The sequence below is a fragment of the Leptonychotes weddellii genome, chromosome 13, assembly GCF_054177405.1.
Source record: "Leptonychotes weddellii isolate Sample4059 chromosome 13, ASM5417740v2, whole genome shotgun sequence".
Lineage (NCBI taxonomy): Eukaryota > Metazoa > Chordata > Mammalia > Carnivora > Phocidae > Leptonychotes > Leptonychotes weddellii.
The window spans coordinates 6,942,804-7,000,975 of NC_138381.1; the positions used below are offsets into that span (position 1 = coordinate 6,942,804).

General features: G+C 40.6%; 1 protein-coding gene across 1 annotated transcript; it reads right to left on the reverse strand.

Annotated features, from left to right (window-relative positions):
* Window positions 1–15,052: 15,052 nt before the first annotated feature.
* Window positions 15,053–52,408, reverse strand: SOCS6 (suppressor of cytokine signaling 6). Its single transcript, XM_081801039.1, has 3 exons — window positions 52,258–52,408; window positions 46,310–46,488; window positions 15,053–20,667 (listed from the first exon to the last, which is right to left on the reverse strand). The coding sequence occupies exon 3, from the start codon at window positions 20,540–20,542 to the stop codon at window positions 18,935–18,937; it is 1,608 nt and encodes a 535-aa protein (XP_081657165.1). The 5' UTR covers window positions 20,543–20,667; window positions 46,310–46,488; window positions 52,258–52,408; the 3' UTR covers window positions 15,053–18,934.
* Window positions 52,409–58,172: the final 5,764 nt, after the last annotated feature.

Here is a 58,172-nt window from a genome sequence, read left to right on the forward strand (position 1 = left end):
CAGGGAGCCCGATGCGGGACTCGATCCCGGGACTCCAGGATCATGACCTGAGCCGAAGGCAGTCGCTTAACCAACTGAGCCACCCAGGCGCCCTGGGATTCTTTTTCTAGGGATGTAATACATACGTGCAAATAATATGCCTCAATGGAAAAAAAAAAAAAAAGAATGGAGGACAAAAGCAGGTATAAAAAAGGGATAACAAATAGAAAACAATAATATGGTAGATATTAATCCAACTATATCAAAAATCACTTTGAATGTCAATGGTCTAAATACACCAATTAAAAAACAGATTGTTGGGGTGCCTGGGTGGCTCAGATGGTTAAGCGTCTGCCTTCAGTTCAGGTCATGATCCCAGGGTCCTGGGATTGAGCCCCACATCGGGCTCCCTGCTCAGCGGGAAGCCTGCTTCTCCCTCTCCCACTCCCCCTGCTTGTGTTCTCTCTCTCACTGTTTCTCTCTCTCTCTGTCAAATAAATAAATAAATATTAAAAAAATAAAAATAAATAAAAAACGTTGTCAGAGTAGATCAAAAACAAAACCTAACTATATGTTGTCTACAAGAAACCCACTTTAAATATAAAGATACATACAGATTAAAAGTAAATGGATGGGGGCGCCTGGGTGGCTCAGTTGATTGGGCGACTGCCTTCGGCTCAGGTCATGATCCTGGAGTCCCGGGATCGAGACCCGCATCGGGCTCCCTGCTCGGCGGGGAGTCTGCTTCTCCCTCTGACCCTCCCCCCTCTCATGTGCTCTCTCTCATTCTCTCTCTCACAAATAAATAAAATCTTTAAAAAAAAAAAAAAGTAAATGGATGGGGGCGCCTGGGTGGCTCAGTTGGTTAAGTGTCTGCCTTTGGCTTGGGTCATAGTCCCAGAGTACTGGGATCAAGCCCCACATAGGGTTCCCTGCTCTGCAGGGAGCCTGCTTCTCCCTCTCCCTCTGCCTGCAGCTCCCCCTTCTTGCTCTCTCTCTCTCTGTCAAGTAAATGAATAAAAACCTTTAAAAAAAAAAGTAAATGGATGAAGAGTTAATTTATCTGAAGTTTCTAGGGCAATGCCTCACCCTGAGGAAGAATTCAATAATATAATTAACATATTTTAAAAAATATATTCAATATATATTTATTTAATGTAAACATTTGGAAGAGTTAAAGAATTGATCATATCTTAAGACATTAAGAACATCTCAATAGATTCTAAAAATTACACAATGTAAAACATTCTCTGGCTACAGTGCAATAAGTAACCAATAACTTTTTTTTTAATTGGTAAAATTTAAACATCCTCTCCCCACCACCTAACCCTAATTCTAACCCTAGACATCTTATTTTATGAAGGTGGAGAGCTGGTTGATTATTGGTGATGGTGTTTCTCTTGCCATGGAAACATGAGAAATTTCCCGTTTCTTTTTTAAGCAAGATAGTTGGTCTTAAAGTCCTTGAGTTCTGGGTTTCCCTGACTAGAAATAAGGCTAACTGTGTTCTGTGAGATGCATTCAGGGAAATGAGTTTTGCTTGGAGAGTAATAGAAGAAGGTGACCCTTCTTGGAAAGACTATTTGATTCCATAAATTAAGGCTTGGGGGCTTCTATAGGACTTGGTTGTGGGCAGGGTCCTTGGCCCTCAGTTAGGAACCAAGCGCCATGGGTTTTGGAGTTTCAACCAGGATCTGCAAGACCAAATATAATGTTGAGGGTGTGGAAGCTACCATTAGAAGTTGCCTTCTAATAAAATATTTTACAGTCATCTATTATTACATAATAAACTATCCCCAAACTTTAAATTGTTGTTGACTTAAGACAAAAATCATTTTACTATATTGCACGCTTCTGTGGGTCTGGAATGTGAGTAGGGATCAGCTAGGTGATTCTTCTGTTCCATGTGGGTTTGACAAAAATGACTCTGGTATTCAGTTGGCAGATGGGCTGGCCTGGAGGGTCCCAGGATGGCTTCATGTGCATGAAGATTCATGCACACATGCCTGGACAAGGATGGCTGAAGAACAAGTATAGCTAGGTGTATTAAGTACAGCACCAAGCGTGACCTCCCAGCATGTGATGTCAGTGTAACCAGACATTGTACCTGATGGTTCAGGACTCCAGGAGTGAATAAGGCAAAAGCAGCATGGTCTTTTATAATCTAAGCCCACACGTCACCTCATGTCACTTCTACTATTGACTGGTAAAAACCATCACAAGCCAGCCCAGATAAAAGCAAAGGGCACATACCCCCAGCTCTGACTAGTGCCAACAACTTAACAGCCACTATTTTGAAACCACCACAACTACATAGACATGGGCTTAGACCACTGGGAACATCCAAAATGGACTGAAAATCAGGGGCCCTTCTCCAATTTCAGGAACTGCATAAGCCACCAGAATTCATATATAACATGCCTAATGGAAACAGAGCCAGAAGGAGGCTGACTGTGGCTTAGTTATATGTTTTTAATTACATTAAGAAAATATCAACTCTTATTTTACTAAAGCTTTAAAAATGTTACATATTTAAAACAGATTTATTCACTTAAAAAGTAAAATGTTCTACAAAGCTGAAAAAAAAATCTCTTGCTCACTGTATTAGTTTTCTATTGGCTTCTATAACACATACCACAAATTCAGTGGCTTCAAACAACAGATATTTATTATATTACAGTTCTGTAGGTCAGAGTCTGGCACAGGCCTTGCTATGCTATCATCTTAATGTCCACAGGGCACTTCCTTTCTGGAGGCTCTAGGGGAGAATCTGTTTCCTTTTTTTTCAGGTAGTTGGCAACATTTAGTCCTTCAGTTTGTAGAACTGAGGTCCCTGTTTCTTTGATGAGGGTTGTTCCTGACTCTTAGAGGCCACCCATGTTCCTAGGGTCATGACCACTCCTGTGGTCACATCTCTCTCTCTCTCCTCTCTGACCTCAAACGTTCATGTGATTGGATTCACTTAAATAATCCAGGATAATCTCCCAATCTCAAAATACTTAATTAAATCACATCTGCAAAGTCCCTTTTGCCATGCTACTTAACATAGTCATGTTTTCTGGGGATAAGGACAGGAGCATCTTTGGGAGGTTCTGCCTACCACAATCACTACTCTCCATCCAATTTCAAAGTCTTTTTTTGTTATATTACCAGTGTATAGCACAATTTCTGGATTTTCTTTTTTAATTTAAGCCTTAACATTAAGATAATGATTTAACTCTTTTATGTGCCCACACATTCACACACACATACATATTCCTCCTTCCCTCATCCTCCCCCTCAAAAAAAGTTTTACCACAATTTTTGGTTAAATCATTATCCCCCTGTTTACATTATTATAAGCAAGTAAAATTTTTTTAAGATTTTATTTATTTATTTGAGAGAGAGAGAACACAAGCCTGGGGAGATTCAGAGGGAGGGCAGACTCCCTGCTAAGCAGGGAGCCCAACGTGGGGCTCGATCCCAGGACGCCAAGATCATGACCTAAGCCGAAGGCAGACACTTAACCAACTGAGCCACCCAGGTGTCCCTAAGCAAAGTAAATATTTTTATAACTAAAAATATGTTATGCTATGATTATTTATTTCCTGCATAATTGCAATGACTATTTGTCACCTTTCTTTCAGTCACTTAATTTTCTATGTATTGATCATCTTGGAAGTTTTCATCAGAATTGGAAATCAGGGACGCCTGGGTGGCTTAGTCGGTTAAGCGTCTGCCTTCAGCTCAGGTCATGATCCCAGGGTCCTGGGATCGAGTCCCGCATCGGGCTCCCTGCTCCGCGGGGAGCCTGCTTCTCCCTCTGCCTCTCTCTCTCTCTATCTCTCATGAATAAATAAATAAAATCTTTAAAAAAAAAAAGAATTGGAAATCATTTCTCAATACATTTGAACACAGCAAGAAATCTATCAATTGTTCTCCTTGCTTGAAAACATTCCTCCCTGGCCTTATTCCCTTTCACTGGAAATTGGATTGATTGCTGTCCAATCTATTATAGCTATTGAACTGGAAATATTTTTTTAGTATCACTTCCAGGATTGCCTTTTCATTTCTCCTATGTTGAGAATCACCTGTCTCTTGGTCTACTCCCTCTTTTTGCTGGAGCACATGCTCCAGTAACTCTCTGAGAAAAGGTGCATGAATTTTTTTTTTTTTTTTTTTAGTTTGCATGTCAAAAATCTTTTTTTATTCAACCCTCACATTTGCTTAATGTTCAGGCTTTTTATAGTATGCTGGGTTGGAAATCTTCCTCCCCCAACTCTAAATGATGTCAAGATTTGAGTGAGGATGGTGTGGGGAGTGGCCTGTATGGTATCTTATAGCAATGGAATAACAGAGAAGGTCAATTGTGAAGGGGGAGTTAACCAGAATGACAGCTCCACCACAAGTATGTTCTCAGGCACATCATTTTTAGAAAAGAGCAGATGATATTTGAGGATCTAAGAAATGGTTCCTTTAATCTACCTATGCTTGCATATTTTAGAATAGTTTTCATGTACTTAACCTCTAGCCTTTCATATACTTAACCAATTTGAACATTTCATATACTTAACCAATTTGAACACTGCTGTTCTAAAGCATTAACTCTTACTGGAAGAGGGGTACTTAAGGGGTAGAGAGACAAAAAACACTGGTTGTCTCACTCTCTCCTTCTTTTTCACTTACCATCCCTCAAGACCAGAAACAAAAAGCTTTAGAAAAGTTATTTCTTTCTACTTTATCACATCCTCCTTCCACCCTATAAAAGTGGTTCAATGGGCTCTTTGTGATTCTGTTGCTCAATAACCTAAATTTCTCTAGAGTCAAGAATACTCAAATAAAATCACCAATAATGACAATTTTCATTTATTTTTCCTTTTAAAATTTATATCAGAAATTTATATGGTCCCCTTTCCAAGATATGAAGAATTTAAGAAATATATAAATTATAAATGTTTTTAAAAGACTCATGAGTTTTAAAGATTCAAGACAAGAGAAAAAAGAAAGACTTCAATGATTTTCTAATCACATTTATCATGAACAATTTTGGCCTATGTTTCTACTAATGAAAATTATTATTAATTTTAGTCAAGTTTTAAAGAAAGTAATCAAGTCCCAGACACTGGATATTATGGCAATGTTATAATCTTATTTTCCAGGCTTGTGGAAACCAGAGAGTTTTACAGTGAACAGTTAAGCAGTCTATGATTAATTGCTAAAATGAGAGCTATAAGCATATATCAGTATCATGAAAGACCTAGGCTATTAGCAAATGTGCTCCAGAACTTTATCCTGTAATCTACTTAAATAAAAAATAAAAGTTACTAAGCTGTAAGTTGGTGAGAAATGCAATTGAAAAATTCAGAGTAAAACTCAAACAGATTATCTTAATATATATTCAACCTCAGGGTCCAAGCATATTCATTTCTACCACAAGTTCTGAATAGAAACAAACATTATGATATTAAAATTGAATTTTTACCCTAAAACTAACATGGAAATGAAAATTGAAAAAAATAAGTACATTTATTTCTTTTACCCAGAGTTTTACTAAGAGTTTTAAGTTATTTGTACATTTAGACCTCTTGCATTTTAACTTCCTCTGAGAACAATAGAAATATATTCCCACCCTGTTACAGCCTTATCACCCAGTTCTATTGAGAAATCCTTTCAACTAAAACAGTTAACAAGGTTAAAATCCAGATTCTATCAATTAATGATGAAGGTTAGCAATTTAGTAGTTGGTCAATGTTACATGTTTAATGAACTTAGATGAACACTTTCATGCCTCTGAACAACAACTCATATTAATTAGTTAAATGCAGAATTCACATTGGATCTCCCTATCACATAGCAAATGTAGACAGTTTGAAAAGCCATACTAGAAACAATGTAAATGTGCAGGAATTTCAGTATAGAAAGCAGAAAGGAAAAAAAAAATCAAGATCTGGTCCAACTTGTTCTAAAAACTAAAGTTCAGATTTCCCTTTCTATTTGGCATTTGCTGAATTTCTGGATTCCACCAATTGTCTTTAAATTCTAAACAGTGAAAAACTGCTTCCTCAGAAGTAGAAAAAAAAAAAAAGAAAAGAAAAGAAAAAAAGGAAACTAAATCGCTTTTTAAAGCATTCAAAACCAACCATCAAACATCATTGCTGGGGAAATAAGCAGCCAGTATTTGAGTGAGACCTCAAAGTATAAATATCAACTTCTGTAGTCCATGCCTTGGCTCTACTTCCCAGCTGAAGACTCCTAAAATTACATGGTTTCTAGTAAGTGAATTACGTTTATATTTGTCCCATAATCAAAGGATGCAGATCAAAGTTTGATTTCACAATCTTGTTGCTTCCTGAAGAGGTGTTCTCTCATGAAAATGAGGCCATTGCCTGGGTAAATTGAGAGACCAGCTCAGAAAATGATCAAAGCAATGAAAAAACTCATTTTGTAAATTATTTAAGGATGTGCAAGCACATTTTATCGACAGCCCCAAGGTCACAGCAAAGTACTGATGTATATTTTTGCCTCATGCTTTGCCATATTTTTTTTTCATTACAATGGTTTCATTTGGAGATCCATAAGGAAGAGCAGTGCTGTACCAAAGGAAGGAAAAAGGGGTTGTGCGTTTTAACCTTTAATGGAATAATTTCAGCAACTTAAATTTCCTTTTAGCTTTAATCTATTCATATGCTAAGACTGGAGGACATATTTTGGGATTGAATCTCTACCCCCAAAAAATCAATTCTTGTTTTTGAAAAGGGACTTTTGTTAGATACTGGAAGATCATGTACAAGTGCAAACAGAATTAGTAAAAATGCTATCTCTGGAATAAAAACAAAGGCTGGGTTGGGGTTGAAAGACTTCTGGGAGGGAGGCCACCAGAGCACAGTAAAAGCAAATTAACTACAGGATGTTTTCCATCCAGAGTGGATTCATCTGCTGACAATGAAAGGGGAAAAAGTTCTCTTGGTTATGGATTGGGTTTGTCTATAATTTTTAAGCAACCAAAGTACATTGTAGGGTCATATGCCCGTGAGAAATATCATTACAACTAAACATTTAACTAAAGGAGAAAAAAATTGAAGTTCTGACCATTAGGCAATACTAAGTTCTTAAAATTCTTATTATAAAAGTTGCTCGTTTAAATAATCCAGTAAGACAAATACTTTTCTTTATTTCCATGAATGGGTCAAAAGGTACAAGCAATACCTGATACTGTTCTATAGAGTTAATTCTGGGCACAGCAGAATCTTTATACCACTGCAGACATTTTTTTTAGGAAGACAATGAAAATGGGCAATGCAGATACTATAGGAAATTTTATGCCTAGGGAATCTTGTATCTATTCTGCAATTCATATATCTGAAAATTGCTAGCTATTTAAAGATTGTTAATCAGAGTTGTTCTTAATTAAAATACTTTTGAATTTTTATTTTTTTATTTTTATTTTTATTTTTAAAGATTTTATTTATTTATTTGACAGAGAGAGACACAGCAAGAGAGGGAACACAAGCAGGGGAAGTGGGAGAGGGAGAAGCAGGCCTCCCGCTGAGCGGGGAGCCTGATGCAGGGCTTGATCCCAGGATCCTGGGATCATGACCTGAGCCGAAGGCAGACGCTTAACGACTGAACCACCCAGGCACCCCAAAATACTTTTGAATTTTTAAATGTTTTAATTTAGACAATATTTATTAAAATTTTAATGTAAAAACAGTAACAAAGTTAAGATAATCTCCCCTCTGTCTGTTCCTCATCTTTCTGCTCCTTAAAAATCATTGAATTTTTAAATTAAGAATTCCCAATAAGTGTGTTCCCTTTTCTTCTCACTCCCTTGGCCCAAACAATTAGAAAAGACTTTATTTTGATATAATTTTTACATTTTTTTATCTCTATCAAACTCATGTGCACTGAGTAATATAATCAACAGATTTACAAAGTTAATAAATGGTAGTTGGAGTTCTGACTGGAGGTGAGCTCTCTCAGAATGAGCACAGAAAGGAAACTTCAAATCAGTACATTTTTCAGCCATTAATGAATCAATAGAGTTTTTTTTTTTAAATCACATGACAAAAGATTTCAAATGTTTTCACATAATTTTCCAAGAAATAGTCAACACTGGTATATTGTTTCACATCTCTACATTCCAGGTACTTTATTCCTTGACAAGCCAGAGAATTTCACTATTCTACAAAAAAAAAACAAAAAACAAACAAAAAAAACTAATTATGCCTGTAAGTAGGTATCCTTACTCTATTACCTCAGAAAAAAGAATGTGAAACATACCACAATATTTAAATATGTCTCATATAAAGTGGTCATATTTAATATGAAACCATTAGGGGTAAAGTACCTACATTTTTATACATATTTAAATGTTTTTATTTTATTAGATTTTCTTTATTCATGAACATATCTACCTAGACTGAAACGTTCAGATACCACCTTCCCCACTCTGAGTAAGGAGGGAGCAATTCTCGGAACAGACTCTTGTTTCCTGACCACAGGAGTAACCGTATGACCCATCATTCTGGCCACAGTGAAGGATGAACATGTGATCCAGTTTAAGCAATTTGGAGTCTTGGCTAGGATCTCTCTGCTGGACCTTAGTGGAAAGAAATTCCAGTTCTCTGCTGATGACACAACTCTAACAATGTGACCCCAGGGCTGCCAGCCACTAGGTTCCCCACCTCATGGAAAAGCTTGAGAGAATAAAGTTGATGCCCAGGACACCACAAACTTCCATGTTAGAGTTCCTGAGACCCATCCACCAAGCCACAAAATTAGAATCTATAGTTTGGGAAAGTAAGGGCATTCCTTCTTTAAAGATGGAGTAAATGACATTCTCCTTCCTGATAACCACTGCCCCCAACAAAATCAAGTTAGGTCTTGCCAAACCCTATCTTTCCTTGACACTCATCTCCCTTACCATTATTTTTACAGTCCTGGCACATAATAGGAGCTCGATAAATACTCTGAGTGAATGAATGAATGAATGAATCAATGAATTCATTAACACTGAACTGTACCATACAGTTAGTGAAGGTGAATTAGTAAACACAGGAACACAGTAATTTAGAGCTCACATTGAGAGGTGTCTTTAAATGGCTCTATAAGCATATAGTCTTTTCTGGATACTATATTCAGCTTAAGCACACAACACCCAAAGAAAGTGAGGGTCCCATGGAGAGAGGAGTCCGGGGCTTCATAAATGGGGCAAGAGACTTTGAGTTAAAAAGCTGGAGAAATGGGTCTCCCAGCTACCAAAGGGGATCTGAGCCACCCCAACTCTTATGGACTGAATGTCTGTGTCCCCCTAAAACTCATATGTTGAAACCCTAACCTTACCCAATGTGATAGTATTTGGGGAGGTAAATAGATTTAGATGAGGTCATGAGGGTGGGGCTCCCATGATGGGATTAGTGTCCTTAAAAGACCCCAAATAACTTGCTTCCTCTCTACCTGCACATATGGAAGAAAGGCCATGTGAGGACATAGCAAGAAGGTGCTGTGAGCAACCCAACAAGAGAGGCCTTACCAGACATGGATCCTGCTGGCACCATGATTTTGAACTGTTAGTCTCCAGAACTGTGAGAAATAAATGCCTGTTGTTTAAGCCACCCAGTCTATGGTATTTGGTTATAGCAGCCCAAGCTAAGACAGATTTTCTTATCAGGATCAGGCCCTGTGTCTCAGAGTCAGCCTCATTACGGAATGTAATGGCTAGTTTCAGCTCCCCCCAGAAGACTTAACTTTATTTGAGGCAAGTTTTACTGTGTTTATTGAGGCTATAGAAAGCATAATAAAATTTACATTTTAGGGGCGCCTGGGTGGCTCAGTCGGCTAAGCATCTGCTGTCGGCTTAGGTCATGACCCCAGAGGCCTGGGATTGAGCCCCACATTGGGCTCCCTGCTCAGTGGAGAGCCTGCTTCTCCCTCTCCCTCTGCTGCTCCCCCTGCTTGTGATCTCTCTCTCTGTGTCAAATAAATAAGTAAAACCTTTTTAAAAAATTTACATTTTATAAAGTGACTACCATTTGTTCACTCTGAATTTTATTTGGCTGCTATTTCTCTGTTAGGTCGAGTTCCATGATTGTTGAATACAGTAAATATTTATTATGTAACTTTTACATATTGGATTCATTCTGGATCAGGGGATATTGGACAAAATGCCTGTCCTCATAGAGTTTATATTCTAGTAGGAGGGATGGGGTGGGGGGAAACAGAATAGACATACAATAAACATGTAAACAAATAAACATGTACTATGTCAGAGAGTGACCTCCAGTTCTGGCCATGACAAACCATTTCATATCTGATTAACTATCTCATCAAAAACAACTACAGGAAAACATGAAGAAGGCACTGGAGAACAACCAAGTTTGACAGATTACAATGCTCAAAGCAGGAGAACACAGGAGGTCCACATTTACCCTGTCACTTTCCCTAAGCACATTTTCCAAAAGGCAGCACATAGGAAAAGTGTCCAAGCTGAATGGCAGTCTTAACCAGGTAAAGAGGCAACAGTCAGTATTTGGAGCTGTCAAAGCATTTTGGACTTGAGGGACAAAACCAAAGAAAGAAGAGAATCACAAAGAAAAAGCCTAAAGATCTTCATACAAATTCCCCCCAAGTCATAGTTTTCACGGACAGTGTAAGAGAAGAAGAAGAAGAAAGAAGAAAGAAGGAAGAAGGAAGAAGAAGAAGAGGAAGAAAGAAAGAGAAAGAAAGAAGAGGAAAGAAGAAGAAAGAAGAAAAAGAAGAAAGGAAAGAAGAAAAAGAAGAAGAAAGAGGAAGAAGAAGGAAGAAGAAAGAAGAAGAAGAAGAAGAGGAAAAGAAAGGAGAAAGAAGAAAGAAGAAAACAAATAAAGAACTCTGGGGAAAAAAAAACAGCAACAGGATGGCTAAAGAGCCACACAGAGCCTTTAGCAGCTAACAGTCACTGGGGAAACAGGTTGGAGTTCAAGAGGGAGTGATCTTGGTAAACATTCAAGCTTGAAGTTGAGATCCTAGAGTGGCCGAGGAGCAGTAGCTATGTCATAAAACTAAGGAGACAAGCTTAAACAGACCAGACTTAACAATGCTCACAATCAAGTTTCAAAAGAATCAAGACAATATGCCAATTTTCTAGCTGACTTCCAGAAGAAAATTTGCCCTCTTCAGAGGAAGATAGTAACAGTTCAGAGTTCTTAAAATGTTTCATCTATGATGTTCATCATCCAATCAAAAAATTATCAGAAATGCTTAAAAACAACAACAAAGAAACAACAAAAACAGGGCCAAAGGACCCCAAATCACGCAATATGGAAAAAACAGACAATAGAAATGGACCTGGATGAAAAATCTCAGCTGAAAATGGAATCTACCAAAGGGAACCAAGTCGAGAGTGGAATCAAAATGAATACCATTAAAAATTTACTAGGTAGGCCTAACCACAAACTGGAAATTGCAGATGGGAGGATTAGGTAACTCAAAGATAGATCAATAAAAATCATACAATCTGAAAAGGTGAGAAAATGGTTGAAAAAATAAAGAGCTTCAATGATACTTAGGAAAATATCAGTCTAACAAACATGAACTTGGAATTCTAAGGGAGAGGAGAAAAAGAAAGGGATAGAAAAAGAAATTAAAGAAATAGTGATGAAAAATTTCCTAAAGTTGGCCAAAGAAAGAAAAAAAAAAAAAAAAAGACTTACAGATTCATAAAGTACAATAAATCCCAAGTAGGATAAATACAAAGAGAACCACACCTCAGCGCATTATTAATTGGACTACTGAAAAATAAAGACACAGAGAAAAACTAAAATATAAAATGAAATAATAAAGAGAAAGGGGAAAATCTTAAAAGCTGTGTGGTGGGGCAAGAGAGGATTACACATAATTTACAGAGAAAGGACAGTGCAAATGGCAGCTGATTTCTCATCCGCAACAACAGGGTCCAGAAGACAATGACATGACATTTTAAAGCAGTTACAGAGCAAAAGAAAAAGTCAACCTAGAATTCTATACCTAGTGAAAATATCTTTAAAAAAACAGAGTAAAATAAAGATAATTCGTTAAACAAAAGGTGAGAGAATTCATTGGAATTCCACTGGAAACAGTGGAAAATACCATTGGAAACACTGAAATGTGTTTTTTTTTTTTAAGATTTATTTTTTTGAGAGAGAGAGAGAGAAAGAGTGTATGAGTGGTGGGAGGGGCAAAAGGAGAGAATCTTCAAGCAGACTCCCCACTGAGCACAGAGGGGGATGCCAGGCTCCATTTCAGGACCCTGAGATCATGACCTGAGCCAAAACCAAGAATATACACTTAATCATCTGAACCACCCAGGCGCCCCTGAAATGTGTTTTAAATAGGATTTAGCTTTCAGTTTCAGTTAATTGTCCTAATTCTCTAAATTTTCTAGGCTAGTCATATGTGCTGATAGGGTTTAGGACAACTATTCAAAGTTTATAACAAAGAGATTATTTCTGTTTTAACGATACTGGGCTAGGTATAATATAAATGGCTATTTCCCAGAAGTGGGGAAGGGAATTTACCTTGAATTCATCCTAACGATTACCATAGGAACAGAGGTAGTGATTTTTTTCTATCCATTTAGTTGCAGGCAAAGAAGCTAGAATGTAGAGTGTACGTGTAGTTAGAACTACTTCCAGAAGGAAGTTCTTGTTCAGGATGGGCTTACTACAAAATGACAGGAAGTTTAAGAGAACTGGCTGAGCATGGGTATTGGAAATGAGAAGGAAAGGGGGGATGGAGTCTTTTGTCTGCTATAAAGCATAAAACTGTGGCTCCTAGCACAACAAGGCACAATGAATGTCTCAGGCAATCTGATCGAACACATTAGCAAAAAAGCAGAAGTAACATTTTCCTTTATGCACCAAACACGTGGAGAAGTCCTCCCAAGAGTTACAATTCAACTCCACCTAATCGTGTTCCTATATTAGTATATCAGGTACTTTTCTTTTAAGTGAGCCTTTCCAAGGCCAGGCAAGGGGAACCCATGTTCCCTTCCTCAGGATTAAAAGATGAAGCCCATAAGATACACTATAAGCCAGGCCCCATAAATGGTTACCTGCCAGTGCCTAGACAGAACATCTTTTGTTTAAGCTAGAGTAGTCCCCTGGAGGAGAAAGCAATAGGCAATTCATTTGCTTAGGCTGAAGTTGCCCCCTGACAATGAGAAATAAATACTCTAAATAATAGAAAACACCAAGTAGAGGAAGTATATCATATTGGATGACAGCATGGATTTTGGAACCAAACTGCATGAGTGTGTAAGCTGGTTCTGTCACTTAGTTTCTTTGTGACCTTACAACGTTCACCTTTGCATCTGTTTCTTTTTTATGATGCTAAGGTGCCTGCCTCACAGTGGGCTGTTTTGACGATATAAAATATATGTTAAGGAAGAGTTAGTGGTATACAGATTAGCACAATTTAGGTTTGCTATGATTATTGAGATGAATGATGTAAAATCCAGCTCTTCAGTTTCACCTACTGATTCCAGAACCCGTGTATTGCAGAGCAACGGATTCTTCTGTATTAAAAGATATACATCCCTTGGTTTTCTAGGCAATTGTTACACCCCACAGCCACTATGAGGATGGTATTTCTCTGGGTCAAATGGTGCTCACCCCTTGCCAGCCACAAGAAAACAAGAATGCCAAGACCACAGTGAGGAGAGGCAAATGGGCTGTGGCAAAGGCAGTAGGTAAACAGGTGGCTTCAGAATGAGTTCTCAGTAGAAGGGGGCAGAGATGCTACCTCTTAAAATTGTTAGGGGTGGGGCACCTGGATGATTCAGTCAGTTAAGTGTCTGACTCTTGATCTCAGCTCAGGATTTGATCTGAGGGTTGTGAGTTCTAGCCCTGCTAGAACTGTGGAGCCTACTTAAAAATTGTTAGGGGTAAGGCGGGGCCAGAGAGCAGATTATTTGCACAAGGGAAGAGGCTTTCTCTAATAGGATCCTTGGGTAGAATTCCATATATATATTCCATATATATGTGTGTGTATATATATCCCATATATATATATTCCATATATATGTGTGTGTGTATATATATATCCCATATATATATATATATATATTTTTTTTTTTTTTTTTTTAAGAGAGAGTGCGCGCACGTGCGAGTGGGAGAGCAGGGGGAGGGGCAGAGGGAGAGAGATCTTAAGCAGACTCCACATTTAGCGCAGAGTCCATCATGGGGGGATCAATCTCCCAACCCTGAGATCATGACCTGAGCTAGAATCGAGTCGGTTGCTTAACCCGAGCCACCCAGGCACCCTGAACTCCATGTATTTAAGAGAACATTTTATAATGCTTGTGACCTAGGCCCAGGGCAGGGTTTGATGGCCTGAAGTGACCTCTAGGCAAGGCAACTGGCCCTGTTCATAAACCGTATAGAAATAACCCCTGCTCTGGCCAACCTCTCTGGCTTTTGCAATCTAAGGGAGTCTTTCCCAAGAGGACTCTCTTCTAACTCCTTAGAGGAGGTGGCAAAGCTGCCTGGACTAAGTAGGGAAAGGGCAGTTGAAGACAAAGTGTAACCCCAGGAGTTTGGGTGCAAAGTCAAACATGCTCAGAAACAGATACTTACTCAGATGCCACTAGGACTGGGTTCTCTGCCAGTGTCAGGCCTAGGTATTACCAGGCATGGACTTTGGGGAGAAGGCTTCAGGGGAGGGACAGTGGGAAGAGAGCAACTGGCGTACATCACCCATTAGCAAGACAAGTCATGCAAAAGAAGAAAACAAGAGTCAAATTTTTTTAAAAGATATTTCAGCAACACCTTCTTCCAGTGAAGTTTTATTACCATGCTCATTTCTAGTAGTCTTGGTCTAGTAGATGTTCTGCCAGCTCACTCCCACCTGTATGCTGAAAGCTTTTAGGACAGTAGGAACATTAGCTGATTCCTAATTCATTTCATGTCTCCCATGAGCAACACTATTTCACTTTTTCCTAACTTTTTTTTACTAAATTTGCTGGTCCCTACCCTCCAGTCTCTGCCCAGTTTATGGGGCATCCAGAAACTATCTAGTTAACCTGATTTAATTAAAATCAGACTCTGTATCCAGGTTATTAAATAGGCTAAAAGGCAGATCTTGTGAACGAAATTTTTATTTACACACTGTATCTAGAAGCAGATACATAAATTCTTATACAATTAATTTCCAAAAATGTGCAAGAAATTACTATAATTTGTTTACAAACCAAAACACATATTAAAATCAATGGACTTTGGATAATTCATTCTGTGGTGTTCTCAGTACAAATGGTACACACCTGATTTGAAACATACAGAAAAAGTGTAAACTACAGCAATCTGGATTGCAAGTATTAATTTCATGGCACTCCAACGACTATAAAATTTCTTTAACCCAACATGTATACTTATTACAAAATTCTATAAGAATTCTTCATCATCTCTGGATGTAGAGTTTGCATCACTTTTCAGAAACATCAACTAACACATTCACCATTTTATGACTGATCGATAAAAAGAATGCTTATTAAAAAACCCTTCTTAAAAGGATTTTAAAAAGTAGTAAAAGGAGCCAAATTTGTGATTACTAACGTACCAATACTTTATTTTGGAATTTATAGTTATTTATGGAACTGGCAACTGTTCCTTATTAGGGTTTTCAACCGAACGGTCTATTGCTGGTAGTGTGATTTCATTTTCAAATTAAGATTTCACATTTGATGACAAGCCATTAAGATTTAATATATATTATTTTGAATCATTCATGAAGCAAATTATCTCCTACAGAATGTGAAATGTACAATGATTAAAAGTGGCGTTTCTGAAAGCATCGTTAAGATATTTAGATTAGTAGCACTAGCAGGGACACTGCATATACCCTATTTAAGATTTCAGTAATTTTTATCCTGTTTCAGTAATACTGGCTCAGAAATTATAATGTATACTTTATGTTTATTTCCTATATGCCAATGATTTAGCCTTTTGGCACATGATTTTCTTCAACAGCAAGATGGTTGCCCTTGTAGCCGGTTTCCTTATAAACTATTTTTAGTTCTATGATCATTTCCTGTGATATGTTTTTGACCTTCTAGATTTTCAGATTATTGCACCAAGTAGAAAGAGAACAGTTTTCCTTAGAAAGAGTGAGATATTTTTCAAGTACTTTCTATGCTTTCTTATTATTTATAAAAATGCCTAATAGTGTCCTAGTAAGCCTAGAATTAGCTTCTGGCCTCTATCGTGTTTTGTGACGAAATGCTTGATTTAAAAAAAATGACTCTGATTCATTTACTGCGGCAAAAGGATACAGCTTTCCTGTTTTCTCTTTCTTGCCTTGAGCTCAGATTTTTTAGAGGCACATATTTAAAAATCACTTACAGGTTGTGCCCACGCCATCTAAACTGCCATTCAGTAGAATCCAGAAATTCACCCAAATGGTATCTGGACCAAACTACAGGATGGAGACTTCTCTCTCTTCTCCTTTCCATTTTTAAAGACTATTTTATTTTAGGATCCTATAAAGCCAGTCTTTCACATTATGTTGTGCTGCCTACGCCAAATGGTTCTCTCTACACAAAAGCAGAAAATATTGCAATACTCCTTTGTTTGTAAATAATTTCTTGGCAAATACTTTTATTTTATCAACACACTATCAGGCCCTAGCAATTTCAAACTGGATTAGAATAGGGCATTTCACCTTAAAGTATTAAAGCACATAAAAAACTGGCTTTCTGAATTAGAACAGCATCAAGACTTGCCCTCCATAAAACACAAAACACAATTTTAAAAACATGTAGATGAAAATCAAAATAATCTTAACTTGAAACTAAACAGCTAGACCTTGAACACATGGTATGAGGAACACGTGGGGAGCAGGCTATGCCCACATGATAAGACAGGGTTCAGGGCAGTCCAAAGACCTCTGTGCACCATGATCTCACAAAGAGTACATGTAAATGCTTCTAGAAACACAGAGAAGCCATCCCAACATTTATTATTAATACACAGTGACTCTGTGACAATACCTGCCATCTAATATAGATGCACAGGGGCTTTTAACTCACCCTAGATATATTTTAAATTGTTTAAAAATAAATAGTTTTGCAAAAAAATAGTTTAAATGTCTTGCATTAATTTGATAAGTTTACAACTCTGTAATAATTCTTAATCCAAATAGCTTACAGTGAACACTTAAATTATATTATTACAGTATACTCCATATTCCATCTTATTAGGTGAAAACATATTAGAAAATGAAAGAGGAGTCTTTGTGACAAGGTACAATCAACATTCCACCAAAATTAAGTACCTTTTCCCCTTTAAGTCAAAATACCATAACACGATATTATTGTGCCTTTTCTTGGTATTTCTCAGTTCTGACCCTAAAAAACAGAAACAACAACAGCAACAGAAAACAGGGATACTCGTGTGTCTGAATGACAAAGCCGTTAAGGGTGACCTAAGACCTTTACTCTTACTTTTTAATTGAGGGGTAAGAGATAGGAAAACCGAGTGGCAAAGGAAGAAATGTCTTAAATTATATGTTTCATCTGAGATGGAAACATTTTCTAGATGGGGTGCTTCCAAAACACTCACTGAAGCAAATAAACACTGAATTTCAAAAGAACAAAAGTACTGGGGATAACACACTCCTCTCTGTCCCCCAACCCAAGCAACTGAATCAGAGATAAAACAACTAATGATGCTTGCCAATTTACTTAACACTTCGCTAAATTTAATACAAAACAAAACAACACACCGGTTTTTAAATGGCAGTATACAGGGTAGGCAACAAGACTTCCATATACCTGATATGATTTTAATATTCTTCTGACAGGATGCTCCACAAGTCCCACAATTTTTCAACTGAAGTCATCAGGTTTTTTGTTTTTTTGGTGGAGAGAAGGAAGGGTCAAATCTAGCACATCTTCATAGTGACTACGTAAAAGAAGAATATAAATCCAACTCTAAAACAAGGTTTTCTATTCAAATCAATTTAAAACTTTATAGAAACTTAAATGTTGCAAGAGAATCTAGTCCTTTTATGAAAATCAGTTCTACATTAAGTTCACCCAAATAAAATGGTGGCTAAGCTAAAGAAATCACAGATAAAACACTTTACCGAAGGAAAGTATAACTAACACAACAAAATTTCTATCACAGGAAACTATGATCATCTAGAATCTTTTCAATAATAGTTCTAGTCCCATAGGTCTTTTTATGTTATTCCAATTTGTACCAGAGTTTAATGACAGAAAAGGCAACAATTTCTAAATTGGCGGTATACACTTCTTTATGATTTTTTTTCATGTAAGGCCATTTATTAAAATAGACAAACCACAAGATGAAAATGAAGGCAACAGAAAAATTCAACTTTTCACAACCAGAAAAAGCACAACCTCAAAAACAATTTAGAAATAAGTGTTGTAAAAGATATGTTGCAGATCTGCATTCCAATACCCAAGATTATGTCAAATCATAGTTCTAAATAAATCTTTCTGAAGGATGAGATTAAAAATCATTTTCAGTGTATGTGTAAATTCTGCGTTTTATCATACGGGTATGTTTATTCAACACGATCTTTGAAAACGGGCCATTTAAAGAGACATGACAATATTCATTCTGTAAGTTTCATTCAACTTTACTTAGGGTTGAATACACATGAAATGTGCTTTTAATGCATAAAAATCATAGTGGATAGCAGCAAAGGACTTGGGGGGCGGTTAAGGAGAATCTGATAATTCACATTGTGATTATTCTGCACATTTATGAAAGATAATTCACGCTTCCAAAACCTCAAGACTTCCCTTTTTAAAGAACCAAAATAAACCCAAGACACCTTGCTGACACTTCCCCACCCCTAAACAAATTGATTACTTTTACACATAAAACTGAAATAGTATGCAGCAAAAAATTTTGATAGCAATGAAAGTTTGTAAACTGTATCTCAATCTCTTTTCCTTATTCCCAAAGTGCGAGATGCAGGGCTCTCATAATTTTCAGTAGTGCTTCTCCTGTAAGTAATCCTTCATTTTGTTTGGCAAAGGCAGTTTCTGAATCAAGTCTATTCTGGTATATTGACGTATAACGAAGCGACACAGGTACTGCAAAGAACGCACCTGCATGAACCGCGATACGGGATTGGTCAGTCTGACTGGGTAAGTTGCAGACCCAGGCAAGCGAGATCTCGAGTAACAAAAAGCTCCATTCTCAGAGTCCCTGATTGAATGCTCAATTAGATCAACTATAGATGTATGTCCTTCCACATCCGGCTGTTCATAAAAGCTAAACCTACCATTGGAGTGTTCGATTCTCGTGTGAAGTGTTTTGCCATGGGAGCGAAAGCTCAAGCTCAACAGGTAACGGTCATCAGAACTATCCCGAACAAGGAAAGAGCCATCTGGCACATTTGCTAGCTTCCCTTCTGCCTCCCAGCGTGTGATGGGTCCCCAGTACCATCCTTGTTTCGCGAGTTTTTTCAGCTCCTCTGTAAGGCTTGTCACCACCATGGGACCACTGCTCTGCACGGAGTCATATACTCTTGCAACCCCAGGGGCAGAGTTAGGATCAAAATTCAAATGACAGCGCATACTTTCAGCCACGTGGGCATCTGTGCCGGTGAGCCCACTGAAGTTCCTTTGGATTTGATTGGTCTGCATTGGAGGTAGCAACGGTGAGAGTGGGGGTGCGTCGTCATGACTCGCTCTGGGGCTCTGCAACATGACTCCCGTGGTGCCAATCAACAAGCCACTCACCGCCTGATCCACAAAGATCTCCGGGGCCACCACGAGGTCCTGGTCTACCTGATTCTCATCCTCGGTGAAGGAGCTCCCTCCCACTGGCGGAGGGACTGCAGAGACTTCCATGGGAGAAGAACTGTCCAGACAATAGCTACGCGATCCTTCCAAAGGGTACATCCCCTCATCTAAAGGCACAGTATACTGAATGTAGTCCTGAGGCATAAGTCCGATAACTACAGGCACATGTTCATCAAGGTGAAGATGCAGGTCTCCATTCTGAGATTCCGAACTCTTGAGGGAATTACTCTGGTCCTGGCACACGGTTTCAGACTGAAGGTCGTGAAAATCCTTCCGAACACCATTCAGGGCCGGGCTCGGACTGGAAGAGTGAACCAAGGCTTTGACTCTCACCTCCATTTTGATGCACGTCTCCTCCGAGTTTGTAGGGCGCAGGGGCCACGGCGTGGGGCTGTAGTGATGGCTGCGGAGCGACGTGGACCTGATGGGCCTCTGAGCGCGCACATCCTTGAAGACCAGGGGTGCCGAGGACGAGGAAAAGGTGTCCTCGTCGGCAGAACCCCCGGAGGCCGCGCCGCCCTTGCCCTTCTGCTTCTGTTTCGCAGACAGCCGCCGTTTCAACGTACCCATGAGGCTTTCACTTTTTGATCGGCTTTTTCCACCCTTCTCGTCTTCGTTGTTGATATCACAGCTGGCCATATCTTTACCATAGCAGCTACCAAATAAGGAATCGTCTTTTCCAAAATCGCTGGCGAGTGACGGTTGCTGGACTACCATGAAATCCGTTTCTTCTTTACTTTTATTCAAGTTGAAAGATTTTCGGAAGGTTTTAAGACTGATTTTCTTCATTATGACTAGTTACCTACTCCAAGAGGATCACGTTCTCTCCGGAATACTCCCCTCACACACCTGGTGAGGCTGCAGTGCTGCATCTACGTACTGTTCCAGCTTCATACACCCTTTGGAGCCATTCTCTAAAAAATAAAACATAAAATTAAAAAAAAAAGTCACATTACAAAATATTTCCACAGCAGTTTTATTTTAATCAGTTTCAATCCTTTAGCTTCTGAAGAAGGCCATGTGAGTGCTCGCAACAAGGTTAGCTCTGTTAGTGCGGGGGCGCTTCCACCCCCCCCGCCCCCCCCCGGCACAGGAAGCGCTCACAGTCCACTATGTGGTCAGCGTCTGACCAACATCTCATAATGCCTAAAGAACAAACCCTAATCCTCCTCTTTCCTTTTTGCGCCTTGCTTTTGAGCAAGAGTCCATGTTCTTGTCCTTCCTAACACGACTCCGCTAGACCGCTGCTCAGCTACTGCACCAACTCGCGCTGTCCCCGGCCTGTCCCCAGCCGCCAGCCTGCATCACCAACAGCACACACTCAATGAAAGCGACACTGAGTCGAACTGGCAGAATAACCAGTCTGGCTGATGCCTCAACAGTTTATGCACACTTGCAAATATTTACACATCTGTAAAAATCCATAAGAAGAATCCCATCATCTGGGATAACCTGGAGAAAGTCCAGAGATGGCCCTTTATGCCTCTGAGTTCCGAGAGGAAGACTCTCCGGCTTCGCCCTCCCGGTGCCCAGCACAGCCTGAGACACACTCACCTCGGGGGCACACCCAGCGAAAGCCGGATTCGTCTAAGTGTCGGTCTCTTTTGAAGAAGATGATGAAGTATATTTCCAGAATGATTATTTCTTCCTCTTCTTTTTTTTTTTTGTAGTTTCCCCTGGCAAATTTTTACTTCGGATCTAAGAATGTATTTTCTAAACTATCTTGTACAACATTCCACCATTGAAAAGATAGGATTTTAATTCTGCAAAGACTTTCTGAATGTCATCTTACAGGGAAAAATTTTGGTCCCAGAAGTAATACTGATAACAGTTGTAACTGCTTTGCAAAGATCTTCTGTTTAAACTACACATAATGTTTTATTTCCTCTCTGTCCAAGCTCTGCAGTTTCTACAACCATCAAAGTATAATGCCCTAACAGGATGATTAGCTTGACTTGAGCAAAATGCTAATAAAACTAAGAGCAAGCTTCCAATCTCCCCACCCATCAGTTTAGCACCACTCTGTTTCTTGGCAAAAGACTATACCTCTAAGCTTGATGACACTCACAAATTCACTATGCATTTCCTAAGTCCCTGCTACATACCCAGCACTGTACGGTCATATGCAGATTAATAAACCATTTATGGCCTCATAATCGAGTAGCACAGAGAGATGTATGAAGGGATAAATTATAAGACAAACCAATTAGTAATATACTGATGATAACATGGTGGGAACTGAGGGGAGAGATATCTTACAAACATTTACTTTACAGATAGATAGGATTTGGTTACTGTGCACATAAAATCTGCATGAATCATTTTTAATAAAAACCACTCACATCAGACAATCTATCAGGGGATCAGCAATAGCATCTCCATAAAGGAAAAAGGAATTTTAAAAAGTCTTACTGTCATGTACCATGTTTTCGAGCAAGTTGTAAAAAATAAAATGCATGTAAGTACTTGGAGTGCCAGTTACTTTTAAACACATTAAGTTAAACATATTACGTTGTATATTAGGTGAACTCACTATCCAAGTACCATTATCATCCACCTAAGCATAAACATGTAATATTTAAGTTATTAACAATTTTAATTTGTTTGACAAAAATATGGCCATTCATAAACATGAAATGGAGAATATAATGACAACACACTTTAGTTGGCAAGTCACTCCTTTTGAGTAGACAGTATAGGTTTTGTAGCCAAAGAGAGATTCCAATATGGAATCTCTTCTGGTAAGAATAACAATCCACATACTGTGGCTGTTATAGGTACATAAGTATAAAACCGCCACGCAGCCGACTTTAGAAATTTTGTTGATATATGATTAAGATGAATTACGACCTGTCATTAGAAAGAGGCTGATATGAAATGCAAGTAAAGTAAAATAAGCTGTTCACTCGGGAATAACAAAATGTGTAAAATTATGTTGAAATTTTAAAAGGTCAACAAGAAAAAAAATCAATAGGAAGGAGCCAATATTCTGCATATCATGGAAATAATAGTAAGTAAAAATGAACAAAATGGCTTTCTGGTAAAAATCAGCATAACGTGTTTGCATCACATGAGCCCAATCCATGGGCTTGTGGATGAGCAAGCCCTGGGCCCTGACCATGGCAACCTGCACCGCCAACTATGTGACCACTCCAGGAGTCGTCAACCAATGATGTCACAGAACCTACCACACTTAGCATTTCCATACTAATTATCATATCAACTTGCCTTTCTACAGAAATATTTTAGGAAGGCAGACGCATGTATCTTCATGAAAATCTGTACATTGCATGTGCACGTCCTTCATGACAGTATGAAGTTTTTTAAAAATGCCTTGAAGTCAGTTATATATTCTGCTGCAACTAAATACTACTCGAGTAACATAAAATAATTCTGTAATACTACATATGTGTGTGCCATGGAAATATCTGCAGAAATCTTTGCAAATAAAGAAACACTATCACACACAGAAGCAGGTCCATGCATACATGGAAACCTGACAAGTGACAGAAAGCAAACCGATGGCAAAGGACACAATTCAGTCCTCGCATGAAGACGACTGGTTATACATCGGGAAAAATGAGAAAACTTGATGCCATCCCTCACCCCAGCAGTGAAAATAAATTTATAAGTAGATTAAAATCTAATTGTGAAAATCTCATTTTAGTTAGAACAAAATATAAAGTATCTTTAAGATTTTGAGATAGGAATAACATGTCTTAATCAAGGCACAAAAAGGATAAAGAATAAAATCAGGGGTGCCTGGCTGGCTCAGTATGAAGAGCATGTGACTCTTGATCTTGGGGTTGTAAGTTTAAGCCCCATGTTGGGTGTAGAGATTACTTTAAAAAATAAAAACTTAAAAAAAAAAACAAAACAAAACAATAAAACTTCAGTTCAAAAGATACCACAAAGGGACTGAGATCATCTGTCAAATTCTTTTGTGAAGCTACGAAAAACAGGACAACCTAAGTATACTGAAAGGTCTATTAACTTCACTGAATCAAAGAGAACTTCTTTTAAGATTTTATTTATCTACTTGACAGAGAGAGAGAGAGAGAGCAAGCAGGGGGAGCTGCAGGCAGAGGGAGAGGGAGAAGCAGTCTCCCCACTGAGCAGGGAGACGGATGCGGGGTTCGATCCCAGGATCCCAGGATCACGACCCCAGCCGAAGGCAGATACCTAATGACTAAGCCACCCAGGTGTTCCCAGAGAGAACTTTTAAGTACAATTCTTCATAGCAGTAGAAATTGCATTTATTTGTCTTAACAGGCTGAAATGGTGACCTATGGACTAATAAAACCTCCTGTGTTAGTGATAATTTTCTGGCTCACTAGCACAATGAATCCAAGTTTGTTCATAAAAGAACTGGGCATCAGTTCACACAGAGATTAAGAAAATTTAATTACCAATAGCTATAAAACATAAAACTAAAGGATGCAAACATGAGACCAAACAAACATGTTCAGCCCCAGTAACAGGCATGTTGCAAAGAAAGTACTGTTTGCAATAATTATGGAAAATCAGCAAATTCTTGACAAACTAGGTCAATGGATCAACATCCAGAATGGCTTTTATATGGTCTGTCTGGAGTGTCACTCCAATGTCTCTCAAACCCAAAAATGTAAATCAACCTAAAGCCTGACCCATAGGCTCAAGCCCAGTTAATTTTCTAAGAATGGTGTAAAGTGTTAGCTCAGTTTTGATCTTAATAACAAAGGCTTTTGTTTTCCTGCTTCTGTGCCTGCTTATGCTATTCCCTCCTCCTGATAAATGTTCTCTTTCTTTTTCCTAATCCACCTTTCAGATAATTCCTTAAAAAAATATTCTTCCTGAAATCTGTTCTGATCACCCAGCCAGAGGGGAGTTCTCTCTCCCTTCTCTGAACTCCAAATACTCAACTTGCACTTATTTAATAGTATGTCACATAGTGACCTAGAATTGCTTGCATATTCTATTCATATCTTATTCCCCAGATTGTAGTGCTTGAAGATAGAAACCATGTCTCATTCATTTTTATATTCCTAACCAGGAACTACCATTACATATTTAATATATACTGCTTAAATTCTTTGATGCCAAATAAGTATTCCTTGACTATTAAGTAAATGATAGGAATGATGGGATAGGGAAATCACACTGTACAAAACTGGCTAAATCTCCTCTTATCAAAATGGAGCAACTGATCTTCTGCAAAATCAAAAGTCATTATTACAAATGATGCAGGACTGGCAATTCCATCTAAAAAGGCCACATGGAAAAACACCTGCCAATCAGTGACAAGTTCTACCACACAGAATCTATTCCCACACTTTCACATGGCACGTGTTCCGTGTTCAGGCATGTAAAGGCTACTGAAGAAATCCTACCAAATAAATACCAGTCAAGAGAAAAAAGTAAAAATACTAAATGCCACCCCCCTAATTACTTACTTCCACATAGTTACAGAAGTACATCTAAAAATAAAAAATTTTTTGCCTTCTGAAAGTTGAGCATGGGTGAAAAACAGAGCATTCATGGCATTATCAATATATGAATCATGCTATCATCAGGAAATAAAAGTTGTACAAAGTATCTGAATCTTACAGTAGGTACTACAGACTTCCTTTCTGTTGTAAGCTACTTTTCATAAAGCTCTCTACAGTCTTTCCCCCCTCCACGTGTAAGATACTCCATCAGATCCAAGAGAAGTTAAGCTGTTTGATACAAAACTAAGAGATGATACCTGTGAGCTCCAAGAAAGGTCAAGGAAATGATAGGACAAGGCTGGACAGAGACAGTCTGATACAGTATCCGTTAGCAGTAAACTCTGAACATGACCAACAATTAAAAGCTGTCAGTCAGACTAGACTGTAAACAAAGAGACAGGGGAGGGCATATGGTGACTCCCAACTTAGCTTCCCAGCTGCACCCTGACTGCCTGATGTTAGGGTGTGGGTAAAATCCACAAGCAGGTCTTAGTGGCTCTGAGAAGCCCCTGAACTCAGACCAAACATTTTGTCCTTGTTCTTTTCATCACTATCATCAGATACTCAAAGGAGTCTTGACCCACAAAAAAGTCTGTCTTCAGAGAAAACCCTGTAAGTGGAAAGAAGAACAGCCCCTGGCAGTACCATAGCCCAGTGGCTCATGCCATCACCGTGGTCACTATTTTGGGAGAGGCTGTCTGGGCAGCACAGACAGGGAACAAGTAAACCAAGGAAGACTTGATAATCAGTAACTGTGATAGATACCATGAAGGAAAAGGAAGCAAGCAGAGAATACCGGAGGTTCCTACTCTAGATTCCATGAACACCGAAGACCCCTCCAAGGCCTCTCTGACAAGCCAGTATTTAGGCCAAGGCCAGTCATGCAAAGGAAGGCTGAGGTGGAAAGAACAACTTTCTGGACTGAGGGAAGGGCAAGCTCTGGGCCGAGGTGGAAGTGCAGATGCAAACACAGAAGCCAGCTGTGCCCCAAGTGTATGGTGTGAAGAGGAGTGGGGCATAAGACGGCACATCAAGGTATTTGGGTCTAAGCGCGTTCAGAAGAATGAAAAGGTTTTCAGGGTGCCTGGGTGGCTCAGTCAGTTAAGGGCCTGACTCTTGATTCTGGCTCAGGTCATGATCTCAGGGTTGTGAGATCGAGTCCCGCATCAGGCTCAGCGCTCAGCGGGGAGTCTGCTTAAGATTCTCTCTCTGTCCCTCCCCCCACTATGTGTATGTGCATGTGCTCTTTCTAAAAAGAGAGAAATCTTTTTAAAAAAGAATAAAAAGGTTTCAAATACCAACATGTTCTAGTTAAAATATGCATTTCCCAGTTTTGAGCCCACATATCATCCTCTTCAACATACATACACATACAAACCCAGTAGGACTGTAACTTGGATGGCAAAAACAAAATCAAAAACAAAACCCAGGGGTCTCCAATTTCCTTACCCAAAAAATAGATGAGTAGTTTCTTCATAAAATGTAAGATATTAAAACAATCACTTGGAACTACTTGTAGCTCTAGGAGAGGACTATCCAAGTTTCCCTGGTAGACTACACACCTCTTCAATTTTTCAACAATGGTTGGATTGAGAGAATTTCAGGTTCAACATATGAACACTGGAGAGAGTCAAACACAAATCAACTGCATGCAAAGGTTTTATTAATATCTAATTTCCATTTACAAGTCATTCTTGATAATGTCCCACTTCGTGATGTAGTTTTAGTGACAGTAACATTCAACCTCATTAAAAATTATTAATTGGTTTTAACATGATCTCTGACAGGAAACACTTAGAGCTGCAAATGCTGCTGGGTCCTCAGTTATGAATATACTAGTCATTATGCTAGAAACGTGTACGTGCGTGCGTGAAGGTGTGCAGACACAGATAATACAGTAGAAATACATACAGATTCATCTTGGGGTTGGGTGGAAAACATCGGGAGGACATGCCACATACTGTAAGCCTAAGCTTTAGAGACCCATAATTAGCTAAGTTTTGAAAAGTAGGTACAGAAGCTGAAGAAAGCTCCAGAACATGATGTGGAAAGCAGGCCTGAATAAGAAAGAGTACGGTGGAGGATCAGGGCAGCCTGTATGGAGGCAATATACCCTAATCCATCCACGGACACTCTGCTCTTTCTGGAATCCAACTGACTACGAGAAGAGTAAAACCCCAAATGTCTTCCATTTGCCTCCGTAAAAAGCACAAGTCTTTACAGTGGTAAGGCCCGCCATAATGCGACTCTCCCATTCTTACACTTGCCCTCTCCTCCACCTGATGCTCTGAGAATACCCCCAACCTGCTGACATTTAGGGCATTCGTGCTTCTGCAAATACCACACAGCTAACCCCTCACTTCCGTCAAGTCTTTGCTCAGCTGTCACCTTCTCTGAGAGACCTGCCCTGACCGGGCATGTGAACTGCCATACAAACCCTCTTGCTGCGTTGTGTTTTTTTCCAGCACGCGATAACATTTCTCATTTATTATGCTGTCTTTCTCCCCCTCCAGGAGTTAAAGAACATAAGCTTCACAAAAGTAGGGATTTTAACTCCGCATTATCCACTGATGCCTCCCGAGTCTAGGACCATACCAATGGTGTAGGAGGTGCTCACTATGAGTAAATCCATCTTAGGCACGCAAACCTAATCAGGTATGGTGATCTGATACCCTGCCCACCTTCACCTCCCACACTCCCTACCTCAAGCCATAATTTGCCATTATTTACGATAAAGTTACTAAACTCCTGAACACGGTGTGGCTGTTCTTTACTTGATTTCTGCTCCAGTCACATTGAAAGCATTCGTATTCATCATATTCTCACTCAACACAGAACTTTTAACATACTGCCCCTGTGATATGAAATTTTTTTTTTCATTTTCCTCTCAACTAATTCCTTCACACCTCAGCTTATCCATCAATTCCTCAAGGAACCACATTCTGCTCTTCCTGAGTAAGTGAAATCCCCCAATTACAGGACCTCAGAATACTGCATACCTCTCCTGCCTAGAATTTTCATCTGGGATGTGTACTCAGATCTGTCTGTTTTAACCATGTGATTAATGACTCTCACCCCAGCAGACTATCTACACTCTACATGAAAGCAAAGACCATGTCAATTTTTTTTTTTTGGACATTTTATCCCCAGCACCTAGTACATACCTGGCCCAAAAAAGGCACTCAATAAAAATGTGCCGAGTGAACACAGCAGCGAAATGAAGGAGAAGGCTGCTCCACGGTGAGAGGCAACATGATGTATACAACTGCCCCAACAGCAGAACTGGTAACTGATTCTGGGGGATATGTATTCACATTTAAATTAACCTCACTAAACTTAGGGTTCAAATGGCTCTGCTTCCCACTACTGCATCCCATTTGTAGAAAAAAGAGACTGACAACCAGAGCAAAAGTACTTGGTAATAATCTACTTGATAATTATTCCATTTTCAACTACCAATCCATATGCAACTCAACATTAACATTAAATAAAAATCAATCCTAGACATTAAAAAACTATAAAAAGTTCTATTAGGCCATATGGCCTTTTATCTCTTCCCTTCATCTTCTAGGCAAAGATCACTCTGGAAGCTTTAAGAGTATCTGTTTTTCTGTTTGCACTTCCAAAAATATATGTCATCTTTTTATAGGATTACCATCTGTCTCATCATGCCTAAGTAAATGTTCTGAATTAGTTTTACCGCTTTTCTAATTGTAAAATTTTAAGTTTACACATATACTTGAAAATGTGTATAAGGGTTCAAGGGAAAAGGTTTTACACATGAATACTTTATTCATATGGGCAGAAGATAACATCTTCAAACAATTTCCCAGCCTCTTTTTTAAGGAATGATTGAAGATAGTCATGCCTGACATTAAAACACCGAATAAAAACATCCAAAATACAACATCAACTACTTAATATTCAACAAGTCAAACAGCTTTATTATTGCCAGTTTACAAGGGAGGAAACCAGGTCTCAGAGAAATTAAAACCTGCCCAACAAAGTTATTTGTCGCGAGGAGAGTGCAGATGTGGAATCTGAACGTGGTTGCTACACCAAAGCTTCATTTCTTCCCCTGTCACGGGATGGCATGCAGTCATCCTGCTGCTAAATCAGCGGTTCCCAACTTTCTGGCCTGGGGACCTCTTCATCCTCTTACAAATTACTTAAGACCACCAAAAGCTCTGTCTATGTGGGTTTTATCTACTGAAACTTACCCTGCTAGAAATTAAAACTGAGACTTTAAAATATTTATTCTTTTTTTTTTTTTTAAGATTTTATTTATTTGACAGAGAGACCGCGAGAGAGGGAACACAAGCAGGGGGAGTGGGAGAGGGAGAAGCAGGCTTCCTGCGGAGCAGGGAGCCCGATGCAGGGCTCGATCCCAGGACCCTGGGATCATAACCTGAGCTGAAGGCAGACGCTCAACACCTGAGCCACCCAGGCGCCCCTATTTATTCATTTTTCAATGACAATATACTCATTACATGTTAACATAAATAACATTTTCCTGAAAAATAAATATATTTACCCAAACAATAAAAATTCAGTGAGACAAGTGGCATGGTTTTACTTTACTGTAAATCGTTTTTCTGACTAAAGACAGCTGAACTCTCATGTTTCCATCTGCATTCAATCTGTTACAATATGTTTTTTCAGTTAAAGTATAATGAGAAAATCCAACCTCCTACAGATATATAGCTGGGAAAGGGAGAAATATTTTCTTTAATAATCTTTTCATATAACTGTCGATATTCTTTCCTGTGATATTATACCAAAAATCAACAAGTGATAGTTTCTTAACAAGTTAGTTGCACTGGGAAATCTGAAACCCTTTAGATAACTTCTTTATTCTATTGCATTCAAATCCATTGGTCTAACCTTGCATTTTGAATCAATCTTCCAGGTATGTATGATTTTATAATATCATATATTAGTGATTTCATTACACAATATCAAAAAATCCCATTTGTTAATATCACCACTGACTGATCCCATCAGGAAAGTCTAAGCACTGGGAAGCAGTAAACTAACAGTGGGAGACACAAGTTTTCCACAATTCTAATTTTTGCTTGAAAGCCTGGATTCATCATTGACACCAATACTATCAGTGAATTTATGAGACTGTATCTACTGAAAACCAGAAGCTGAAAAACCGTAGTTTGTCAATGGTTCTTTTATTTGTTAAATTTATTTAGGTTTTTTTTTAAGTAAGTTCTTTGCCCAATGTGGGGCTTGAACTCAAGACCCCAAGATCAAGAGTTGCATGCTCTACCAACTGAGCCAGCCAGGCGCCCCTGTCAACAGTTCCTTGAGGTAAAAGTGGTGTTTCATGAAGAGCAGCTACATTTCAGCATCTCCAGCAACAGCACAAGCGCTTCCCCTGAGACACCCTTCTTCTATTAGGCTGTGGTAGAAAGCATGCTCTACACATATGCATTTCATCACAAGGATTTTGAAAAGATGTGTACTCAGGGTCAAGATTTAATAAATGTAACAATTTTAACAGCTTCCTCAGTGACACTCTTAAACGTAACTGTGATTTTCTTTTTACTACAAGTGCTTAGAGGTGAAGAACAGGAGACTGCTATGAAAATTCAAACCAGGGCGCCTGGGTGGCTCAGTTGGTTAAGCGACTGCCTTCCGCTCAGGTCAGGATCCTGGAGTCCCGGGATCGAGTCCCGCATCGGGCTCCCTGCTCGGCAGGGAGTCTGCCTCTCTCTCTGACCCTCCCCCCTCTCATGCTCTCTCTATCTCATTCTCTCTCTCAAATAAATAAATAAAATCTTTAAAAAAAAAAAAAAGAAAAGAAAATTCAAACCATCACAGCTGCTGCCATGGCCGTGGCTGGGGGAGGCCACCACCAATTTTATCCGCCATTGCTTCTGCACCCTCAGAGAACGGCAAATTATGTTCCAGCCTCATCATCAAAGGGGATCCACAGACCCTACTTAGAACTACCAGCTTAAACTATCTGTGAAGACAGTTTAAAAGAACAAAGAGAAAGACTTTAAGGTAAGCAAGGCATCCACAGAAGAAGTTAGCAAGGTAAGGAGTTTCACTATTGTCTCTCTGCCCTGAAGACTGCCAGTTTCTTAGCAAGCCACAGTTCATGCCCTTCCATTTCAGTTCCCTGGATTCTACTCCATTGTTCCTGAATCTGCCAGAACACTACTTGCCATTAACTTTATAAAGAAGGAAAAATAAAGAACAGATAATAAAATCCTTCCAGAAAGGGAAGAGAGAGGAGGGAAAGTAGATGATATAATACCAAAAAAATAAGGGCAATGGCCAATATTACATGAACCAGGACAGAATTTAGGTCCCAATGTTTGTTATGCCAATAAATAGGACTCGGATAAACTCAACTACTAGAAAAAAGATTTTCAGGTCTGGTTTTAAAAATCCCGTCATATATGAAACACACTAAAACCAATGGTCTCAGAATACTTCAAAACACCGTAAAATCTCTATTAGCTACTATCGAACTATCCTTTTCTTCAGCGTTCCTGCGATTATCCTACTCTATCTAGTGAATCATATTTACTTGAATTCTACTTGAGATCAGGAATGTTATCAGTCTTTGTCGCTGGCTAGATCCCCATTACATAAAATACGTCCTGGGTATGACTGATGCTCATCCAAATTTTTCTGAATTTAAATTCACTGCATGTTTTAAGCATGCAAACAAATATTTTTTTAAGTTCTTCCTACAAAAATAATTGATTTGCAAACACTAAATAAATGCAAATGGTTAAAAAAATTTTCTGTGGAATTAAGTGTAAACAAAACCACTCAAAGTCTAGGAAAACAGTACTTTAAAAAAATGTAGGCCTTTGTACAAAGATTGCTTTGTAAATATGATTAACTTCTACTTAAAAGAGTGCCAAATTGGAAATCACATATAATATATTATTTAAGGACATCCTTTACATAATTCAGACTGATAGAATTCAGTCAATAGATATTTAAAGAAAAGACTCTGGTCCTACATATGGAAATTAATGAGAGTGCATATTTACTTGTTTCAATTAAAAATGAGATGTTTAAAAATACAGGAGTCCACACTTAAGTGAAGTTTTTCAATTAACTAACAAATACCAACCTTAATTGCTTCAGGAAAAATCCTCTAAGAAAAGAATGAAAAAAGGAATATGCTTACTTAATAAGAAAGAAACTGTAACAAGATAGTGATACATTCAAGAAAAATGGTCATGCAAATAAAAAAGGGCACATTACATAAGGTATAATCCACAAAGAAAATAAAAATGGCAAAAATCTTTCCATGCAGGGATGCCTGGATGGCACAGTCTTAGGTTAAGCGTTCAACTCTTGGTTTCGGCTGAGGTCATGATCTCAGGGTCATGAGATTGAGCCGCCCCGAGACAGGCTCCACACTAAGCACAGAGTTCCTTGAAATTCTTTCTCTCCCTCTGCTTCTCCCACTCATGCTCTCTCCCTCTCTTTCTCTCTCTAAAATAAATCAATCTTAAAAAAATCTTTACACATAAAATGGAACATTAAAATATCTTTCAGCCCAAGAAAATAAATGAAAATGAAGAATAGAGCAGATTTAAATTACATAATTACTTTATCTATTAAATATATGGATTCTGTACTTTAAAAAGTGAAAATACATCTGCTTTTCAAGAACTCATGGTATAGTTACCAAATGTGACAATATATTAGGCCACAATGAAAATACCAGTAAATCGAAAAATCAGAAATATCTCATTAGGGGCACCTGGGTGGCTCAGTCAGTTAGGCGTCGGACTCTTCATTTCAGCTTAGGTCCTGATCTTAGGATGATGAGACTGAGCCCTGCATTGGGGTCCTCTGGGTGAGGAGCCTGCTTGGGATTCTCTCTCTCTCTCTATCCCTCCCCCACCTCTAAAAAAAAAAAGAAAGAAATATCTCCTCAAATGACCACAAGACAATAAAAACTGAAAAGGAAAACAGAAAAATAAAAATTACCAAACATCCTCTTGGATCAAAGAGGAAATCTCAAAGAGAACAAAAATGGTATACTCTTCATAAACTAACATAATGGAAATGCGACCGATCAAAAACTATGCGATTCTGCAAGACCCTGTAACTGTGCTCCCAGAAAACTTCAAAACCTTAAAGGTTTACAAAACTAAACAGTAAGGAATTTAAACATAAATAAATAAAAATAAATAGTAAGGAATTAAAAGAAACAAAGTATGCATTCAATTCCGGAAGTCAGCAATGAGAACACCCCCAAAAAGATGAAAACACAAATTAACGAATCAGAAAATAAAAAAATAGCAGTAGTAAGCATTATAAGAGTTGATTCTTTGGTCAAACCACAAAAAACTTAACTGATGAACAACTGGCTGTCATAATCAAGAAAAAAGGAAAACTGTATTTATATGAACTAGAAATGAAGTAACTATAGATCCACAAGAAATCAAAATATGTGAGGTACTTTGAAACTCAATAAAAATTTGAAATTTAGATGAAATGGGTAATTTTATGGCAAAAATATATTACCAAAATTGGCCTCACAAGAGGCAGGAATCCAAAAGAGACTAAAAGTTGTCAAAGAACTTGAGAAAGTTCTCAAAGAACTACCATGGCCCTCTCTTCCTTCAGGGAGAAAAAGGGACAAGTCACTAAAAACATGAAATACAATACTCACTAAACTACTTCAGGACATAGAAAAAGAAACCTCCCAAATTTATTTCTGAAGCCAAAGAACACTGATACCACCAGTGGACAAAGACAACACATTAAAAACAAAACAAAACAAAACAAACCCCCCCCCATCTCACTTAAGAATACTGAAATACAAATCTTAAATATCAGTAAACACCAGAGTGGTGAGGGGAAACAATTCAACTAGGTAAGGTACATCCCAGAATTGCCAGCACAGCTGATTATTTGTAAATTTATTATAATTTACCATAAAGCAAAGGAGCAAAATCATATGACCACAGCTATAAATCACACACACACACACAAAATCAGAAAAAAAAATAAATAACATCAGTCCTAACCCTAACCCTCTCAAAAAAAACTGTAAAATAGGGGCGCCTGGGTGGCTCAGATACGGTTGAGTGTCTGCCTTCAGCTCAGGTCATGATCTCAGGGTCTTGGGCTCGAGCCCCGCGTCAGGCTCCCTACTCGGCAGGAGGCCTGCTTCTCTCTCTCCCTCTATTACTCCTCCCTGCTTGTACTCTCTCACTCTCTCTGTCGAATAAATAAATAAAATCTTAAAAAAAAAAAAACTGTAAAATAGAAGTAGATGGACATTTAACATGCCATATATAACAAAATTAAGTCATATGAATAATAAAGAAATGTTGAAAGCCAGCAACAAAGATGCCAATTATCAAGTATTAATTAGCATTATTTTCAACATAGTAGCTAATTAATTAGACAAGAGTAAGAAGTAAGTATAAATATTGGAAAAGAGGAGACAAATTGTCATTATTTACAGATGACATGAGGGAGTACCTAGAATACAACAGATGCAGCTGAACAACTATGAGGGGAAAAACAAAAAAACAAAAAAAAACTCACTCTAGTGACTGCTTACAAAATTTATATGTAAAAATCACTAGTAATTATTTTTTAAAAGCTGGTAGGCAAATATATTAAAAGACTAGATTCAATTTATAATAGTTTCAAAAATGATGAAAATTTTTTTTTAAAGATCTTATTTATTTGAACGGGGGGGGGGGGCGGTGGGGCGGAGAGAGCACAGGCAGGGGGAGTGGCAGGCAGAGGGAGAAGCAAGCTTCCCACTGAGCAAGGAGCCCCAACTGGTGCTTGATCCCAGGACTCTGGGATCATGACCTGAGTCAAAGGCAGATGCTTAACGGACTGAGCCACCCAGGTGCCCCAGATGAAATTAATCTTTATAAAATGTCCACAGCTATATGAAAAACTTTAAAACTCCTCAGAGGATCATAACAGATTTAAATATATAAAAAGACACATCTTATTCTTAGATAAAACAATTAAATCCTGTCAAAACATTACTCAAGATCCCAAGAAAACATCAATGATATTTGCAAGAAACCAGATAAAATTATATTGAAATTAACTTGGACATATAAACAAGGAAAAGAGTAAGAAAAAACCTAAAGGACAACTGAGGGAGAATGAGCTGCATAGGATATTAAAACATATAGCTTAAAACTGGAGGGGAAAAAAAAAGACAGGTTACTCAAGAAATGATGATGAGAGGGTTGGATAACCATTTGGGAGTGGTGGAGAAAGCAAAGCTTTTACCTTCTTATATAAAAATACTGTGCAGAAGGATCAAATATGCAAACATAAAAAAAATAAAAGTTGGAGAAAAATCTTTAAAAAATCTTCGCACTGTAGAAAGCCTTTCTATACATAACATAAAACCGTGAAGCCATAGAGGAAAAGAATGACAATCTAACAATGCAAAATTTATAAATTTCTGGATAGCCAAAAGAATGGCATAACTAAAGCCAAAAGATAAACTGGAGAAAACTGCAAACACATGACAAAGGATTAATTTCTGTAACACAGACTGTGCTCTTAGAAATCAGTATGAGAAAGGCACACAATCCTATAAGCAAATGGGCACAACATACAAAAGAACAGTTCACACAAAAAGAATAACAGAAGAAAAGAAAGAAGGAAGAAAGGCAAGAAAGCAAGAGAAACCAAGCAAGGGAGAGAGGGAGAAAACAAATTCAAGCAGCCAATCATCACCCTAGAAGATTTTCAATTCACTCATAACAAAGAAATTAAAAGGAATCCGGGGTGCCCGGAACTGTTCTTTATCTTGATTGTGGTAGTAGTTACATGACTGAATATATTTGTTAAAACTCAACAAACTGTACACTATAAAGGCTGACTTTCACTGTAGGTATATTCTAAAGATTTTTATTTATTTATTTGAGAGAGAGAGCACAGGCACGCACACATGTGGGGAGTGGGGAGCAGAGGGAGAGGGACAAGCAGACTCCACGCTGAGTGCGAGCCCAACACAAAACTCAATCTCATGACCCTGAGATCATGACTTGAGCCGAAATCAGGGAATCAGATGCTTAACTGACTGAGCAACCCAGGCGCCCCTCACTGTAGGGTATGTTGTATCTCAACTTTAAAAATGCACTAAAAAGGAAAACAAAACGATAATATCACTCACCTATGAATTTGTAAAAGTTAAATCAATTAACAATGTTGGCAAGGGTATGAAAAACTGAGCACTCATAACTCACTGCTGAAGTATAAACTGGTACAGTTTGTGGAGAATTATTTGAAAATATTTATCAAAAACTTAAATTTACATATGCTTTAACGAAGTAATTATGTGATCAGGAATTTGTGTTTTGGATATATACTCATGCATATGGAAAATTATGTTCCCTACAGCATTAAAAATTTTAAAAGCTACTATTATTTGATCATTTACCTAGTACTGGTACATATAGGCCACGCATTGGCCTAATACATGACAGGCTTTGGTTTAAGCCTTCTGAATATACAGCATCTCATTTAATCCTTGGAACCCTGTGTGTCCCGCGCTGTGCAGAAAGCAGTCTAACACAGTGGGAAGCACTCTGGAACCACAAAGCATGAGTTCATGTATTTCCTGGGTCCACAATTTAACAGTTGTATGATCTTCAAAATAACGGTACCTACCACTCAGGTTGGTTGTGAGGTTTAAATGTGTTAATATATGTGGTGTCCTCACAACATCACCGTGTAGCACGTATTAGGGCTGTATGTGTTTGCAGCTAATAGTAGTAGTCAAAACAGTAATATTCCCAGTATAGATGGGAAAGATGAGGCAGAGATTAAGGGTGTGCTTAAGATCAAAGAACTGATTCTACAGAATGAGCCCACTTATTCACTACACAATTTACTGAATAGTCTATTTTGGCAAAAATGCGGAGTTAACCTAAATATCAGGAAACAAGAATAATATACAACAAAAATCAGTGGACAAGTTTAATAAATTATAATCCACCAATACGATGGGAATATTATGCAGATAAAGAGATTCAAATACATTGAAGGGCAAGCTACAAACAAAGGTGAAGGGCAAGCTACAAAACAAAATGCAAACATGATCCCATTTGTATACGTATTTATATACCTACATATATATAGTAAAAGTCTCAAAGAATATCCAGTATCGATGACTGCAACTCTAGTGACCAGGACAAGGAGTCAGGAACCCCAACAGCCTGCTATTTTCTATACAGGTATTGTCTGCTTTTTGAATTGCGCCTTACGCCATGTTACTTTTACAAAAAGACCTACATCAGTACCTGTTTGTGCTGATCAAAAGAAATCCACAGAGTATTTCTGGCTTTTATGGAAAAGGCAAAAGGCAGAAACAGCATTCAGTGTTTGTCTGGCAGTGAGCAGGGTGGGAGGCCGCACTCACTCAAACAGCGAGCGCGGCGCTCCCCAGCGCCTTCCCTGGGAACTGCACTCAGCATCTCAGCCTCCGGCCCCCAGAGCTTTGAACTGTGTCTGTGAGCATATGTGCTTTCTCTTGGTTTGTTCTATGCATCCGTTGGCAAGATGTGTTTTAAGGTATCAGAAAATAGGTTATTTTGGGGAGTCTGGAAATGCTCAAAACATTTCCCATATAAATTAATGATAACTGCTTCTTCATTTTACATACCATTTTGGCTCATAAAAGGTTTCACAGGAACACCTGGCTTTCAGATAGTGGGGGAATCCTGTATTAGATCTTTCTGTAAACAGTGAGCACATTTCACTTTACTACAAAACAACCACCCCACTGCACCCTGAGAGAAGAAAACACGCAGTCTAGGTAAAAGACATATTTATGTGTTTCGGTCACCTCTTATCCAGAAAAGCAGGACTCTGATACCCTCAGGGTCAAAGGTCTCAACAAGTTTTCCTAAATCCATCTCTCCCTACACCTTCCCCAACTGTTCCCCATTCTCCCTCGCATCCTCTCAGGATGCAAACTTCTCCCCTTTATGCCCTGTGCCATCCCAGGCACCTACTCTCATGCTTCAGTCTTCTGCTTCCCTGTTCACGAGGGGGACTCTTCTGCTGGCTCTGTTCCTTACGTGCACCAGGAATGAACACCTTATCCAACCCAAATCCCTGACCTCGACAACCTGGGCTCCCTAGGGTTTGCCCCATATAGCAAGTGCTTCTTATCATTCACTGTGATTTCTCTAGGTTTCCTTAACCACTGTGTGCCCCCCTCTCCTGCCTTATTTATCATTCCAGGTGACATCCTTGTCCTGACACTGGTAAGACACTGCACTTCCTTGAAAAGTAGGAGGAGATGCTTCCAGCCCTGCGCAGAGATGAAAAAGACCTTACCCTCAAGGACCGTAGATTCCAGTACAGACTATAAGCAAGCAGACATTTGCAGAAGACTGAGGGAAGGGCTGCAAAGGCACAGAGTTTGGATGCTATCCCCAGAGGAGAGATACCCAGGAGGAAGAAGGAGGGGTCCTGCCACCACTGTTACTACCTCTGCCCCCCATACGACTTCTATTACCAACACCAGCACAACCACTGCTGAGAGGTGACTACATCCTGAAAAATGTACATTAATCTTCTTAATCCTCATAAGAACTCTATTGGAAGGTACTATCTTTATGTCTTTATCTCCATTTAATAGAAGAGGAAGCCAAACCTTAGAAAGTTTAACAATCTGGGACACCTGGGTGGCTCAGCTGGTTAAGTGTCTGACTCTTGGTTTCGGCTCAGGTCATGATCTCAGGGTATGAGGCTCTGTGCTCAGGGCAGAGTCGGCTTGAGATCCTTTCCCTCTCCCTCTCCCCTTCCCCACTCAAGTGCATGCTCTTTCTCTTTCTCTCTCTAAAATAAATAAATAAATAAAATCTTTAAAAAAAAAAAGAAAGTTTAACAGTCTGCCCAAAGTCACAAGGGAAGGGGCCAAGTAACAGACACAAGTGCTGACCCGTGGTGCATGATCTAGAATCTACCACCTTTTCTGACTGTATTAGAATGGAAAAGCAGAGCCTAGTGACTAAGATCACAGATCCTGGAACCATGCTACCTGAGTTCAAATCAAGCCAGCATTTCCGAATGACTGTGCACATCCATGCCTCAGTTTTGTCATTTAAAAATAGATATCAAACAAGTATCTACCCAGGGGAACTCACTTCTGGCACGGTGGCCCGAGAAGGTTGATAAATCCTCTCTGCAAAAGGCAACCATAAAGTTGGGTCAAAATGTAGAAAGCAACCATTTCAGCACTTTGGAGATAAACTAACTGCATGCAAGAACTGAGGAATTTATTCGTGAAAACCACCCAACTTTAGGACTTCATTAAAATTACAAACTTTATGCTCCAAAACACGTCAAGAGAGAACAAGTCACAGACTAGGAAAAAATATTTGTATATCACATATCTGATATAACACCTTTAAGCAGAACAAATAAAAAACTCTTACAACTGAATTAAGACAACCTAATTTTTTTAAATGGGCAAAGGACATGGGTAGATCTTTTACCAAAGACGACAGAAGACGTGCAAATGGCTAACAAGCACATGAAAAGGTGCTTAATATTACTGGTCATTAAGAAAATATAAATTAGGGGCACCTGGGTGTCTCAGTCATTAAGCGCCTGCCTTCGACTCAGGTCATGATCCCAGGATCCTGGGATCGAGCCCCGCATCAGGCTCCCTGCTCAGCAGGAAGCCTGCTTCTCCCTCTTCCACTCCCCCTGCTTGTGTTCCCTATCCCGCTATGTCTCTCTCTGCCAAATAAATAAATAAATAAAATCTTTAAAAAAAAGAAAATATAAATTAAAGCCACAATGATACACCACTACACACCCAACCAAATGACCAGACCTAGTGTTAACAAGTACATAGAGAAACTAGAACCTTCCTATGTTGCTGGTGGAAATGCAGAACAGCCTGACTTTTAAACATTTCTCTGCTTTCCTTACTGTGAGAAAAATGTTAAAATGCGTGGCTAAATATATAGAACAAAAAGATTTAAGATAGAGCAGGTACATTTTAGACTCCCAGAAATCAGTGCATATCAGTTCATATGGATCATCTACTTTCTTTTTCCTACAGCTGTAGAGTACTTGTATACTGACTTTATTCTTTGTGTGGCACCTTGAGGAAGTTTCTCATTTTATCTTAGTTGACTTTGTCAGTCTTCTTTTACTGTTTGCTCCTTTTGTTGTCTTAAGAAATTCTGCCGATACTGAAGTCACATACTCTTCCGTATTTCCTATAAAAGTATTGAAGTTTTGCTTTTCACATGTAAGTCCTTGATTAACCTAGTATTGATTTATATAAGGTAAGGATTAACTTACATTCTTCCACATGGACAACCAACTGGTTCAACACATTCACCAAAAAATACTGACCCTGAGGCGCCTGGGTGGCTCAGTCAGTTAAGCCTCCAACTCTTGGTTTTGGTTTAAGTTCAGGTCATGATCTCATGGGCCAGAAAATCCATGGGCCAGAAGATCTAGTCCTGCATGAGGCTCTCCAGCTCAGTGGGGAGTCTGCTTCAAAGATTCTCACCCTCTGCCCCTCCCCTGACTCACTGGAGCACTCTTCTCTCCCTCTCACCCTCTCTCTAAAATAAATAAGTAAACCTAAAAAAAATACTGACCCTGATAAGAATCAAAGAAACAAAATTAAAATAGAAATGACTTTGCACAACTCAAATTAGCAAAGATTTTTCTAAATGATGATATTCATTACTTGAAAATGTCTTAATATAGTTGTTAAAAAAAAAACTTAGTTCTATGCAACTGTTCACAAAACTTGGTTCTATGCAACTCTTAAAAAAATATTCATACTCTCTGACCCAATAATGCTGTTTTTAAAAACTCAAAGAAATAACATGAAACCAAAGCATAACAATGTCCCCTACATTATTACATATGACAAAAAATAGATTTTAAGAATCAGAAACATTCTAATTTCCAACAGACTGAGAATTGTAAACAAAATTGTAGCACATCTACACAATGGAACTTTAGGGAACCACTAAAATTGATATTTATACAGGGTTATAAATAACATGAGGGAAAAGTTCATATTGTTCATTTGTTAAGTGCAAAAACACAGGAAACAAAATCATATGTACAGTGTGGTCTCGATTATGTAGAAAGAATAGGGAGGCACACCAGACCAGAAAGAAATACAGCAGCACTGCCATCTGGACCACAGAATGCTCTGTAAATACTGTTTTCAATACTTTATTTTCTAAATATTCTATAAATATGGAGTTTTTATAAGAAAAAGGTCTGTGAGTTTGTTTGTTCTTAAGTTACTTTTCTAAAGGGAATGGCTGAGTAAATCCCTCAAGTTAAAGCAAAATACAAGGCCTTTTCTTGGCTTTTGGTTTTACCACGACTGAACAAAAATATATATCAATAGATAAGGATATTGTACTTTTTTTTTTAAAGATTTTATTTATTTTTTGACAGAGAGAGAGACAGCGAGAGAGGGAACACAAGCAGGGGGAGTGGAAGAGGGAGAAGCAGGCTCCCCGCTGAGCAAGGAGCCCAATGCGGAACTCGATCCCAGGACCCTGGGACCATGACCTGAGCCGAAGGCAGACGCTTAACGACTGAGCCACCCAGGCGCCCCAGGATATTGTAGTTTTTTAATGAGAACCTAGACAGCCTTCTCTTTCTCTTCACCCCACCCAAAACAAGTTTTTGCCAATGTGACATTTAATTTTGATTTATGTATATACAGTCAGGTCTGACCTGAAATATTCAGTCTAAGTGAGTATTATATCAATATAGAGTTAATTAATACAGACTTAATATATAAATATTAATTCTAAAAGAATAAACTCACCAGCTTTTCAGTGATCCTCTTAACTCCTTACTCAGTTTACATTCCATACTCAATCATAATCCTTCCCTAGCATGTACCCTCAATTCCCTTTCCCACTTTACTCTGAAACACTCTCTTGGCAAAACGACAACACTGCTTCAATTCAACTCTGCCCACGCCATGCCTGCACCCTTACAGGAAAATGTGGCTGGAGAAACACGTAACCACTCTGCCTGGTCTCACTTAACGTCATGACCATGAACCTCTGCTGGAACCTTAATGCTGCCTGGAAATCAAACTACATTTCCCTGATCCATTCAGTCTCTCCCATTCCTTGTCAACCAACCCACATCTTTCTTCGCACCTGTAACACTTACTCCCCCCATCTTTAATCTCAGCTGATGGCCCAGCTTCCTATTTCACTGAGATAATTAGGACATGAGAAGAAAACTTCGGACAAAACCATCCTGTTACTTTACCGATCCACGCACCTCTCTAAAGGCCCTCCCACGCACCTCTCTAAAGGCCCTCCCATCCCAACAAGTTCCCCTCTGTACTGGATCGCTCCTAAAAACATCATTTCTCATATATACAAACTTGTCTTTACCCTATCTTCCCCGCCTACTATGGTTCCATCTCTTTAATCCCCTTTGCAACAAAACACCTTGGGAAAAACATACATACTGGAGGCCTACTAATCCTTTTCTCCCGTTTTCCCTCTACCCACACCAGAGACCTTCTCTATCCCATCGAACAGAAACTGCTCTGGTCAAGGTCACCAATGATGTCCCCACTGCAGATCCAGCATCAATGCTCAGTTCTTACCTGAGATGCTCTGTCCACAGCACCTGACACAGCTGATCCGTCATTCTCAGACTACTGTGCCTCCGATCTCTTCACGCTGGATACCCCAGCACTCACGTTGGGTCACTCTTTCTGCATCTATACTCACGCCCCAGTGACTTCACTCACCCTCATGCCTGAAATAGCACTGATGTGTCCTCCACTCCCAAATCCACATCTTTAATTAGCCTAGTTTCAGTCAACTCCCTTCTTGACACCGCCATTCACTGTGTTAGGGATATCCGAGACTACACATGTTCAGAACTAAACTCTGGATCTTTCCCATCCCAGCCCCACACCTACTCTACTCTCAGCCTTTCCCACTTAGGTCTATGGTTACTCCATTCTTCCAACTGCTCAGATCAATACCTCCACAATCACCCGTGGTTCCCCTCTTTCTCTCACTTACCACATCCAGGGTCATGGCTCAACTACTTTCAAAGTACACACAGAATCCGATCACTTGCTGCCACCACTGCCCATGCACTGTGCTTGCTATCTTGGCCGCGTTACCTAACTGCCTCCTAATCTGTCTCCCTGCTTTCTCCTCTGGCCCCTATGTTCTCTTCTCAACACGAAGTGTGTTCGGGGAACTGGCACAAATGCTGACAGTGCCCTGAGTAATGAAGTCCTTTATCTCTGACCCAGGAGCCTCATGTCTTCTGGCAGCAACCAGGAAACTGCCAGGCTAAGGCGACAGCTTGAGCAGAGGGTGCGACCTCCTACCCCTTCCAGTTTTTGACAACTACATGCAAATAAAAATAAATGGAAAATAATCAATGTAATAGAATCATTTTGACTTCTTTTAGGGCCTTCAGATCTTACACAATAAGCTTTATTTTTAAAAAGTAGTGTGAGGGGCATCTGGGTGGCTCAGTCGTTAAGCGTCTGCCTTCGGCTCAGGTGATGATCCCGGGGTCCTGGGATCGAGCCCCGCATCGGGCTCCCTGCTCCGCGGGAAGCCTGCTTCTCCCTCTCCCACTCCCCCTGCTTGTGTTCCCTCTCTCGCTGTGTCTCTCTCTGTCAAATAAATAGATAAAATCTTTAAAAAATAAATAAATAAAAAGTAATGTGACTATTTGCATGGTTACAAAGTTAGATAAAGAAATTTAAAGATAACCAAGTTAAGAAAAATGGACTTAAAGTTGCCAAGTAATTTAAAATTTAATGAATTAAGAATAAATTTAGGGGCACGGGAGTGGTTCAGTTGGTTAAACACCTGCCTTCGGCTCAGACCATGATCCAGGGTCCTGGGATCGAGTCCCGCACTGGGCTCCCTGCTCAGCGGGGAGCCTGCTTCTCCCTCTCCCCGCCCCGCCCAAGCTCTCACTCTCTCTAATAAATAAATAAATAAAATCTTAAAAAAAAGAATAAATTTATAATTACAGCAAAAGCTCTAATAAATTTTCAACTGATTCTCTCCCACTCTGTAGGCTACTGACACAAAAATATAGGGTAGCACTAGTTTGCTGTGTGACACTGAGTGAATCTCTCCTTGGTGAGTCTGTTTCCCACATAAAATAAAGAGGCTGATCTCTAAAGCATGTCCAATTCTAAAAGAATCTGATTCAGGGGAAATAAAAATATGCAGACTTAGAAATTTAACCTGCAGACAACAAAATTTTACATGAGCATTTCTAAGCATCTTTTTAACTGTGTTTAATACATCTCTATTAAGTTAAATATGAAAATGTTCACAAATCCAATTATTTAAAATGTTAAGGGAGCTGGCTTAAATAAGAATTGATTAATGAAATAAATTCACTCCTCCTTAATTTTTTAATTCAGACTTTAACATTTAAAAATTTAAAAAGTAGATTTAGAAAGTAGAACACTTGGGGTGACTAGCTGGTTCAGTTGGTGGAGCAAGTGACTCTTGATCTTAGGTCGTAAGCTCAAACCCCACACTGGGTGTGGACATTACTTAAAAAATAAAATATTAAAAAAAAAGAGTAGCACACCTATATACCAGTACATCACTGTCTATGAGGTATATGCATATTAAATGTTTAATATATACATTTTTATACCTGTCTAGACACTTACCAATGTACTACACCAGCAAGTTCCCAGATTGTAAATTAGATATTTGGAACATACATGTTTTCTGACAAGGTCTAAACAAAACAAAACAAAAAACACAACAACCCCACCACCTTTTTCAGGAAGTTACTAGGAGAATGAGCTCCACTAAATCAAGGAAGTAAAATAAGAAACAGAATACAGGTAACCTCAGTTAGGAAAGAGGAGAAATGAATCTCTAGGTTAGGGGCACCTGGGTGGCTCAGTCATTAAGCGTCTGCCTTCAGCTCAGGTCGTGGTCCTAGGATTCTGGGATCAAGCCTCGCATCGGGTTCCCTGCTCAGCAGGAAGCCTGCTTCTCCCTCTCCCACTACCCCTGCTTGTGTTCCCTCTCTCACTGGTACCTCTCTCTGCCAAATAAATAAAATCTTAAAAAAAAAAAAAAAAAAAAGGATCTCTAGGTTAATATTATAGCTCCTGCTGTTCGGCCTGTTTGCGATACTGTCCCTGCCGCTTATGGCTCTTCCCAAACACAGGTCACCCTCCAAGAGACAGCTCAACTGTGACCTCCTCCATGAAGACACAAATCCAAATTCCCCACCTCCCAGGAGTAAATGAAAACATCCTGCATCCACAAGAAGAGCTGCACACATCAGACTCCACTCTAAAATCTACTAGTACCGTGGTATGTGACTTTGGGCCGATTACTTAACCACCCTTAGTCTCACTTTCCCCATTATCTACCTAAGGATGAAGCTGGTCAATAATCAGAAGCTTCCTTCTAATTCTAAAATGCAGTAATTTTCCAAATGCACAAAACTACTAAAATCCTAAAATAATTCTATGTGTGTGACATGCTTACATATTCCAACAGTCTGTGACATTTGGTAATAATTATATTCCCCAGGTATGTTTTTTTCACTTTTTCAAAAGCAGTTGTCAACAGATAAAAGTGACTATTATCATAGGGATGATATTTCCTTTAAAACCAAAATTAAGCTTTACTAAGAAAGATCTCATTACTATAAACACCAAAACAAAATTCGCAAAAGGAAAATCATGCAAAGTAACAGTATACCAGGTGAGAATTCATCTTACTTTACTGGTGTATTAACCCTGTTGCTTCAACCATCCAGTGTTACTGGGGTACTCAAAATAACACCTATCACTATAAGAACAACCATTAGCAGTTCCAAATAACAGGCTATCTAGAGCACGTGAATACACCTTTTCTAAATCGTTCTAAAGAATAACATCAAATTCTTAAAATTGTTTTTGATGAACATCTTTCCCATTGGGAGCCATATATTCCTCTGTTCTCTTAAAAGGGAAACCTTAAACACAAACGTGTATATCAAATATAATCTCATGCTGTCACTGAAGTGCTATATATAGACAGATGCCTCTTGAGACGACCAAATTTACCTGTTGAAAAACTTCAGGATGGCATCTTCAGGTTCACTGATGCTCAGATAATGGTTTGTGTCCCAGGCCTTCAGAGATCCGCCGTCTTGTCTTTCTTTCTTCTCTATTACTCAACAGTCTGCTCCCAAGGACAACGGGATAGCCACTGCTCCCCAAACATAGTCTCCAAGTGTGATGCCCTTTTAATAATTTTAAGAAAACATTTCAGTGTGATGGCTGTTAACAGTGATTAAAAATATATATATTACAACAGTATGAAAACAAGAGCCTGGAGCTTTGCAGAAGGCCAAGTGCAGCACCTTTTTTGTTCTACATCTCCCACCAACTGACTGCAGTGACCCAGTGCCAAGCAACTCAATAGCTGCTCACATCTGTAACCCTCACGATCCTAGTAGCTGGCACCATTAATACTTCTGTGAGCTCCCACTGTCTTTCCTCTTTTATTTTCATTTTTCTTGTCCCTTTGGTCTTACACCCTTTCCCCACACAGGGGTTCCTTAAGAAAAACCAAGTCTTGGGGCGCCTGGGTGGCTCAGTTGGTTAAGTGTCTGCCTTCGGCTCAGGTCATGATCTCAGTCCTGGGATGGAGCCCTGCATCGGGCTCCCTGCTCAGCAGGGAGCCTGATTCTCCCTCTCCTTCTGCAGCTCCCCCGCTTGTGCTCTCTCACACACTCTCTCTCTCTCAAATAAAATCTTAAAAAAAAAGAAAGAAAAAGCAAGTCTTATATACCTGTTACTGATTATCCAGAATGCTCTTTTTAACCAATCACAGTATATTTTAAACTGATTATATTTTTTAAAGATTTTATTTATTTATTTGACAGAGAGAGAGAGAGAGCACAAGAAGCGGGAGCAGCAGAGAGAGAAGCAGGCTCCCCTATGAGCAGGTTCAATCCCAGGACCCTGGGATCATGACCTGAGCTGAGGGCAGATGCTTAACCAACTGAGCCACCCAGATGCCCCTAAACTGATATTAATATTAGCATTTGTTATATTCCAGGCACTGAATCCATACATTCATGTACATTTTCTTGTTTAATTTCCACAACAATGCTGAGAAAGGCACTATTACATTTTACAGATAAAGCAAATAAGACAGAATTTATTTTAAAAACCTACCCTATAAAGTCACAGAGCTGAAATTCAAACCTAGATCCACATCCCTATGAAAGACTGCCTTCATCAGCCAGTTAGCTATCTAGGCCTCCTACTTGTCTGATTCCAAATGAGGTTTTTCCCTCCTGCTAAATTCCGCATCACATAACTGAGAATGCCAGGGCTTCCAGACAACGAAGGGTTTACCTTATCAAGCTATGTGAGCTAACATCAAGGGAAGTGTGCTTTGGAGTTGTTACTCTCCACACACTATAGATAACTACTCTTCCAGAAGTGATGAATGCCTGTGCATCTTCGTGACTGGACAGCTGGACACTTGAATGAGCTCAGACCCACATTCTGGCTCTACAGGTAAAGACAGTTCCTGGCGCACCTGCCTGGCTCAGTCAGTAGAGCAACTCTTGATCTTGTGGTCATGAGTTTGGGACCCATGCTGGGAGTAGAGCTGACTTAAAAAAAAAAAAAAAAAAAAAACAGCTCTCCCTGTGTAGGGTGACTTGGGCCCTGAAGTTACAAGAATGTTGGCCTTATTAGGGCTATGACTTACTCAGCTGAGCAGATCAGCTCAGATGGCAATGAGCAACACAAAAAAACCAACAGATTTCTACCATCTACACAGCAAATCCTTGCCTTTAGTGTGTAGATAACAATGTAAAAACTACAAGCACTTTCTGTACACCATGTCCCCATGGGATATGTTAGGGAGACAGAGAACCACAGACCACATTCTGCCCACGTGGGACTTGGAAGAGGAGAAAGACCAAAAGAAATAAACAAAATAGTTATTCACTGCAGTAAACATTATGATGAAAACATACAAACTGATAAGATGGGGCTCCTGAAGGAGCTATAAGAGTAGTCAGGAAAGCCTTCCCTGATGCAGTGAACCTGGCATTAAGATCGGACAATGAACTAACCATAAGAACAACATTCTAGGCAAACAACTACATGTCAAAGGTGAGGAGGCCAGAAGCAGCCTGGAATGTGAGGGAATAGAAAGGCTAGAGGGTAACTTTGTGGTGAGGAAGACAGGGTTGCTCAAGATGAACGAAAGAACTGGGCAGAAATCTTGTAGCCCATGGTGGAGAGTTTGGATTTTACTTTAAACAAAATATATATTCACAATAAGTCTGTCAGGTGGATTTATTAACCTCACTTGAGCCCCACAAAAGGAGTAAGACTCAGAGGGGATATAAAATGTGTTTAAGGGGCGGGGCGCCTGGGTGGCTCAGTTGGTTAAGTGACTGCCTTCGGCTCAGGTCATGATCCTGGAGTCCTGGGATTTAGTCCCAAATCGGGCTCCCGGCTCAGCGGGGAGCCTGCTTCTCCCTCTGACCCTATCCCCTCTCATGCTGTTTCTCTCTCTCTCAAATAAATAAATAAATAAATAAATAAATAAATAAATAAATCTTTAAAAAAATGTGTTTAAGGGGCGCCTGGGTGGCTCAGTCGTTAAGCGTCTGCCTTCGGCTCAGGTCATGATCCCAGGGTCCTGGGATCGAGCCCCACATCTGGCTCCCTGCTCCGCGGGAAGCCCGCTTCTCCCTCTCCCACTCCCCCTGCTTGTGTTCCCTCTCTCACTGTCTCTCTGTCAAATAAATAAAATCTTAAAAAAAAAAAAAAATGTGTTCAAGGTCACAAAGCTAGTAATGTATACTAAAGATCAAACACCTCCAAAAGGTCCTCAGTATGCAACACGAGAATTCAAATCTTAAACGACTTTATCTGAGTACATCCATTCTTGAAACATCAATGAGACCAACGGCCACCTAAAAATAATTGCCCCATTCAGTAAAATTTAATGTTTGTAGGCATCATCACAGAAACTGAAGTCAGTTTAAAGTAAAATGTGCCCTTAGTTCTAAAGCCTTCACTACTTATTAGCTAAACCAACCTACTGTACAGAATAACAGATTAACCACAAAAACATTAATGACAGTTTCATTGTCAATAGAATTTAAAACATGTCCCAATGCTGTTTCGTTTTTACTGTCTGAACTACTCTTTCGATCAATCTAGTCATACAAGAAAGTTCCCCTTTTTATGACATACACTAGTTTTTATAAATTTCTCCCTTGTAAAAGGAGTAATTTTACAGAAATACTCAGGCACCACAGATGTGCCATTTCCAAAACTGGAAAAAGATTAGGGATGAGGACCAAGAACTGAAATAATCTTCACTTCCCATAAAAGATGCAACAAACAAAATAGCAAACAGTGATATTAGCTTAGGTCATTTACTTACCTACCTACCGCTATTGAGTATTAAAATCAATGCACACACATCCACTAGTTATACTATATATAAATAACATGGGGTTATCTGACTTCATATTCAACATATTTGTGTATCAACCCATTCCACATGACTGCATATTTTTGAGAGAACAGTAATTGCCACAAATTCAGAAATGGACATACTTCCTTTTTTCAGACTATATTGTGACTCTTAAATAAGATCACACAGTTACTTCTATGAGCAAAATAAAAGATACTTGCTTTTTTTTTTTAAGATTTTATTTATTTATTTGACACACAGAGAGAGAAAGAGTGAGAGAGAGAGCACAAGCAGGAGAAGCTGTAGGCAGAGGGGAGGGAGAAGCATGCTCCCTGCCGAGCAAGAAGCCCCATGCAGGGCTCCATCCCAGGACCCTGGGATCATGACCTGAGCCGAAGGCAGCCGCCCAACCTACTGAGCCACCCAGGCACCCCAAAGGTACTTGCTATTAATAACAGAAGTTTCCTGAAAACTGACCACAACGGAGAAAACTACCAGAGTTTTCTCTGAGGAGTGAAGTTACATAACAAGACATAAGCAGACACTTGTTTCTGTTCCCCAGAAAGAGGGCTGTTAAAAGGAATAGTCAATCGGATGGCAAAATGGGTAGGAATCCAGTCAGCACAGCAGAGCTTTTCCTCCCAGGTCATGGCAGAGCCCAGGAAGGCTATGTCCCAGGTCAAGGTCACCCAAACCCCTTCTCCACCACTCCCTGCAAGGTGCTGCGTTGGTAGGGTGCCACGTGACACCCGAGGGTGTGCCCCTGGCTTCTGGGGAGGCTGTTTAAGGCCGGCCCTATCTGCCCACTAAAAGAAGGGGAAGGGGCAGTGCCAGGTACCTCCCACCAATTTAGAAGGCATTTAAAGGTCATAATAAAGGGGAAAAGTATTTCAAAAGAGATGCTGAATTGAGACCTAAAAGGGGTAAAGGCGCATCCTCAACCAGATCAAACAGTGGAAAGCACTTGCCGAACCCCAGACAGTAAGTCCTTCTGAGAATCGTTATCAAGTGGACGGTCCGTGAGCCAGCTGCCCCAAAGGCAAGGAGAAAACATCAGGGAAGGCACTGGAACCGAGGGGCTGAGGCGACATACTGTGTTTAGAACAGAGACAGATTCTGAGAGTCACCGCATCCACGTAAATGGTACAGCAGTGAGGAAAAATTAGTAGAAGGCACACAGGAAAAGAGAACTATCACAGGCTACATTTCCCTGCTTTATCTGTGAAACCTGGTAAACAATACCACTGATGTTTTTAAATAACGACGCTTCTCCACAGCACTAAGTGTTCCACTTAAAATTCATGCATTCAAATAAGCTAAGTGGATTTCGCGTTATTTGCTGGGTTTTTAAAAGTCAAGGTAAATTTATGCCCCCTATGGTGGAGAACACCTCAGACATTTCGTCTTGACGTAGACGGCAGTTTACTTTTGTTTGATGGCACATGTATCTGTATTCCAAGTGACAGAGGCAACTGAAAACGCACTGGGGAAACGTGTGACGTCCCATTCACATTTTTATTGTGGTGACTACGTTCTCCGTCCTCACACACAGGAGCATGCTGCCTCATCCAGGCCAGACGTCTAGTTCAAGAAGCAGACGCTGAACTGAAGTCAACATTACCTATTTCGTTACCGGAAGCCTGAGTTTTGTCACATATTCCCACCTGGCCCTTAATTCCAAAAAGTGGGGACGGGAACCCCAAATTTCACATTCCGACTAAATGTGAAGTCGGCATCCAGCCTGCTGCACACCTTCCAAGTTTTGTGCCAGGACCTGCCACCGAGAAATGTCAATAGTTGTGCTACAAAATGAGCCACAATGGTGTCCCTGAAGTTGCCAACTCCTGAGTAAATTGAAGATTAAGGCCTGTCTCGGTTCCAGGGGCAGTTTAAAAGCCCACAGCCCCCACATCCGCGTGAGTTAAATCACATCCAGCGGCACCGTCACGCGCGGCACACACGGGGGGCCCGGCGCGACCTCCCGGCGGGCGGGGGGCGGCGGCGGCACCGACGCGGCCTGGGCCCTCCCGAGCCCGCCCGACCTCCGGCCCCTGGACCGCAGCCCGAGCCGGAGCCCGAGGACCGGCCGACGGGGCCGGGCGGCGGGGTGCGAGCGGCGCAGGCCCCGCGCCGCCGCCCCAGGCCGCGCCGAGCCCCGGCCTCTCCCCGGCGGGGCTGCGGGCAACAAAGGCGGAGGCCCGGCCCGGCCCGGCGCGCCGCGGACGGGGAGGCCGAGGGGTCGGGCCGGCGCTCGGCGGAAGCAGGCCTCGGCCCTCCCCGGCCCGGCTCCCCGCCCGGCCCGGCTTCCCGGACGCCGCTTCCCCGCCAGCCGGCCCCCGCCCGCGGACCCGCCGAGGCGGCCGGGGCCTCGCGCCGCCGGGACCCTCGGCTGCAGGCGCGCCGGGCGGCCTCCCCAGCCCAGCGCGCGCCGGATCCGCCCCCGCCGCCCCGAGGGGAGAAGCAGCCCCCGCGGCCAGTTTCCCGGGTTACGGAGGAGAGGGAGCAGAAAGCAAAGCCCAGACCCAGCCCCCGACTCGGCTCCGCAGACGCTCACCCGGCGGCGGCCCGCTCTGCTTCCTCGCCCCGCGCCGGCGCGACTGCCGCGCTCGTCCCTCCTCTCCCGCAACTCCTCCTCCCGCCGCCTTCCTCCTCCTCCTCCTCCTCCTCCTCCAGGAGGGGCGCGCCGCGGCGCCAGGGCCCGAGCGCGGAGCCGGAGCTGAGGAGCCTAGCGGGCCGCCCCGCGACCTCTACTCGGCCCGCGGCGCAGGCGGGCGTCCCGGCGCGGGGGGCGGGCCGGGCGGGGGGCGTCCGGGGGTGGGGGGCGGGGACGCGGGCGTCAGGGGCGGGGGAGCCGGGGGTCGCCGAGGGCCAGGGGACGCCCGGGGGCGCGAGGGGCGTCTGAGGGACGGGGGCGCGCTGGCTCTGAGAGCGTGCGGGAGTCGTGGGGTGGGGCTGGGGTGCTGTGGTCAGGGAGGGGTGTTCGGCGGCTGGAGTCCGGGAGCCCGAGCCGCGGCCAGCCCGGCGTCCCACTAGCCCGTGCGGGCTGCTCCAGCCGCTCCTCCTGTGCGTTCTTCGGGTGGCTAGTGCAGAAGAGGAAATCTTCTTGGCCCTTGGGCGCCGGCCCTCCCTCTGCCCCTGCGGCAGGGTGGCGGCCTCCGTGCGGTCGAGGTGCGCCCACCTGGAGCGGTGACCCGGGTCTGGTCTCCGCCGGGAGGGAGGGACCGAGGACAGTGGAGCACGCCTGCCGGAGCAGGGCCACGGAGGGAAGCCCTTCCCCACCCCTTCTCTGGCTTGATCGTCGAATTTGTTTCCTAGCGAAAACTTACTGCTTGTCTTAAGCCATCTACTTTTCCACTTAGGACTTTTAATGTTTTATACCATAGTTCACTACTGTTTGTGCCGCTGAATTTCACGGTAGTGTGATGTGAAAAGTTGAGTGTTGGTAACTTGACTCATTTCTTTGGAAATCGGCTGAATGCGCCACTAACCTATAGCAATAACAGTAAATTTTAGTCATTGAGAAGCCACAGTAAAAAAATTCATTTATGAATTTATTAAAGATAGGTGTCATTAAAAGAAGTATGTTGACTTTAAAAGTTGTTTCTTTTTTTTTTTTTTAAGATTTTATTTATTTATTTGACAGGGAGAGGGAACAGAAGCAGGGGGAGTGGGAGAGGGAGAAGCAGGGTGCCGGGCTTGATCCCAGGACCCCGGGATCATGACTTGAGCCGAAGGCAGACGCTTGACGACTGAGCCACCCAGGCACCCCAAAAGTTGTGTTTAACAGGACCTTTTAAAAAAGAAACATAAGGCTAGGGAAAAGTCTTAATGTTCAAGTGTGAATTTGTATCTGAATTAGATCTCAATAAAGCTGTTACTTAAAAAAAAGTTCAAGTAATGTATCGTAATTACTATAAAGGTCTAATTACAATATTCATCTAAACAATCTCGATTAATAATTTAAAAATTGGATTATCAGGTGATTCGATTGGTTTTTATGACTGAATAGTATATTTAAGGCTGATGTCATTTGTTGTGTGTGATTCACCAGACCCGGTGTTCTCTTCAGTTCTTACCTGTATTTATGAATAAAGCTGTACTGTTACTGTTATCCTGATGCAAATACAACTCAATTCTCAAATATCTAATTGCAGTGAATGTAAACTAAATAGAATGGTCAGAGAGGTTAACAGTAATAACAAATAATAAGCAAACTTTTCAACCCCACCCCCTCTATTTTAAGCCCCCTGGGAAAGAGGATGAGCGGTCTGGGTTAGTGATCTGTCATCTGATCTAAAGAAAACGGTAGCAGTGGGCCATGCGGCGGGCCTGGTGAGCACTGAGCCAGCAATGTACTGACTTCTCCAGCAGATAGGCTCAAACCCTGGGCTTCTGAGTCTGTCAGAGCTGGTCAGCATCTTGGCTTTGATAGCTCATATAGTTGTGTGACCTTAACCAAGGTTTTCAGTTGTAATTTCAGTTTTTACTTGTAAAGAAGCAAGGTGGGGATGGGGGGAGTGGGTTTTGATGTGAACTATGTCAGATAGCTGTGAAGATTACATGAAATAATGCAAAAAAACCGCTTAATTTGATGCCTGGTCCAGAAGGGTTATCATTACTAAGGTAATGTATATTTTATGAGCCAGGCATTGCATTAAGTGCTTTTGAATGTTTTACCTCCTTTAATTTTAACAAGTTATCTGTAAGTTCAGTATTATCATTTCCACATTACAGATGAGGAAACTGAGCCTTCTTGTGTATAAGTAGGAAATAACTTTCGCACAGCTACTACAGGGCGGAGCTGAAATTCAGACTTAGGTCTTTCTGACTCCAGAATATGAGTTCTTAACCGTTAGATTAAAATAATATCAGTAATGCAGCAACAACTTTAGTGTAGTTACTAGTGGCTAAATACACTATTAAAATCTCCATGCTTCTTGGCCGGAGACGCGTGTTCTCATCCAAGCCTTCCTCTATCTGCAACTCAATCTCCCTTTGGGGGAAAACTTATCTTTGCTTATACTCAGCACAGCTGAGAGGCATGCCCAGGACTAAGACTTCTGATTAGACTCTTGCCCAGGATTCTAACCCTGGAGCAAGAGATGCAAACAAGGAGGGGGGATGGGAGGGGAAGGGGTTGGGATCCACCCTAGTAGGGTCCCTGGACCAGATTGTTCCTGGTGCCAGCCCCTGATAGCCTTCTAATAAACTCCCATTTTGCTCCTGCTAACCAATTTCTGTTTTCTGCAACCAAAAATGCTATCTGATAGATATACGTACTTGCTAAAAGATGATAATGACAAGGGGTCCTATTGAAACTCTCTTATTCAGGGAGCATAGTTCCACCTTTTCCTCCTGAAGTCATAGCTTCTAGAGCCAGAAGGACCTTTCTTGGTCAACATCAATATCCTCATTTTATGGAGGAGGAAACAGACTCAGAGATCATACGACTTGTCCAAGATGACAAAGTTAAAAGCAGCTGAGTCATGACTTGAACTGCCATCTCCAGATTTACAGTCTGGTTTGATTTCTAGCATTAAATAAATGTCTTACCTTCCTCCAGAAGGGGAGGAAAAGGAGCCCAGACTTGAGAAAATTGGGTGGAAGCAGGATGGGATACAGTAGCAGCCTTCCACCCTCTGGGCCCCTGGGAAAAGCTGCCCAAGTGAGCAAAATTCCACACCCTTAATTTTCCTTTCTCTTTCCCATTGTCCTTCTGCTGCCTCCCACCTTCCTGTCTTTGAGGATCCTGAGCTATCCCCCACTCATTCAGGTTCCTTGTTTGGTACATATACTGTGTTGAAGAGTGTCCTCCAAAGATTCATGTCCTTCCCAGAACCTCAGAATGTGACTTGGTTTGGAAGTGGCATCTGTGCGGACATAGTTGAGTTGGTATGAGGTCCTACTGGAGAGGGATGAGGCCCTTGTCCAACATAATCGGTGTCTTTATGAGAGAAGAGACCCAGAGGCAGATACGTAGGGGAAGGCAAGGTAAAGACACAAAGGGAGAATGCTAGGAAGGCAGAGATTGCGGTGATACAACCAAGGAAGCTAAGGAATTCCAAGGATAACTGGCAGCCAGCAGAAGCTAGGAAGAGGCCAGAGAAGATCCTCCTCTAGAGCCTTCAGAGCCAGCATGGCCCTACCAACACCTTGATGTTATACTTCAAGCTCTCAGAATCATGAAAGAATATATGTCTGTTGTGTTAAGCACCCAGTTTGTGGTACTTTGGGGTGGTACATGGGGAATGAATCCAGGACTCCTAGGCCCACTCGCCCCATGTGGCTGTTCTCTGGAAGTCTCCTCCCAATTCAAGCTTCTCTTTGTAGAGTCTCCCAGTTACCAGTGTGACCATAGGTCCCAGTTTGCCCAGACCAGTACCACGTTATAACTGTTGTTTTGGCACAAATGTTCACAGTGCCACTTGTCATCTCAAAATTGTTTCAGCTCAGATAATAAATTCCTTGTTCACCCTGACTTCCTCCTAAGGTGTAAAATAGTGACTCAGTTACCCAACATCAAAGCTCCTTCAGAATTGGACCCAACCTACCTCTCCAGCCTCATGATCCACTTCTTTATATCACACTTTGCTAGGTCACACTGGGCAACTCCGTCTCCAGATAGGTCCAGCCCTGTGCCTTAACTCATGCTCTTCTCTCTGCCAAGAATGTTCTTCCATTTCACCTGCCCCTACCTTCTGATTATTTCTGTTTATTGAAGATCTTACTCATCATCAGTCAAGGTGCAGATCTGCCCAGTCAGAAGTGATGTCATCCTATTTAGAAACCCCGCCTTGGGTTCAACCTCTGTTAGAGCACTTCCCCCTAAATTGCAAATTCTCTCTCCTCTTTGAATGCTGATGCTTTGTCTTTTTTTTTTTTTTTCAGATTTTATTTATTCATTTGACAGAGAGAGAGAGCACAAGCAGGGGGGAGTGGCAGGCAGAGGGAGAGGGAGAAGCAGGCTCCCTGCTGAGCAGGGCGCCTGATGCGGGGCTCAATTCCAAGACCCTGGGATCATAATCTGAACTAAAGTCAGATGCTTAACAGACTGAGCCACCCAGGCACCCCTTGTCTTTTTTTTTTTTTTTTTAAGATTTTATTTATTTATTTGAGAGAGAGAGAGAACACGAGCTGGGGGAGCAGCATAGGGAGAGGGAGAAGCAGGCTCTCCACTGAGCAGGGCACCTGATGAGGGGCTCCATCCCAGGACCTGGGGATCATGACCTGAGCCAAGGCAGACATTTAACTGACTAAGCCACCCAGGAGCCCCCAAAGATGCTTTGTCTTATTCATCATTGCATTATGCTACTAGTTAGTGCCTTGAGTAAAGATTTTTCACACAATAGAGACTCAAGAAATGTTTGATAAGTAAATATGAATATTCCATTCCTCTCTCCATCTATTTGAGAATAGCCCAGTGATAAATGGGCTTTCAAAACCCTTCTAAAGATCCACTTCAAGATATAGGGTAGCTGGTTTGTCCTTTGGGAAGTGACAAATACCTGCTTTCTGGGAAAATGTCTGTGCTATTTTAATCAGAAGCTAGATTCTGCTAGCTGCAAATGGGCTGAAGTCAAAGGAATGATGCCTACCTCCCAGAACAATGAGCTCTGAGGATTTTTAAGACCTGGCAGAAGGTATGTGGGTACCTGTTGAGTCAGAAAAGCAGCACTGCAACAAAACACTGTTCTTATATAATGAGTCCACAGCACATCAGGCTTAGCTTCACATGATTCTCTATTTCAGATCAAAGATTCCTATTTGTAGACAATTTAAAGAAATACCTCACTCTTTTCCTCCCTCTCCACTTCCAGGATCCAAAGCCCCTCTGACCACTTAGGAATCTTTCACTGTGTAAGGTAATCCTGTTGATTTAGTGCGAAAAAATTTAGCAAATACCCATTATTATGAGGAGTTGATGGCATGAATTTGCCTCTCCTAGAAATTTAGGAGGTATGTCCAATACAGAGAATCACCCTGTATACACCTCTGCCCCCATTAAGCCAACAATGGAAGAATGTACTAGAATTCTTCCCTACAGTAGGCAGAGAGCCAGAAATCCTATGGCCTGCTCAGGGTAGTCTGGAACTGCCATCACTCCTCGGGTGACATGCTAGCTGTGCAGAATCCCATCTCTTAGAGAATCCCCTTTCTATGGCAAGACAAAGTGAGTTGTTGGCTCACTGGATTCAAAAGCTAGGGCCAACATTTACAGAAAAATAAACTTCTACATATGTTTGTGATTCTAAAGCATTAGAAATTCCTCAGGCGCCTGGGTGGCTCAGTTGGTTAAGCGACTGCCTTCGGCTCAGGTCATGATCCTGGAGTCCCAGGATCGAGTCCCGCATCGGGCTCCCTGCTCAGCAGGGAGTCTGCTTCTCCCTCTGACCCTCCTCCCTCTCATGCTCTCTGTCTCTCATTCTCTCTCTCTCAAATAAATAAATAAAATCTAAAAAAAAAAAAAAA

Coding starts and splice junctions, on each gene's coding strand:
- SOCS6 (XM_081801039.1), bottom strand. CDS start 20,542: ATGAAGAAAATCAGTCTTAAAACCTTCCGAAAATCTTTCAACTTGAAT.